This window comes from Hesperophylax consimilis, chromosome 3, assembly GCF_061612785.1.
Source record: "Hesperophylax consimilis isolate HC1 chromosome 3, BYU_Hcon_1.0, whole genome shotgun sequence".
Lineage (NCBI taxonomy): Eukaryota > Metazoa > Arthropoda > Insecta > Trichoptera > Limnephilidae > Hesperophylax > Hesperophylax consimilis.
This window is the reverse complement of record NC_142838.1, coordinates 14,704,563-14,769,208: the sequence shown is the minus strand read 5'-3', so window position 1 is coordinate 14,769,208 and position 64,646 is coordinate 14,704,563. Positions and strand designations below refer to the sequence as shown.

At 33.2% G+C, this 64,646-nt stretch overlaps 3 protein-coding genes across 3 annotated transcripts; all 3 read right to left on the bottom strand.

Moving 5' to 3' along the window:
• Window positions 1–3,911: 3,911 nt before the first annotated feature.
• LOC149425006 (pancreatic triacylglycerol lipase-like) lies at window positions 3,912–8,603 on the bottom strand. The gene is made up of 6 exons (XM_089650903.1): window positions 8,291–8,603; window positions 7,403–7,559; window positions 6,474–6,622; window positions 5,567–5,812; window positions 4,594–4,930; window positions 3,912–4,037 (listed from the first exon to the last, which is right to left on the bottom strand). The coding sequence occupies exons 1-6, from the start codon at window positions 8,343–8,345 to the stop codon at window positions 3,983–3,985; spliced, it is 999 nt and encodes a 332-aa protein (XP_089507029.1). The 5' UTR covers window positions 8,346–8,603; the 3' UTR covers window positions 3,912–3,982.
• A 1,446-nt stretch (window positions 8,604–10,049) lies between these two features.
• Window positions 10,050–15,830, bottom strand: LOC149425005 (pancreatic triacylglycerol lipase-like). The gene is made up of 6 exons (XM_089650902.1): window positions 15,757–15,830; window positions 14,134–14,290; window positions 12,143–12,291; window positions 11,566–11,811; window positions 10,656–10,992; window positions 10,050–10,186 (listed from the first exon to the last, which is right to left on the bottom strand). Exons 1-6 carry the CDS (start codon window positions 15,809–15,811, stop codon window positions 10,132–10,134), a joined length of 999 nt encoding a protein of 332 aa, XP_089507028.1. The 5' UTR covers window positions 15,812–15,830; the 3' UTR covers window positions 10,050–10,131.
• Window positions 15,831–35,585: 19,755 nt separating this feature from the next.
• LOC149425004 (pancreatic triacylglycerol lipase-like) lies at window positions 35,586–43,852 on the bottom strand. Its single transcript, XM_089650901.1, has 6 exons — window positions 43,779–43,852; window positions 42,758–42,914; window positions 37,883–38,031; window positions 37,283–37,528; window positions 36,207–36,543; window positions 35,586–35,727 (listed from the first exon to the last, which is right to left on the bottom strand). Exons 1-6 carry the CDS (start codon window positions 43,831–43,833, stop codon window positions 35,673–35,675), a joined length of 999 nt encoding a protein of 332 aa, XP_089507027.1. The 5' UTR covers window positions 43,834–43,852; the 3' UTR covers window positions 35,586–35,672.
• Between the last annotated feature and the right edge of the window lie 20,794 nt (window positions 43,853–64,646).

Here is a 64,646-nt window from a genome sequence, read left to right as displayed (position 1 = left end):
AATATATTTTATAAATTCCGTATAACCTAATCGTTAAATATTATTACTGGAGAATTTTTAAATCATTTTAAATTGCAGAAAAAAAATTTGTCTAACTCATAAACAATGTCTATTGTCGAATGATCTAAAGCGGTTTCAGGGTAACCGTTCTTCGTCCTTTTTTTAATGGCCAGGTCTCGTAATTTATGGCCTCCTTTTCTAACGGGTACCTATAGTGCTCAAGTTAAATACCCCTACTTCAAAATACAATTGAATTATTTGGTTTACATTAGGGAAATAAGTGTTAATAATTAGATTATAATAGACTTACCGATACATCTTAGTGTCAACAATCCAAATAATTACAAAAAAACAAACACAGTCACATGCAGTAAAATACTCATGCTGTTAGAAAACCGCACCTTCTACACTAAATGATTTTAGCCGTGTTCGCGTCCCGACGATTAACTCTTGTTGACGCGCTCCCTAGTTTGTACCGACTCGACTATCCTAAAACGCTGACCGATCCTGATTATCCCTGACCGTCTCCCAGACCTTGAAACTCTGACCCCCTTGACTCTATTTCCCGCCTCCCAACGTTTTCAAAACCTGACTCTCTTGAACCGCTTTTTTTCACCCTCGACTATCGACTTTCTTCTTCCGTTCTTCAACGCTGACTGTCTATCCGCCCGGGCTCCTTAACCACGACTATCGACTTCCTCCTTCCGATCTTCAACGCTAACTGTCTATCCGCCCGGGCTCCTTAACCACGACTATCGACTTCCTCCTTCCGATCTTCAACGCTAACTGTCTCGACCGTCTCCCCGCGCTTTCAAATCCAGACTCCCCCTCCCCAAACCAACCCCCCCAAATCACCATATTATGCGATTTCTAATTTATGTTCTTTTGAATTCTGAATGCTTTTTGTTTTCAAAAGACAGAAATGCACTAAAGGAACACATCAATTATGGCCCTAGAACCCGTCACATTAATTTAAATCGTTTCAAAACCAATAAATTGTTACTTCTCAAGTAAAATGCCCAATTCTTTGTTCAAAGGGTGAAACACGACTCCCCTCAGTCCAGTGGCGTGTTGGCTCACCAGCATTTTAGCTCGGCTTACAATTACCAACATGGAGGTCTCTGGCGATACAGTGCATGTTCCTATTTTTTTCTCTAGTACCATAATAAATCTAAACACTTGTTTTAAAATCAGTTGTCCAACATCTGGTAATTTCCTATGTCGTGAGACCAACTGAAAATTTCTTTCCCACCATAATAAATCAACAAAAAAAAAAATTTATCCCAGGGCGAGTCCATCACAATATATTGTCTCATTTTATGCCTTCTGTAAGAAAGGTACAATTAATTCCGGTGGCTTAAACTTAAAAAAAACATGGTTCATATATGTACACAAAATTACAAAATTTCATCAAAATTAACAAACTTTAGGGCTTGTGCGGGAGACCAAAATACCATATTTTATTAAAAAAAACTGTTTCGTACTTATTTTTATGCCCTAATATTACTGTTTTTTAACTTGGAATAAACAAAAAAGTTATGAATTTATTTTTTTAAATTAAAAAAAAAATGATATTTTTTGAAAAAAATTAAAACTTTAGGCCTTGTGCGGGAGACCTAAACATTTTTTTAAAAATCCAAAAAAAATTGTGGTAAGTTGTGGTACCTAGTAGCAACTTTATTTTAACTTGGAATTTGAAAACAAAAAAAAAGTTAAAAATCGATACACCCTACTGTGCAGTGTACAGACAGGGGAACTATGTCACCACCCGGTTGGGCGGCGTTGTGAGGATAGGAGGGAGGAAAAACAGATGCCGGTAGCTCTTTCAACATACGAGCCGACTTACACAAAAACGAGTCGTAAAAACGGCCCGTTCTCATGAAGCCAACGTCAACCGTGAACGGGTGTTCAGCTCGTGTCCGTCGAGTTTCGCGCATGTGCACCAGTGCATCAGGAATCGATGCTGCTAGCTCCTTGGAGCAGGCTCCATTGAAATACCTGTAGAACAGACACAGCATGCCTACATTGCGTCTATGCATTAGAGAAGGCAATCGGTCTGTTAACAACGGATTGTCAATCAGACGGATCGCTCTCCTTTGCACAGATTCAAGCAGGTTTATTTAGTATTTTGGGGCACCAGCCCAAAGATGGCTTCCAAATTCAATAGTTGGGCGGACTTGAGACTTGTACAGGGTCAGCAGCAGGTCACTGTTGAAGAATCTCCTAGCCCTGTACAAGACGCCCAACTTCTTGGAGGCCTGATTCACTCGGGCTTCTATGGATCCCCGCATAGACATATGAATATTAGTAGACCTGCCCTAAGTGATTAAAAGCGTATTATCCCCACTCCCCATACCGGTTCCATTGGAACCGGCTGTGCTGGCGTATGGCCTCAAGTGAAATTTGAAAACGTGACGTCATCATTCTTGTGCGAACTATGGTCGAGGCATCATCATTTTACGAAATAACACGGCAAAATGTTGACTTGTACTATGAAAACTTGTAAAAATAGATGTGAAAAAGAGAATAAACCCAATTGTCGTATTACATTCCATATAAAAGCATTATTTTACTTTATTTTAAGCATATTCACATCGTATAATATAGATCAGTTTTAGAAACATATTATACTATCACATCGAGAAACGTCTGGACGCGAAACACAAAGCTGGTTGGTTGCTGGGAAGTAAATTATGAACATTTATAAAAGTGTCTTAACTAAATACTTAAACGAAATATTCGACTCTGAAAATACAACCGAATTTTTTTGCCGAATTTGGACTTCGCAAATTTGTTCATAACGCGGCGAGTAATTTGCGCTCCCATGTAAAAATGTCTATTCATTCAAAAGCAGATTTTACTTTTAAGAAGTAAATGGTGATATTATAATGCGAGATGCCTATTTACTGTCAGATTGATTTATTGACGAATCACAGTCAGCCTTACGCCCTTCGTTCTTCAACAGTTGATTTTACCCCTCGCCATTATCTTCTCGTCTATTAATTCCTATGTCTGTGGATCCCCGATACTTGAGCCGGTCTGATATAGAAACTCCAAGCATTTCAATGGAGTCTTTATTGGGGAGAGTGCTCCCATCAAATTGCACCAGACAGTCATTGATCTCCCTCTTTGCCGAAATCAGACACGCTTGGGTTTTTGTGACGTTGAAACTGACCAAGTTGGCTTTACCCCAGGCACGAACCATCTCGAGATGGTGGTCAATTTTTTGCTTCAAAACTTCCCGAGCTGTTCGGACATCATGGGTGGAAGGAGGCCTGTCAAAAAGATAACCCTCGTGAACGGTGCTGTCATTAGCGTAGCAGTGAATTGGTGCACATTCAACGAGATCGTTGATGTGCAACAAAAACAGCGTCGGAGACAGCACAAATCCTTGTGGCACCCCCGCATTGATTTGGTGCGGTGAGGAAGAAGAGCCGTCAACCACGGTTTGAATTGTTCTTCCCCTCAGAAAGTCCGCAATCCAACTATGCAGGGTTGGGTGTATCCCATGCGATGGTAACTTCCCAATAAGCGCCCGGTGCCAGACTCTGTCAAAGGCTTTGAAGATATCCAACCCAACGGTTTGAGTTTCACCAAAACGCTCCATGTACCGCCCCCAAATATGCGTCACATATCCGAGTAGATCGCCACACGATCGGTTTCGACGAGATCCATATTGCCGATCCTCTAAATAACAATAATAGATAGATATCTTTAAATAACAATAATACTTTGATAATTTATATAGTTTTATAAAAAATTACCTCAAGGGTGTAAAGGTTTAAGTACTAGTTCTGAGTAGTCATCGAAGTATGCACCCCAAACTAAGGATGTAGAAGTGTCAATTTAATAAAATTAGAAAAAACCGTGAAATAAAAATATCAATGTTTTTAGCAAATTTATAAATTTATTATAGAAAGAGCATCATCAAATACAAATTGAAACTGATACAGTTTTATTAGTATTAATATTGATACAGTTTTCAGTTCAGGTAGTAGGGCTTGCCGGAAGAAGTGGTCAAGTGGTAAATTCCCTTGCTGAAAAAATAAAACAATTGCGAAATTACAATACCTTTCTAAAGAAATAGTATCTTAGTCGATACATTTTTCCGTTTCTGCTAAGCATTATTCAGTGCAAACAATTCTATCTCGAGAATCGAACAAGTATCCTTGTTTTTCCATAATGAAGGAGCAATAAATTGAAATGAAAACAAGTTGATATAAATTGTCGTATAAAATGGATTATAATATTTTAAAATGCTCATTTTTAAAACAATATCAATAATAAACGTGTGAAAATAGTCAAATTAGTGCGAATCGCGAAATATGTGCAAACTGTTGTGTGTCAGGCAAAATGTCAACTTACAGTCAAATATAAAATTTATGCCAATTTTGTCTAGTTACTCTAGGTTGTGAAATTGCCGCAAATTTTCTAATAGGTGCATACGGTCTAATAAGTACAATAATGGTGAAATAAGTGCAATTTTTCAGGTTAGTTTAAATTTTCAAAATTGTGCAAATTGTCAGGATAGTACGAGATATAATTGAACTGTCATATTATCTGCGTCAGCTTTATAAATTAGAGGGTACTTACATGGCCTTGACCTTAGAGCCGCCCATGTAGGACTTGCCGAGGTTGGAGCACTTGTTGTTTATGGCCTCATCAGCGGTGGCGCACTGGTTGGCCTGGAAGAAGGTGTTGTCGAGAGAGGAGGCAAAGTACTCGTAGGAGCGGCTGTGCGAGCAGCCTATGTTGATTGCCAAGCAGCCGGGCATGCCGGAGCCTCCGTTAGGGTAGAAGTCGTTGTGGCCTACGGGCTCCTTAAGTCCAAGGAGGCCAGCGTCGGTGTGGATCACCTCCGTGTAGGCCGCGTCACTTGGGCGGATGCGGTCGGTTCCAGAGCCCCATGAGGGACCGGCGGGGTCAAAAGCTACAAACAATTACAATAATTACGTACTGAATCAATGTATAAACCAGGAAGAAGCTCTTCCATCTTAATTAGAAAGAATTGATGTCAAATATATTGAGAGAGTTCGGTTATCATCGTTTAAGTCGGTATAATATATACATAAAGTAGGGGTCTTATGTTAAATTATCTTAATCGACAAATACATAAATTTACAAGAAAGTAAAATCCAACATTTCAGTTAATCGGTTGGTCCACATTTTCACGATATTACCAAATGGTAGCTACCTAACACTATGCCTTTCTTACGACACATTTTTCAAGATGACGTGGTGGTTAAGGTAGCTTTAAAAACATGTGTGTATTTTGTCAAACGTGTTATTGGTATGGAAGGATATGATCTATAGCTAAAGTTTATTTGAAAACAAAAATATTTTCAGCATATCATCAAACTCGTTGGACCATCTCATAGGCATTTCGATCGTTGAAAGTTCACTGATCTACTCAGAGAACGACATTCCACAAATATCTGTAAAAAAAATTGAGGCGACTTATCTTTTTGAGAGCTTTTGAAAAGTACTCCTAACTTGATATATTTGATGTCTGACTAAGGGTTTTATAAACAGATATTAGTAGTGGTTAGAGATAATAAAATCTTACCGGTCAAGTAAGGGATGGTTCCCCTGGTAACCTTCCTGGCGGTCTGTCCAGCGATGTGTCCTCCCAGACTGTGTCCCATGATGTGGAAGCTGCTCACGGGGGCGCCCTGGCTGATGAGCCAGTCGACCAAGTTAGCCTCCCAGGTAGAAACGAGAGGCACGTTGTTCACGGCGGTACCGTACAGTCCATTGGCTCCCTTTCCCCAGTCGACGCAGATAACGTTCACGTCCAAAGCGGCGAGGAAAGCTAAATTAATTTTATAAAATTAGTAACTTTGTAACAGGCGTTCGGAACGTGTTAACGTCTATAAAGGCAATGCAGGAGTACGAGGAGCGGAGGCGTAAGACTCATCAGGACAATTGGATTGAGCCACACGATTATCAGCAAGAAGAAGTAACTTTGTGGTGGAACCATTCAAGGTGGACAAAATACCCTCCATCTCTATTAGATCGGATTATTTTGAACGGACCATGTTTATATAATTAAATTGATTTTGGCTGTTAATATATCATATGAATAAAGGATTTATTGATTCGTGACTATCTTTGTTCTTTCACGCCATAATGGTGTCAAAAAGAATGAAAAAATGTCAAAAAGACGATTCTACCGAAACCGTTTTTGTAATGTGGCATTCAACAATTTTATAATTTAAGCATATGTTTTATAATTTTCTAAAACCATATATTTGAATTTATTTACATTCTACAATGTATCACTGTGGTATGGTTATGTAAATGTTCATGGTTTTATTCACAAAGTTTTTCTGTGGGAAGACTAAATTATGTGTTTTTTTCAAAATTTGTTTCTCGATAAAAGTAAGTGGCCTTCACGTGGCATGAGAAGTTGAGATGAAGTAAGTGCTTTAAGAATTATATTGTTGTAAATATGATCATTTTTTTAGTTTTACCATCCCTGATGTTCTTGTTAACATCGCTGTTTCCGTCGCTGTTCCATCCGTGGGAGATGATCTTGGTGGCCTTACTCTTGGAGAAGTTGGACCCGCTCAAGCTCGCAGCATCTCCGTTCTTGAGGACGTAACCGGTGGTAGGGTTACTCCTAAATATAAAAAATATGAAATTAAAAAGCGCGCATTAATGAATATTAAAATCAAAATTATTTTCAAAAAATCTTAATGTTTATAACTTCTTTTCACTTTATAATAATAAGCCATATTCTCAAGAATATGGTAATTGTTTGGTTTCGAGTTCCTTCTTTTTATACTACTTATGTATATATATCGGCCACTCAGAATGTTCTTTTTGCTGAACGTAAACGGTTTCCTTATATATTTACATTTTATTAATTAATTATAACTATTGATGTTAACTTGTTCACTTCTTATTTTTTTCCTCGTCCATTTTATCAATATATTTTAACAAGCATTGTTGGGGTAATTTTAAGAAAATAACCACTCAGTTTATTATCGTAAAATGCACTTTTCCATACAAACTTTATAAAATTTAATAGCATATAAAGAATCGCGAATATAAGTCTTAATGATATCAGCCACTAAAATACATGAGGCTCTTTTCATGAAGTCTAAATGAGAATCATCGGTGAATAACTAATCATTAGAAAATTTAAAAAAAAATCTTAAGCAAAACTTTAACTCTAAAAATATTGTCACCAGTTATAACCTATCGCTCTTTCTCGTAAACGACGTATAAATCCAAAAGAAAGGTTAAAGTGGCAGTTCCATATAGTAATTTTGACACAATGTCAGTGAATTTATGACATATTTGATGTTTGGTAAACAAAGAAATTATTTCCTATTGAATAAATATTTGAAAGCAGTGTTGAAGTCTTTGTTACTCATGGTTGTGTTATGTAAGTTACCTGGTGTACAGGTAGAATACGACATCAGAGGAGGCGGTAAATCGAGATTCGGGGTCAGTGGCGAGCCTGTCCACAATCTGCAGCTTTCCATGCTTGTCCTCGGCGATAAAGTACCTTTGTCCCTCCCTATATTCCATGAAGAAGGGGTGGAGGCTGGCTGTTGGGACAATACAGCCTTATTATCATCGCAGTAACCTTATTAATTATTATTCTATACTTAGTCCATCTCTCTTTCAAAGTGGATCAAACTGTGTTCTAAATAATTCCTTACAGAGGTGGTAAGTGCTGTGATAAAAATAATAATAATGAAAAAACGAAATATTTCATTACTGTATTTTGAACACCATACCTGTCAAAAAACTGACATTTCAGAGAATTTTATTTTCGGCTACAACAAATCAAAATCTACATATCGTTTTGTCTATTCAATGTGAAAATTGTTTTATTCATTGTAAATATATTGTTGTATTCAATTTGAAAATTGTTTTATTCAATGCGAATATTGTTTTATTCAATGTGAATATTGTTTTATTCAATGTGAATATTGTTTTATTCAATTTGAGTACTGTTTTATTCAATGTAAATATTGTTTTATTCTATGGGAATATTGTTTTATTCAATTTTTATTTATTTATTAATATTTCGGGAAATCGACAGTTTATATATATTTAAGTTTGATCATAAGTATTATATAGCCTTAAATAAAATATAGTGAATCTTGTTTTATTCGATGTGAATATTGTTTTATTATATAAAGAGCTCTTATGAGTGTGTACAACAGCAAAAGATTGAAAATGAATAGTAAAAATATGTGTATATATCAAAACAAACTATGATACATATTGGAATGATAATGAAAATAAATAACTAAATTCAAAAAATAATTACCCGAAATGGAGGCCACTCCCACCAACACGAACAGTGCACTCAAGAAGAATCGCATTTTGTCGATCAAACACAAACTGATACCTACATTTTGCAAAAAAGGTATTTTATAGTATTGGCAAAAATTTATCTAATCTTTCAGATCCACTAGTTTGTTTATGTGCCTGATTATCAAAATGTAATTGTTCTCAATTGTTATCATAAGTTAATTTATTTATCTAATTACGTTAATCTAAATCGAAAGATTTCTACGCCTCTTTTCATTTAAAAGTGTAGTAACAATTGTGGAGGCATAACAACAGCATCACATTGACGTATTTTGAATAAAAAAATATATATCTTGATTGCCACAATTAGCTTTGCAATTTTGAAATCAGTGACATTGACGTATGTCTTAATTATTTAATAGATATGTATATTTATTGTTATTTTACTAATGTCAAAGCTTTGAAGGTTAATTAATTTTTCTTGATTAGTGATTGACATACCTTTTTTATATAAATCCTTGTTTATCCGATAAAATATTTCAGTTTGCTTCTTGGAGCGGTTACTTGGTGGTTTGATTTTAGGTTTACTCATTATAATCTGAAAATAAATAATACATGCATCCAGAGGGGTAGTCATTTATAATAATTACCTATAATATTATTTAATAACAGGAATTTTCACTACTTCAAGATGGGTATGTTCTTTCATCTTAGCTTCCACTCCTTCTAAATCCTCAAATTGTATAATAAAGTGTAAAGCGATCTGATAAAACGGTAACATCCCTAGCAGGGCGGGATAGCGTCATTACTATTGCATTTCACATTATTATTGTATTTGTTATTTTCCAAAAAAATTAAAAGCACTTGCTCCAAAATTACAGTATCCTGCATTTGGACATGATTTTAGATTTTCGCGGCTAAAAGTATTATTTTGATTTTCTGGTTACTATGCCGTGTTACGCCTCCTCCTTTATAGCCAACGTTTCGGACAGCGTTACAGTGTTCATCACTAGGGTATCATATCTGCCCAGATGATTGACAATGTAACGCTGACTATAGAAGAAGGAAGCGCAATAAATCCAACGAGAAAAATAATCACGATAATTATACAGATTAGTACAAAAGTAATCACCTTCTTGGAAAATGCTATAACTTTTGCAATTGGCGCCAAACGTCAATTCAGTTTTGACATTTGTAAAGTAAACAAACGCAGAATACAAATTGACATGATATGAATCGGTTTACGCGGAATAACCATCACTACCAAATTTTATCACAAAAAAATTACAGCAAAAGAACATCTTGTGATTACTGTTGCCCCATCCTGTACTGCAATTATATTAATGTCCTCTAGTTAATAAAAAGATTTTTAAAGTATTCAACACCTTTTCAGGCGAACCTTTCAGATAATGACTACGATATATAATGAGACACGAATTAGTAACCGCGAGCACTTGTGGTTCATCATTGTTCAGCTCGGAAGTTCTGCTGTCGTGCTTATACGCGGATGTGTAAATTATAATACTTGTTCATTATTACTTGTGTCCCAATATTAGGATTTTTTCAAATTTCCCAGTAAATAGTGTGTTACTTAGGTAAGAATCAATTATTATCTTACTTTCAGAAGAACTTGTAACCATGTAAATTTAAATTATATTACGTGAAAAAAGAAGTATATTATTAAAGGGTATTACATACCAATATAACTTAATATTTACAAATTTTCTTAAAAAATAAGCAATCACGTTCTTTTCAGGAAAATTAACCAATTTTTAAAGCAAATATAGACATTTATTATGCATTACAAAATACAAAATGAAACTGATACAGTTATGGTATTTATTATGGGGAAGTCTTTCAGTTCAGGTAGTAGGGCTTGTTGGCGGAGGTGGTCAGGTGGTAGATTCCCTTGCTGGAAAATAAGACAAACGTTAAATTATAATACCTTAAATACAATTTACGACAGCTGCTAAGCTTTATGAGTAGTGTGTTAGAAATCAATTCCGTCATGTAACGTATTTATTTTTGGGTTAATTTTAAAGTTTTATTAATTTACACCCAGAATTTATATCAATGCATACGTGATCTTCAAGAGAAATTGGAGTACAATATTAACTAATTTTATAATGATGCATCCATTATAAACAGCAAAAGAACTTAAATTTTTGGAAAAATGTAAATTTTTTGAGTAAGTGCTAATTGTCAATTTTCACCAAATTTTCATGTTAGTAGAAGTTGTCAAATTACGGAAAAAATTTCAAGTACCTAAGTTAGATCAATTAAGTATTGTTAACAGGTTGTCAAGAGTCAAAGAACTCTAGTCAACCAAATTATGTAAACACAATTATATATATAATATTAAATGACATCAGTGTACTTACATGGCCTTAACCTTGGAGCCTCCCATGTAGGACTTGCCGATGTTGGAGCACTTGTTGTTGAGGGCCTCGTCAACATTGGAGCACTGGTTGGCCTGGAAGTAGGTGTTGTCGAGAGAAGAGGCGAAGTACTCGTAGGAGCGGCCGTGGGAGCAGCCTACGTTGATGGGCAGGCAGCCAGGCATGCCTTGGCCCTCATTAGGGTAAAAGTCGTTGTGGCCCACGGGCTCCTTGATTCCGAGATAGCCAGCGTCGGAGTGGATGATCTCTGTGTAGGCGGCGTCGGTTGGGCGAACGCGGTCGGTTCCGGGACCCCACGAAGGACCGGCAGGGTCGAAAGCTACAAACATCAATAATAATCGAGTAATGAATCAATTATAAAAAACTAAACCGTTCCATCTAAAATGAAGTTATTTAATTCAAACCATATTATCGATGGCCTTGCGCAGACATGTGTTAAGTTCAGTTTTAAAAGTAACAAAAATTACGTGGTTTGTAAAACATTTATTAAGATTACTCCTTTTGTAAACATATGTTTTGTGGGAATTTTACATTACTTACTCCTACAATGGATTAATTTTGGTGCTCAATATTTTATTAGTACCTGAAGTTTTCTTATAAATATGTTTTCAATTTGCACTTAGCACATGTGTGCGCTAGGTCGTGGTTATGCAGAAGAGATATTTGTTTTCGAATTAAGTAAAGTAGAAACTAATTCGTTTCGATCGTCGTGGTCACTCACACGATAACATTCAACCATAAATATCCATAACAGCAGGGAAAAATTCCAGACGATTAATTGCTCTGTTTGGTAACTTGGGAAATCATTTTCAATTCCAAATCTTGTTCATGTCTGACCAATGGTTTTATAGCAAAATAATATTAGCACTGGTTAAAAATAATAATATCATACCGGTCAAGTAAGGAATTTTTCCCCTGGTCACCTTCCTGGCGGTTTGTCCAGCGATGTGTCCTCCCAGACTGTGTCCCATGATGTGGAAGCTGCTCACGGGGGCGCCCTGGCTGATGAGCCAGTCGACCAAGTTAGCCTCCCAGGTAGAAACGAGGGGCACGTTGTCCACGGCGGTACCGTACAGTCCGTTGGCTCCCTTTCCCCAGTCGACGCAGATGACGTTGACGTCCAAGACGGCGAGGAATGCTAAATTAATTTTAGAAAATTAGTAATTTAGTCGCAGGCGTCCAGAATGTCCGTGACTCTCCATGAAGTCCAGTCATATTTCAGTCATCAATATTATCACTCTCTGTTGTTCATACGTTTTTCACATATCAAGTACTTTTTTTTCTCGAATCGTTTGTTTGTATACTTTCTTCAAGTGCATTATTGAGCTATTTATTGTCAATAACATTAATCAATCTGCCAAAAAGTTTATCTGAAGGGTATTAGTTATTTTTTTAGAAAAATATTTTTCATGAATAGGAGTAGCATTTGAAACCGTGTTTTAAGCAAAATATGTATTAGTTATTATTACCATCCCTGACGTTCTTGTTGACATCGCTGTTTCCGTCGTTATTCCATCCGTGGGAGATGATCTTGGTGGCCTTACTCTTGGAGAAGTTGGACCCGCTCAAGCTCGCAGCATCTCCGTTCTTGAGTACGTAACCGGTAGTGGGGTTACTCCTAAAATATTCAGTATTTGTTATAGTCTGGTGATCAGCATAATATTCACACTGTACTGTCATTAATTATCAGATTTCGTCGATAGATGTCACTGAAGTTTTATTCTTTTCAAAAGTGCCAACTAGAAAAAAAATAATTTATTTGACATGTTTTTTATATGTCCACCAATAACTTAAATGGGGACATTTGTATTTAAATATTATTTAGCAATTATTTAAAAAGTTCAAAGGGTACTTGTTTCAAACGGTTCCATGATATTTCATCAAAATGACAATTAAACACACCTTTAAAAAGAAATATAGAGTCATTAAAAGTGATGAAATAAAAACTAGGTTAAATAGTTACCTATGTAAGATATTTAACCTAGTTTTTGTTTCCTCACTTTTCATGACTTTTTATCACTCTTTGTGGGCGTGTTGAACTGTCATTTTAATGAGATACCTAGCTCGATTTACTAATTTTATTCAGAATTCTATACATGACATAATAGCCCTAGAGCTAATTTATAAGCAAAACTTGTGTTTTGCCACAATCACAAATCATTTCATGCAATCTTTTTAGCTTTTTAGTACAAATATATTTGACTACTTTCATACACAATTCGAATGTGCTGAAAGCGCGCTCGGCGAAAGTATATCGGGACCGCTTACACACGAGTGTGTCTCATTCTAATCTACCAATAAGCTGGGAATACCTACATAAATACTTTTTTTATGTAATTAATTGATTATTATTTTTGATATAACAATGAATTATGCATTTGTACCAATCTCATTTTAAGTATTATTTTTCGGTACTAAAATAAATTTAATAATATTTATTGCTTTCAAGTGGGGCATGCAAACTCATTGTATCAGAATTTTTGCTTCTGTTACACCTAAAAAAATTATTTCTTGATGCAAAGAAATAAATCTGTTGAAGAGTATATAAAAGGCGTCCACGCAAGGCGTATTTGGTAAAGTTAAATTGACAATATTGTAAATAAAATTGATAAAATGAACATTCATCAGACGAAAATTACTCAAAATTGGATGACTTACTAAAATAAGAAAATCCCAAATTTGCTGCCAGCCAAATTGTGTATAATTCGACAACGATATCCGTCATCCCTGGGAATGGTTGGGAGAAAGGGTAAAGAAATAAGAAATATCGTGAAATACACAGCAAGAACATAATTACTTTGCAATTTAATACGAAGGAGACAAATGAAAGCATAATCAAATGAATAAAAATAAAGAAGTCTTCAGCCCATATGAAATTAATAATTACTCGGAGTCCACAAAATAATATATTTATCAACGCAAAAACACCTGCAATTAAACAATTACTCTGGTAAGCAAAATTTAACAAATCTCCTGAATATAAATATAATACAGACAATGTTTGGCAGTGTTTAGTTAAGAAAAAGCGACGACTCGCAAGTAATCGAAGCTAACGACGAAGCTAAAATGTTCGACTGTAGTAAAAGCGAAACTGTACCAGAATATTATTGAATAATAATTTGATTCTCTGAGAAAATGTAGTGCAATTACAGACAGACTTTTCGTTGTAGTAAAGCAAAACATGAATTAAAAAACTGACTAGTAGATAGTGCAGACTTCAATTAGATCAAACAAAGGATACTTCTTATTTTTCAGACTAAGAATAACTGAAATACTTTCCCTGTTTCAACAATTTCTCACTTCCCTCTAACATCACACAACACACGACGGCCTTACCTTATCTTTTACGTAACCTTACAATATTCGAAAGCGAAAAATGTTGCTTATGTTGGAGGATTGAACTTGAAAGGGAATTGAACTCATGATGCCTTGGTAGTGTATATGTTGTAAAGTAGGTTACCTGGTGTATAGGTAGAAGACGACATCAGAGGAGGCGGTGAACCGAGATTCGGGGTCAGTGGCGAGCCTGTCCACAATCTGGAGCTTTCCCTGCTTGTCCTCGGCAATAAAGTATCTTTGTCCCTCCCTGTACTCCATGAAGAAGGGGTGCAGGCGGGCTGTTGGAACAATACAACCATATAATCACTTAATCTCCCTTACTACGATAGGATTGAGTTACTACCTATTTGAAATTATATGAAATATTACGAAATTGTGTTGTGGGTATTATTGAATTTAACAAACAGTAGCAGTATACAATATACTAGTAATACTGTTGCGGTTAGTGATTTTTCTGGCATTCTAAAATTGTAAATAAAGTTTTAACAATGACAATTAATTTTTATTTTTTAATGTTCATTGTTTTTTGTTCTAATAACGTGAGTATTAATTTAATTATAATAATAATTTAAATGATAATGAAAAATTAGCATGAAATTTATTTTTTAAAGGCCTATGTCTAATGTCATGAATAAATTGTATCAAATTCAACATGGCCTCAACTGAAAATGAAAAATAAAACGTAGGTTTTTAAATTGTAACAAATATTTAATGCATTGTTTTGCATTTCCCCCGACGTAAATAGTTATTTCTTATAAATAAAATGAAACGCAGTATTATTTTAATAATCTGTGCGTATTAATAGTGCGGCGGTATTCCGCTGAAAAATTATTCACGGTTCTTGTCCATCTTAAATTGAAAATGTTTTTATTGCGGAATAAGAGATTTGCGAAACCTATTCGTAGTCTAGGGTAAGGCTCTCGACCAGCAATCTAGAGGTCGCCGGTTCTAGGGTAAGGCTCTCGACCAGCAATCTAGAGGTCGCCGGTTCTAGGGTAAGGCTCTCGACCAGCAATCTAGAGGTCGCCGGTTCTAGGGTAAGGCTCTCGACTAGCAATCTAGAGGTAATTAGGGCGTGGGCAAGCAAGTTTTATTTTATTATTCTGTGTTATTTAACAATTTGATAACATAAGATAATATTGGGTTATTTCCGGCACATTCCAGGATGAAAGAAACTCTCAGTATCGCTCTGGTGTAAGACCACCATTTACAATTGAAACGTTACTTGAGATGGTTTTGACCGTGTTAAGTGAATCAGATCTGAATCCCCACCTTCCTCTTCCCCATATAATCCCTCTATCCAGCCTCCACTGCCTTCAGCTTCACAACAAATGGCGATTTGTGAATTTTGAGTGTAATAGGGTGCTAAGTTTGACAAATTCGACATTATTGATGCTGTTTAGGTCAAAACAATTTTTTATTTCCAAATTCGAGTTTGTCATAGAAAGTTTTTCAGGAAATTTCAGTATGACCGCACGCCGCATGGATTTCCTGAAAATCTTAATACAAAAAACCGAATATTCAAAAAACATCAATAATGCCATTTTTTGTAATATATGTAGGTACTGTAGTTCACCTAAAAGTAAAGAGCCGCCACTGCTCACAAAATACCCAAATTGGGGATGCCATAGTCTCACTGGCTCCAGGTGATTAGGAGCAGTTGTTGACTCTAGTGCGGTATTCACATAAAAAAATATATACCTACTCTTGTAAGGATAACAATGGATAGTAAAAGAAAATTTACCCGAAATCGAGGCCACTCCCACTAACACCAAAATTGCACTCAAGAAGAAACGCATTATGTCGGTCAAACGTAAACTGATACCTCCATTATGCAAAAAAAACTCTTTTATAGTTTTTTATAAAATTAATCTAATCTCTCACATTGTCAGTTGCCTGATTATAGAAATCTTATTAACTTTATCAAATTTAAAATATTATCTAAATCGTTTTATTGTTTTCATGAAACTTATATAATTTATTCACATAGTACCATAACTACTTTTATGGGGGCATAACAACGGAATCGCGTAACCGATATTATCAAGAAAAATATTAATCTGATGAATGCTGAGATCAGTGACATTGACGAATGTCTTCATTACTCAACATCGTCACCTCAATTAGTAAAATTTCGCATTTTCACAAATTGTGAATTTGAATGCCCCCTATCTTCCTATGCATTCCATTTATGGTTTATTCAGAATAGTGAAGTAAATATGTTTATATTGTTGTGCCTTTTGAAAACCTCCATAAAATAATTTCCCTCCTCCGCGGACTGTGTAGAAAGGATAATTGGAGAAAGGCGGTCCTTTTCATCATTCCCCACAGAAAACTTATGTATACTTTTTTTGGTTTACTTTACTTTTCCATGGGATCCGCGATATTACTACAAAACGTAAATGATTAATAAATCAAAAGATAACCCAACATCATAGAAATCACAGAAATATTTATTTTTTAAATCGTGAAGATACTTTATCAATTTTATGATACTTTAAACGCGTTGCTCGCCAAACTGAGGACTCCAAGCTGGAGAAACTCATGGTCACTCGAAAGTGGAAGGCAGGAGAAGCAGATGAAGGTCACCAATGCGCTTGGGTGACCAAGTATCCCTGGCGTCTGGTCGGTGGACAGCGTCGCGACGTATTCGCAGCGCGGAGCCGTTAACCGAAAAGGTATTCTTAAAATTTAAAAAATTCTTTCATAGAACAATATTTTTTGTCTTCGCGTAAAGTTGTCAAAATAGACCACAATAATTTTTAAGATTTACTAACTAAGGTGACGACAAAATTTTGTTTATTATAAATTCGGACACATCCGGAATTATCAAGACGAATTATCTTTTTTTGATTGGTGATGATACTGACTTACCTTTTTTTACATCAAATCTTTATTGACCTGATAAAATTAGTCAATTTGGTCTTGGTTTGATTTTGCGATTGCATATCTATGCCTGTTGGAACTTCATTGTTATTTATTACAAGTAATCTAATTATACCGATTATTATCATACCTGCGAACTAAGAGATTTTACCACCTGCGTTTGCACGCTTTATATTCACAAGTAAGCCTAGGTGTAGAAAACAATAAATTAAAGTAATTACAAAATGTGAAAAAAAGCCGGAAACATGAAGGCACATATTACACGAGGTGTATCAGAGTATTGGGGAGACCGAGGATAGTTGGATTCATTTTACTTTTACCTGTCTCTGCGTCTTAGATATAAGGTTTATGAACAAAATTACTCATACTAAACGGCAGATAATTTTTCATCGTATTATCTTTCCTCATATTATTTTTGCTCCAACACAGCGAGGGGCGAGCTAGTGAGAAGCCATTCATTCTGTTCCTGATTGCCGACGAGTCAATAGATCGCGAAGTGCTCCCGAAGTGTTCGCTATTCACCTTCTCCTTGAAATATCAAATTTCATTATGTGTGTCAAACGAATTGTAAATAAACCTAAATATTCTTATGAGTGCTAATTTGATTTATAAGCAAACTTTTACCTCCATAGTATATTTATATAAACTAGCAAATAAAAACACGCTTCGCCAAATTTAGTAAAGTTCCCTGTTAGTAGAGTTTTGCCCTTTTATGTGTACAAAAGCAATTATTAGAGTTTTGCCCATTTGTATGTACAACAGCAATTATTAGTAAAGTTCCATGATAGTAGAGTTTTGTATGTACAACAGAAATTATTAGAATTTGTGAAAAAATTTACCTTTCACATTTCATTTTAGGAACCTAAATCTCTATTGGTTTCTAAATAAAAAACATTTGCGAATGGTTACGTAACTAAAGCATGTCGTTTAAATTGAAATTTACTGGACGAATGAAAACTTATATCTACTAAATGAAAAACACCACTAACTAAGAAATTACTGCCAATCCTTGATCAAGAATTTAGAAAACGCCGCTGAAATCGCTTAGAGAGCTATAAAATTTCAAAATTACCATTTTAATATATGATTTGAGCTGCTCGGATATAGACCGTGTTAACTGACAAAAACAATGTTTTGAAATATAGCATTTTGAATGTTTGGATGCATAAAAATAACATTATTCATAAATAAATTAAAAATTATAAATTTATTTTTATATTATCTATTATTAATTATTATATTATTAATTATTATATTATAAATTATGACTCGTTTCTACTTTTCTTTGTGTTCATTGCAGTAATGTGATTTGAAACATAATAATTAAACACGAAAACTGGGAAAAGGTTGTTGGCTAGCATCCTTTACACGAACACAGGAAATAATTTAAGGTATATTCCATATTAATATGTACCAAATATAATTAGGGAGAAAATAATAAAATTACCAAAGCAAATAATAAAATATTGAAAGTGAAATTAATTTTAGTTCCAAAACGATATATTTTTTCACCCACGGTTAATCATTTAAGATGTAATCGATTGATAACATGAAATAAAAACAATTACAGGTAAACAATGGCTTGTTCATGTAGATACATATAGATCTCTTCTACACTATCAGCACTGTCAAAAAAATCCACAGAATTTACAATATTTGAAATAACTTCATCCATTTTTTGTAACGAAACAGAACGTGATATGTGTCGGCCATCCATCTTACACTCTTACCATTCTTTTGAAACAGTAAGTCAGATACCATACAAAACATATCTCAAATCATCCGTTAAAACAGTGCTACCCGTGCTTCAGTCACCGGGACAAAAAAACTGTTACAAAAATATCGTAATACATGAAGATTGATTTTTTTCTTTTCAATAATTAACGTTAGAAATCGCTGTATGATTTGATTATCTTTTTGATTTTTTTGTTCGAAGTTTGGTAATTTTTCATGTTCGGAAATTTATGATCCTGTAAATCTTTTTATATATTAAGGACGGGTTGTTTCGGAGAATCTGAACAATTGATCAAATTTCAACGGTCATTTTCAAGTTCTGTGAAAGATTTTTTCAAGTACTGTTTTTATTTCAGTTTTGTCAAGCAACTAGCCTACAATGATATGAAAACAGAACTTGAATAAGTCTTTCACAGAACCCGAAAATGAACGTTGAAATTTGATGAATTGTTCAAATTCTCCGAAACAACTCGTCCTAAAACATTCTTTGGGAAAACTGAAAAATACTTCGGAAAAAGGTTTTTTTTTAATTGGAAAATTTGGATAATTCGGCTAGGTAAAAGTGGGTCGAGATTTTTTATGAAAACATCTATCTTTTTTATACTATGTGAAGTATTGATATTTTTAATGTTGGGTACGTTAATTTTTCTGACAAAAATTCTTGAAAAGGGAAAAATCTAAAAAAAAACTAGGAAAATGGGTAGGGAAAAATATAACAAAATCTTTTTGATTTTCTTATATAAGTGTTGAAAAATTTTAGAACCCTGAATTTTTTTTTGGTCACCAAACACGGTTAAGCTATTTCGAGGAACGTTTCAGTTCTGAATGGTGGTCTTACACTAGGGCGATAATCAGAGTATTTTCAACTCAGGAACGCGCCGCAAATCTACAATATATTATTTAAAGTGAGTAAATTTTGTACCATTACTAAAGATGTTTTTAACCCGACGTGAATTAAGTCAGGTTTATCAGCATTTTTAGATCTGTTACTGCAGGATAACCCATTAAAGTGGCCACACACTTCATATTACTAAGTCCTGCCCTCCTCACGGGGTTTTATAACTGCAAAACTTATGTTACAAAAATTTAGAAGTTCTTATGGTGCCGCGGGACATATCAATGGTGTTTAATTTTATATGTATATACAATAGGGTGTATCGATTTTTAACTTTTTTTTTGTTTTCAAATTCCAAGTTGAAAAAAAGTTGCTACTAGGTACCACAACTTACCACAAAAAATTTTGGATTTTTGAAAAAATGTTTAGGTCTCCCGCACAAGGCCTAAAGTTTTAATTTTTTTCAAAAAATATTTATTTTTTTTTAAATTGAAAATAAATTAAATCGTAACTTTTGTGTTTATTCCAAGTTAAAAAACAGTAATATAAGGGCATACAAATAAGTAAGAAACGATTTTTATTCATAAAAATGGATTTTAGGTCTCCCGCACAAGCCCTAAAGTTTGTTAATTTTGATGAACTTTTGTAATTTTGTGTACATATATGAACCATGTTTTTTTTAAGTTTAAACCACCGGAATTAATTGTACTTTTCTTACAGAAGGCATAAAATGAGACAATATATAATACATAATTCATATATACACAATAATATAGTAAAAATATATACCACATATATACTATATATATAATATGTTTTATACCTGAAAAAAGTTGGACGGTGTAAATTGTATGAGAAAGGTGTTGAAAGTAACTAATGTTATTTGCTCTAACTGTTGTTTATTACAAAAGTAATATTCAATAATGTCAATAGATGTCTTTTCAGCATTCTTATCATTATAACAATAATAGAAGATTCCTCTTTTACCACAGTAACTGGTTTCTTCTATTTGTTACAACAAATGAATTCAAATAGGCTTTACTAAAAGTCACAATGCTGTCATAAACAATTATTAAATTGGAAACTATTCACTCAAAGGCGTATACTGCATCAGAGACCTAGCAGTGCTTTTTGATTCCAAACTTCATTTCATTGAGCACATTAAGAATATTGTGAAAAAAGCTTACTGCATGCTAGGCTTTGTTATCAAAAGTAGCCGTGTTAAACCCTAAAACATACCTTCTCCTGTCTATACGCTGGTCAAAATAGCATTTCACTTGGTGTTTTTTGCAGTTCTTCTTGACTGCATCAGCTGGTTCGAACTCAAAATAGATTTTGAGCTTTGCATGACTGTCACACACGCAAGCTATTCTACCGAATATCTGCTGAAGGTTAACTACAGCCTATTTGTTTCTAACTATTATATATAACTGTAAGCTTTCGTAGAACCTTATCCGATCTGTTTTGTTTTACCTCAGAAAAACTTTGCCTTGTCATATTCTTCATAGCTTTAAACCCTACTACGTCACATGTTACAGTTGAGTCTGATACTAATCAAATTAATTCACCCGACTTTTTAGAAAAAGGATTGTGTTGGTTTAACCAGTTTACAAATGTTGATAAATCTTGGTTGTCCTGTAACTTTTGGCTCTCCCTAAGCTCAACATTCTGTTCCCCTGTCTTGTAGCTTACTTGTCTGTAGTGCTTTTTTATTACATCATAAGAAATTTCTCAATGTAGTGACAAAACAAAAGAGTCCAAACTCTTGAGCGAAACATTTCCTTTCTTCTTACGATAAAGAATACATTTTTAGTGAATTAGTCGTACTTTCTTTCTGTGAGCTTAGATTTCAGATTCAATATTTCTTATGCATAAAGTATATTTTGCGTAAGGGAGATGGTCTGCTTCATGTAAGTAGGGTATCTAGTATGTCAAATGTTGTCTTTAAATGTAAATTCCAGTTTCCTGTTTTATCAGATTTTGATTTTTTCGATCAAACAAAAACTTATACCTACATTTTGCAAAAGGGGTATTTTATAGAATTGCCAAAACTTTATCTAATATTTCACTAATGTGGCTATTATCTAAATGTTATTGTTCTCAATCGTTATCATAAAATTATTTATTTATCTCATTACGTTAATCAAAATCGGAAGATTTCTACGCCTCTTTTCATTTAAAAGTGAAGACAAAATTATGGAGACATAACAACAGCATCACATTGACGTATTTTGCAAGAAAAAAAATATATCTTGATTGCCACAATTAGCTTTGCGATGATGAAATCAGTGACATTGACGTTTGTCTTAATTATGTAATAGATATGTACATTTATTGTTAATGTACAAATGCCAAAGCTTTGAAGGTTAATTATTTTTATTTGATTGGTGATTAATATAGACATACTCTTTTTTATAAAAATCTTTGATTACTCGATAAAATTTTTCATTTTGCTTCTTGGTGCGGTTACGTGGTGGTATGATTTTAGATTCACTCGTCAAAAATCGGAAAAAAAATATTAAAACATGCATCCAGAGGGGTAGTCATTTATAATAATTACCCATTATATTATTTGTAAACAGGAATCTTTACTACTTCAAGATGGTAATGTTCTTTAATTTTAACTTGCACCCCTTCTAAATCCTCAAATTGTATAATAAAGTTTAAAGCGATTTGATAATACGGGAACATCTCGAGCACAGCAGGATAACGACATTGATTACATAATTTTACAATTATTAAGAATACATCATTATCTCAGATAGAATCAATGAATAGCGACATAGCATCTGTCAAGAAAACAATTTCCGACACTGAAGTGTCAACAACAAACCTAGAGCTAAAAATTTACAGATTGAGTAAAAAGAATGTCGACAAACCGAGAGGAATAAAGGTCGAGTTTCCGGAAACAAAGTGGCCTAAAATTTTGCTAAGCAAGAAACATACTTTAAAAAACAATATATCGTTTAACCATGATCAAAAAATTCTTGGCTAGATAAAAAACATAGACAATAAAGAGTTGGGTTTCTTTGAACATTAAGTATACAGAAAAGATAAATGCATTAGCGAAAAAACAAGAGGAGCTGGTGAGCTAATATCTATAAATAACAAATTTAATTTGGAAAACTCAAATGCATCAATCCACATCTAAAACAACTATTCATAATGGTGTCTACCAAAAAGGAAAAACAATATAATCAACTGAATCTATATTCTCCCATCTTCGGACGCCCAACTATATAAAGGCAACTACCTTGAAGCTGAAACATCCCGAAGAAAATTTCCTGATGCCACTATGATCTTAACAGGAGACTACAATCTACCTAATGTTACATGGGACATAGAAAATAATAAAACTTCGTGCACGGACAACATCAATAATGGTTCTCATGAAATAATCGAGATATCAAATTTCCTAAGCCTTAGGCTGTTAAACTACGTATACAATGCAAACTCTCGTCTTCTAGATTTTGTATTTTCCAATTCTTCCTCAGTTAAAGTGACAAAAAATAATTTCACGGCTTACATAAGCGTAGTATATGACTCCAAAAAACCGTATTACATTCTGCGAATATATCGACCTAGAGACATCGAAGGCAAGCAACAAAAGTATAATAATACTGGGAGATTTCAATCTCACAAATAAGCCCAAGGAGATAATACGTGAACATTCATATTTCCTAAGCTCAAATGGTCTCAGACAATATAATGCTATAAAAAATATTTCAACAATATACTCGATCTTGTTTAACTCAAATATTAGTGACGTCAGTCGAAGTGATGAGCCTTTAGTTCTAGAAGATAAATACCACCCTATATTAGATATACGAATAAAACTATCAAAACCACTTATGGTTAGTACACACGCAAAGCTCACATCAAAAGTTAATGTACAGCGCATCATCTTTTCTACCGACACACGACGCTATCAAATATTTGTACCTATGGTAGGAGAGGGGGTCAGTTGAATTCGAGAGCGGCCGAGGAACATAATTTCATCTGTCAAAGTGACAACTTTACTAAGGGAACACGGAACTTAGTTGGTAGCTCCGTAATTAAAATGACCCCCTCTCCTTTTTGCGGCGGAGAGGGGGACGCATAACTTTTCAAATATCGCGTCGGGAGCGGTTACGTAAAATAAATTCGGTTAGCGAAGTTCAGAACCACACTTATAGCGCGTTATCTTTTTACGTGTGTCGGGTCTGTATGGGATTGTATGGCGAGCGCTATTGTGCTTTATATTATCTGTTGATGTGAGCTTTGCGTGTGTACTAACCATTACAGGCGCAACGCTCTTCACTCTCGCCCGGTTGGACTAGCAGAGCCATCTATCGACAATTAATCAAACTCCGCAAATCAAAATCCTTTCCTTGAAAGAATTCACTTCAACAAAAATTATTTTTAAACATTTAAACATTAACCTGTGTAAACAAATATTTTCTCTTTTTTTGACTGGAAATATTTACATGACATAAAATCTGTTGATAATGCAGTGGAATATTTTTACTCGGTATTGATTACACTGGTCAACACATTTTTTGTCCCTTTCTAACGAAAGTAGCCAAATCTGACTGGAAATTTCACGCTGATTTCAGATATGTGATTAGTTTTTTATATCACGTCAGGTTTTTATGGGTTTTAAGTTTTACTAAAATGTGTATTAATTCTTTTTTATTCGTGAGTTATCATTGATTTTTTGATTTTTGACCATCCATTCCATTTGGTCATGCTGCAAACATGAAAGAGAACTATGACAACATGAAGCTGCTGTTAACAAAAAATAAATATGTAAAATACGAATGGAAAATATGTGGTGATCTAATAATAATCCTTCTAGGACTGCAAGCGGGATACACAAAGTATTGTTGTTTTCTGTGCAAGTGGGACAGCAGAGACAGGAACGACCAAGGACTGGCCTACTAGAAAGCACCTTAAACCTGGCACGAAGAATGTTCAACATGCTCCCTTAGTAAAATCTAAAGATATCTTACTTACACCCTTACACGTTAAATTGGGTTTGATGATTTTTTTTCAAAAGGCTTTTCTAAGGATGGAAATGGCATGATTTACTTAAAGCAAAAGTTTCCTAAGGTCAGCGACGCAAAAATTAAAGAAGGAATATTTGTGAGACCACAAATAAGGGAGGTCTTGACTGATCCGAATTTTATAACAGTGTTGAGACCAGTCGAGCTAGCGGCTTGGTCAGCCTTCAAGAATGTTGTCGAGAACTTTATTGGAAGTCATTAAAGTGAAGACTATATCAGCATTGTGTCTGAAATGCTCATAGTCTATAAAAATATGGGATGTAACATGTCACTAAAAATACACTTCCTTCACTCTCATTTGAATTTTTTCCCCGAAAATATGGGAGATGTCAGTGACGAGCACGGCGAACGATTTTACCAGGACATTGCGGATATGGAAAAGTGATACCAAGGAAAGTGGAGTCCATCTATGATAGCAGACTATTGCTGGACCCTGCAGAGAGACTCTCAAAATACTCACAAGCGCAAATCAGGAGCAAAAAAATTAAATTGAATTAGTTTTGAAATTTTGTTAAGTAAGTACCCGTCATACTATGGAAGAATTATGTAAAAAAAAAAGTTAAATAATAAAAAAAACTGACCTATTAAAATTTTTTTTTGTTTCATTTCGTGTTTATGGATACTAAATACATATAAAAAAAATTAGCTATGCTTAAGGGACAGCACTTAAAAAAATAAATGTCGACCAGTGTTATTGAGTAGTATTTTTGATCTATGTGCAGTGTGCCCCCATAAAAAAAACAGGCAAAGAAAATTTCTAATATCCGGTGGGGTTTGACAAATGTATAATTGATCAAATTAAATTCAAGGAATCTCTTCGCAGAAAATATAAAGCAACTAAAAGCAATTTAGATTCATTATTCTCTGCAAAAAGATATGAACTAAAAAAATACATGATTTTAAAAAAAAAGAAACTTTACTTAGGCTAGTGGGCTAGCAGGCTAATGTTGAAAATGGGATTAAAAGCGATGTCGAAAACTTTTGGCAATAAATCAGATGACAAAAACAAAGGGGGGGTACTTCTATAGAACTCATGGATGCGGATGAAATCATCCAGTGTCCCCAACTAGTGTCTTAGAAATTTGCGGACTAATTTAAATCGATCTACAATCAAGTATGTCCCAACTTTGATGCGGAAAGCCTCCAGCAAGAGGTGCCGAAATTTATAGATTCAATCTCTCTTGAAAAATTCAGACCCGAGGATGTAAAAATATGCAATCAAAACCAAAAACCCGACAAGGCTACGGGACCGGATGGAATTCCACCTCATGTAATTATCATGTTAGGGGAGTATTTATACAAACCTTTATGCTACATAACCAACCTCAGTATTGCTACTTCCACCTTTTTCCAATCTTGGAAACTCGCCAAGGTGAGCCCAATATACAAGTCGGGTTGCAAAACTGAGGTAAATAATAATAGACCGGTAGCGGTCTTATCTTTTCCAAAAATTTTTAAAACACTAATTTGTGAAAAACTGACAAGTAAAATAAAACCATTCTTTCGGGGAAATCAGCATGGTTTTCTGTCAAAAAAATCTACTATTTCCAATCTCCTTGAACTTTTACATTTTTTTTATTTATTTATTTAACGCCCAGAGGGCTTTTACATGGTTGGTAGTATACATAATTTTAATTTGACAGATACTTTAAAAGTTACAAAAAAGAATTACATTTGATAAAAGCTATGCAACAAGTCATACAAACACAAGAAACAAAAACAGAAAATTACAGCTATTTGTAGGTTAACATGATGTGTTTAGGAGTATTGTTGAAATAAATGTTTTAAATGATCCACAAAACTTGCCAAGTTGGTATTGAATAGGTATGTCAACATCACACAAGTAATGATTTCCCATGGTGTGAAGTCGTTGTATCGGAGAGTGGGCAATGTAGTTACACTTATGTGTGCTGCTGTAGAATATTTTATTTTGTCGTGTTGTTACTGTGGGTGTATGTATGCTTATAAGTTGCAGGAGTTCACAACAGTTGAATTTAGAGTTAAGTATTTTGAATAAGAACGTTAAATCGTTTATTTTACGTCTATCTTCCAATGTATGTATTTTTAGAGTATTTAATAAGAAATTGCATTTTAAGTCTTCGACAGGGATATTTAATTTAAAATTTATAAAACGTAGAATTTTTTTTTGTATTCGCTCAATGTTGTTAATGTGAATTTTGTAAGATGTAGACCAAACTACTGAGTTATATTCAATTCGACTTCTTACTAGAGATACGTATAATAGTTTAATGGCTTGTAAAGAATTAAAGGTACTATTTTACATAAAGTAGCAAAAGAATTGGACGCACAATATCAAACTGACCTGATTTATACTGACTTAGCAAAAGCATTCGACCGAGTAGATCACGACGTACTCTTACGAAAGATCCATATAATAGGCTTTGACTAACCTCTAATACAATTTCTTGCAACGTATTTAAAAAACAGAATACAATACGTATGCATAGGTGGCAATGAGTCCAGGGAATTACCAGCATTTTCCCGACGATCTTAAACTGCTCAGGATGATATGCGACATTCAAGTTTGTTTTAAATTACAACTTTTTTTTTTTTTTAGTTATTTATTAAGTTAAAAGAAATACATACATCGCTTTGTTAACTTAAGTGTACATTGATTAAAACAAAAATAATATATATATTAATAATTATGGTTTACTACCTAAGTAACATAATTTTCTTAAGTAAGAGCATTTTGGTTTTGCTCATTGATCTTGAGGGCAAACAGTTTTATCTTAAATATATTTATTCTATTTACGGTTGTCAGGCTATCAGGAAGGAGAATATATATGTGTACACCCTCATGGCCTATGTTTCTTTTACCACACTTTGTCTTTGCTGAATTTGTGTATAATTTATTATGTTGTCTTGTGTGGTGGTCATGTACTTGTGATGTTTTCATAAATGAAGTATTTGTGTGTATGAGGCCATTTTGGATTTTGTGAATTAATAGGCATATGTTGTATTCGTACAGTTTTCTAATTTTAAGTAAGTTAGTTTCTTGGTATACTCTTTTGGTGGGGGTATCTAGTCTATAGTTAAAAAGTTTTTTTTATAACTTTATTTTGTATTATTTGAATTTCGTTTAGATATGTGATGTTTGTGTTTCCCCATATTTCTATGAGATAATTTAGATGGGATTGAATTAAACTAAAGTATTATACCCTCTTCACTTGTATTGGTAGAAGATGGGCTTTTCTACCAAATACACCAATTAGTGGGATAATTTTTTCTTTTACTTTTTGTATGTGGTGTTTAAAAGATAAGTGTTTATCGATATGAAGTCCCAGGTATTTTTCACTCTCTGAAATTTGTAAGTTTTTTCCTTCTATTTGCAAAGGTTTATGAGACGGCGTTTTTCTTTTTTGTGAACTTAAGATCATGTAATTTGTTTTTTTTTTGTGTTAATAGTAAATATATTTTTAATTAGCCAGTTATTTAATTTATTAAGATCCAGTTGGGCTTTTTCAAGTAAGTTTTCTATGTTTTTACCAAAATAATATATGGCAGTATCATCCGCGTATAAAAAAATTTCCCCATTTAGGTTTAACTGACAGATATCGTTGGTAATATATATTTGAAACAAGAGAGGCCCTAATATAGATCCTTGAGGAACACTATAATTTATATTATTGTGTTGACTGTTTTTGTTATATAAGCTGACATATTGCATTCTGTTATTTAAAGACGATTTAATGAGTTGGAGAACAGGGCCGGTTACACCTATTTTTTCAATTTTTTTTAGTAGTATCACATGACTCACGGTATCGAATGCTTTTTGGAGATCTACGAGGATTGCTATAGCGTAATTTTCATTGTCTATGCTGGTTCTTAGTTTGTTTATTAGATCATTAGTTGCCAAAAGAGTATTTGATTTTTTTCTGAAACTGTATTGTTTATTATATTGCAGTGATTTGTTTAGTAGAAATTTGTTTAATCTTTCATAAATTACATGTTCGAAAATTTTTGATAGAATTGGTAAAATTGAGATTGGCCGATAATTTGACGTATCCGTTTTTGATCCAGATTTGATTATATTGGCATTACCTTCGCAATTTTAAAGCAATCTGAAAAGGTCCCCTCTGTAATGCATTGGTTAATTAGTTTTGAAATAGGGGGAGCCAATAGTTCGGACAGGTTGAGTATTGTTTTACATTTTATTGTGTCATAGCCAGCACTTGCATTTGGTTTAAGTGATTTAATAATTCTGTTTATTTCTAGCTCCGTGGTAGGTTGAAGATATAGTGATTGATTACTATTATGCTCTAACGTTGTTTCGTTAGCTGTATTGTGTGCGGGCTTATTTTTTATGTTATCAGCTAATGAGGACCCAATGTTGCAAAAGTAGTCGTTAAAATGTTTACATATATCATCTTTATTTGAGATTATTTCATTATTGATTATTATCTTGTTACAAGATTTGTTGAGAGTTTTTGACTTGTTTGTTAGTATGGTAATTATTTATTTATTTATTTATACTGGGTTTTTACAGATGATCACACTTACGTGAGAACAATCCACTTATAAAAACTCAGTTATTGTACAATTACAAAAATCTACAATTAAATAAAGATACAAAAAATTAAATACAGATACATACAATTAAATACAGATACATACAATTAGAAAACAAAAACATCAAAAAATAAAAATAAAATACACAATCATATACAAGCTCGCTCAAGTAACACATTACATTATACATTATTACAAGTGGTAAGAGGCATAAGAAATACGAGAGGTATGCATAGAGAGAAAATTGACACAATGAATTAGCTAATATTTTTTAATAGCGCCAGAACTTTTTCAGAACCATACAAATTATCGACGAAAATATCTATTTCAGCACACTCTATTAGATTCCATATTTTCTTTGAATCATTTTCGCAATTTTTAAAGAGGGTGGTGTAGTGTTTTTGTTTTAAAGTTTTTTTTTTTTTACCAATATTATTACGTATATTTATGAATTCTGTTTTTAATGGTACGCTTCCCGGTTGTTTTTTAGTTTAAGGTGTAATTTATTTATTTTATTAATTAGTTTTAATGGGTCTTTGGTTATCCAATCCGGGTGACATTTTTTGTAGTTTTTTTTGTGTACTATTGGAGTTTATTTTATTTTTGATGTAGTTTACAAAGTTGTTAAAATTTGATATCGAATTCTCATTTACGTTGAAGTGAAAGGGATTCTGGAGGATATCCTTTTTTAGGTTATCCATACAAAGAAGTTTTGGATGAAGTGTTACTGTATGTGTGAAGGACATCCATGAGTAGTATATTATGATAGGATATTGCATTATCGCAGTTTGTTAGTGAGTACAAAAGTGTGATGTCGGAAAGTACATGATCTATGATTGTGTTAGTATTATCTGTAATGCGTGTCGCGTGTTTGTTGTTTATTTTGTTCAGGATGCTATAATTATTTAATCTAATTGTGTCTGTGTACTTACGTGTTTGAGTTTTTGTTGAGTCAAGTAGATTTATATTAAAATCTCCAAAAATAAAACATCTTTTGTTTGCTTCAAGTTGGGGGTTAGGTTTATCCAAAAAGTCTTGATAATTAGTACTGGGATTTTTATACACTACACCTATGTTTAAATTAAGTTTGTTTATATGTATCCACAGGAAGTTGTTGTCGGAGTCGTACACGTTGTTGATTACATTAAAGTCCATGGTATCTTTGATAAATATTGATACTCCACCTCCAGCTCCTTGTGGGCGGCAGGATGCTTCATGCCGGTAAGCTTCTAGATTTACTTACTGTACTTCCTCTTCTTTCAGCATGTCTTACTATAACATCAGAATAACATTGAAACTGGAATTTGTGGATTTAAGTAGACATTCTATATCTTCAATTTTACCTTTTGAATTTCTTACATTAAGGTACATGAATGACAGAGAAGTTTGACCTTTTGAAGTACAGGGAGGTTTATATTGGTCCATTTTTTTAAATTCTTATGTGTTTCTTTATTTTTGTTTTCTTCTCGTCTACCTGATTATGTTTTTTCCGTTCTCTACTTCCGGATCCCAGTTTTTTGGAGTCTGCGTGCATTTGCTGTTTTATGTACTTTCAGGGCGATTTCTTATTTCATGGTATGCTGTTTGGTCAGTGAATATAGCATGTTTAAACATTATAACTATTTTTTTAATATCGTAATTCAGCTTGGACACATTTAAGAATCTGTTTTCTGTGACTGGGTGTATAACGATGTTTGCGTGTTTAAGATTTTGTATTATATAGTGGAGATTACTTAACAGATTTTTCGGCGATTTATCTTGTTTACCTGGGCACAGAATAACGGTATCCGTTTTCGTTAAGTTTTTGCTTTCATGAAGCACATTTGACATAAAATTATTAATCGTAGCATCCGGATAAATGTGACTACAGCATTTTGCACGAATCGGTAGTTTTTTTTCAATTTTTCTCCTCAGACGTTTACCCTGTTTGTCACCAAATATCATAATGTTTATTTCGTTTTCTTCCTCCAAAGGCGGACCTCTCAATATTGTTTTCACTCCCTCGGGAACCGTACCTTGGTTTACAGACGAGGGCGGTTGAGTATTGCTGGTTGATGTTGGTTTTACGTAATTTATGGAATTCTCCATTGATTTAATTTCATTAATATTTTTGTCTATGTTTGAAATCCTAGTTATGATTTCACGTTGAAAATTTTCTAGTGGTGAATAGATATTGAGAGACATCCTTTGGAAAGTTTGAAAGTTTTCGTTAAGTTGGTTTGTTATGGATTTCAATATATCATACTGTTGTTCAGTATCGTTCACAGATGTCATCACATTCACAGATGACAGGGTTTCTGTTTTTAGTGAAGATTTTTTTTTAACTTCCTTGCAAATAGTGCAGGTAAAAGCATTTTTATTTTGTTTGTTCAATTTACGAAAATTGCTCTCGGATATATGACAACATGTAAAGTGAAAGTTCTTATTGCACGTCTTACATAATAGATTTTCGTTATCGAATATCTCAGTGTTGCAGGATTTGCATTCCATTTTATTAATATTTTTGAGCAGGAGTAAATGAGTATTTGTGATTATTATAATCCGAGAAACTGTATTTTATAATGACTCACTTTTCGTAGAATTACCCGTTTCTTAAATCCAGTGTATTGTAGGATTTTTATTTAAATTTTTTTTTCTCGTTCACGATATATTGCACTTTAAAATGTTGTGATTTATACAATGGTGTGGTAAAGGTTTATGTTGTATTATTTATTTTCGTGGGACAAAAATATTTTAATTCAATGTTAGATTTCGAACAAACAAACAATAACACGTTTGAAGTTTGACGTTACGTATTTCACTTTCACACTTATTTCCACTTTAATGAGTGAAGATTTAAAGATTGTTAGAATAGTGCCAAGAGGCAATGTTGTTTGGTTACTTATTCACTGTGGTTTACTGGTTAAAGTTATTTTAATACAAGTTTTTTTTTTTTAATTTTTGACGGAGCAAAACAGGTTCACCTAGCGGTTTACAATGATATATAATGACTTGATTTAGATTTAATATCTTCGTGGGTAGATGAGAATAAACTTTACTTTAATGTAAAAAAAATGTGTCACTATGACGTATACGCGTTCCAAAAACCCGATCAAATTTGATTATAAACTAAATGATGAAATATTGTCATCATTAAAATCCATATGGGACTTTGGGGTTACATTTGATCCCAAACTTACTTTTTCAGATCATATAATAGTGGGATTGGTATCATCTTGTTATAAACTTATAAACAATTCTCCAAAACCGAAACAATGACATCGATGTTCAACTGCCTTATACGATCTAAATTAAAATACGCTTCTGCTGTTTGGGCCCCATACTAGCAAAAATACATAGAATTATTAGAACAAATTTATAAAAAAATTCTAAGATATCTTTATATGAGAACGCATGGTGAATACCCACGATTTATGCATCACATAGATTTGCTCTCCGAAACGCACTACGAAAGTCTCCAATCTGGGAGAAATAACAGCTTCAAGTAACATCTTTTAAAATCATGAACTATTACAATGACAGCCCATACCTCTTGGAATGCTATAAATTGTTTGTACCGAACAACTACCGTCAGGGTGGACGCCACGACTTGATCTGTATTCCACACGGAAGAACGGAAGTTATGGCCCAGCATAGCATGACAAGTGGTATGGTGCTGCTAAATAAAACCTCTAGGTCTCTTGACATTTTCAACATTGGCCTTGAAAATTTCAAAATTCATTTTAGGCAAGAACTCTAAAATATCGGTTATTGTAAAATATTTCATTCAGAGCTTTGTATATTTTTTTTAATATTTTGTATATTTTTGTTATTTCATGTGTATTGTCATAGGATTGCATCAATCTGTAATGCACAAAACAAATTTAAAAATCTGCATCTGACGAATTCATTCTACCAATCGAAAAGTATCATCAACCTCTGACGATTGCATTCTATAGTCCAATAATTCTACAGTATAATACCTAATAAAAATAAAACATCCATCTACATTACCAAAATTGAACTTCTACAAAGCAGACCATAATCAAATTATCAATCTTTTGTCTTCTACTCGCTGGAACTTTTTGGACTTTTACTTAATTCTAAATAATGCTATCGATCGGTATGTACCCGTGTCTAAAATTACTTTGAATAATTACCCAAAATGGTTTAGTAACGACCTTATTATAGTAATTAGAGACAAAAAAATGCCCATAAAGCTTATAAATCATCACGTGATCCTAATAATTATGCAGAATTTTGCGATCTAAGAAAGTATACCAAAAAAATTTCCAAGTTATGTTACAAAAAATGCATCGATAACTGCAAATAATTGGCTGTTGCCAATCCTCAGTACATTTATAAATTTTCAAACATACTTAACAATGATTCTAGTATACCCTCAAATATCTAAGCCCTCTAGAATATCTATAGCCCCCAAGAACTCGATAATCTGTTACTATAAATTACAATAAAATCGTGTTTAATCAATGTTTATTTGAAGAAAATAATATTAGAACTAAACTAAAATCCCTTGATCTTAACAAATCGGCAGGCCCCGATAACATTCCTCCAATATTCTTCCTCCAATCCAAATGTTTATCAGTCTTAACTTCTCCTCTCACAAAACTTTTAACTCGTTTTTAAAAACTGGTACCTTTCTGAAATACGGGAAAATAAGTGTTCTGTCTCCAATATTTAAAAAACTAAATTTCTAACTATAGAAGTATATGTAAACAGTCGTCAATCCCTACATTATTCGAATCCGTTCTTTTCTCAAAACTATCGCACGAGCTAAATAAAGTGATTTCACATCGACATCATGGTTTCATGGCAAAAAGATCTACTCTTACAAATTAAATGATATATCAGGAATATATTTTTAATACCATGAACAAGCGTTTTCAAACAGACGTAGTGTATACTGATTTTAGTTAAGTCTCACATAAAATTCTTATACAAAAGCTAAGAAACCTTGGAATAACGGGAAATATTTTAAAATGGTTTGAGAGTTATCTTCACCAAAGAAAAATATCAATAAAACTCAACTCACACTATTACCTAACACCAAATTGGAAATTTATTTTCTCAGTTCTATACAAGTTCATAGACTTGAATGACTTCAATATTTGAGATTTCCTATTCCCGTATAGATTTCCCATAAAATTATAACCATCTCCCTTAACTTTAACGGCACATAGCACTCTTTTTAGGGTGAATTGCCTAATACAAAAAAAAAATTGAAATTTTCGACGGTGTTCCACAGTGGTCACATTTAGGTCCAGTATTATTTCCCTTGTTTATAAACGATATAACCACCGTTTTAAAAAAAATCTGCTTACAATTATTTCGTAAACTCGCCTATTCTCTTACTCATTTTAATGGAATGTTTACATTGATATAATTTTTTTCTGTTTGACCTTTTTGTCGATTCTTAATTAAGATTGTTAAATAAGTTACATAGTTTACAGGCTTATGTGAACAAAAAATTAACACTTTTTTTATTCAATTGATTTGGAGGATATTGGCAGATCATCTATTTTTATTTCACTTACTTAAATTCCACGTTACCTACGTTTCGTAAACTCTCATGTTTCAAGTTACCTATATTTTGTTCACGTATGCATTGATAAATGTTATATTTTATGTAATCTGTATATTCTTATATATTATGTTAACTCTTTATTTTTATTTTATTTAAAAAAAACATTGCATTGTATGTAAAAGCCCTATGAGCGTTTAAATGGAATAAGTTAATGAAATAATCATTATTTTTGTTATTTTCAAAAAAAATTGAAAGCACTTACAAAAATACAATATCCTACAGTTGGACATGATTTTAGATTTACGCGGCCAAAAACATAATTGTGATTAATTTTCTGGTTACTATGCCGTGTTACGCCTTCTCATTCTTATAGCCACCGTTTCAGAGAGTGTTGCTGTGTCCATCATTGGGATACAATATCTGCCCTGTTGATTGACATTGGAACGCTGTCCGAAACGTCGACTAAAGTAGGAGGAAGCGCAACAAAATCCAACCAAAAAATAATCACGATAATCCTGCAATTATATTAAGAACCTCAATAAAAATAAAAAAAGTTTTTTAATATTCCACACCTTTTCAGGCGAAACTTTCTGTCCGATATTGCCGCTAATAGATATGAGAAAACCGAATTACGGGAAAGTTTTGTATCATTTGCGCTTGCTCCGTTACTTTCCCATATGTCGTGGTTCAGCTCAGAAGTTTGGCTCGCGTGTTTATTTCCATATGTAGAAATTTTATCGATCAAAAGTAATACGTGTTCATTATTACTTGTGTACCAATACTAGGATTGTCATTAAAATTTCAAAAATGGGCTATACTTGAAAATTTCCTAGTAAATAGTGTGTTACTTGGGTAAAAATGATTTATTTTCTTTACATTCAAAAGAAGTTGTATTCATGTAAATTAAAATTAAACGACTAGAAAAAAGAAGCGTATTATATATCAATATCACTTTATATTTAAATTTTTTCTCAAAATAATAACAAATCACGTTCTTTTCAGGAAAATGAACCAAATTTTAAAGCACATATAAATATTTATTATGCATTGCAGAATACAAAATGAAACTGATAAAGTTATAGAATTTACTATGGGGAATTTTTTCAATTCAGGTAGTAGGGCTTGAAGGCGGAGGTGGACAGGTGGTAGATTCCCTTGCTGGAAAATAAAACAAACGTTAAATTATAATCCCTTAAATATAATTTACGACAGCTGCTAAGCATCATGATGTTGTGTGTTTAAAACAAATTACGTCATGTTACGTATTTATTTTTGGGTTAATCTTAACGTTTTATTATTTTACACCAAAATTATATCAAAGCGTACATGATTTTCGAGAGAAATTTGAGTACAATATTCAGTTATTTTATAATGATGCGTCCATTCCATACAGCAAAAGAACTTTTATTTTTTGTAAAATTGACTATTTTTTGAGTAAGTGCAAATTGTCAATTTTGACCAAATTTTCATATACTAATATGCTCTACTAAGAAGTTGTAAAATTATGGATAAAATTCAATTTAGTATTGTTAACAGGTTGTCAAGAGTGTATAACTCTTGTCAGCCAAATTATTTATTCACATTTTATTGCATGTAATCGTATATACGTATATATAATATTAAATCATAGAACTTACATGGCCTTAACCTTGGAGCCTCCCATATAGGACTTGCCGATGTTGGAGCACTTGTTGTTGAGGGCCTCGTCAGCATTGGCACACTGGTTGGCCTGGAAGAAGGTGTTGTCGAGAGAGGAGGCGAAGTACTCGTAGGAGCGGGCGTGTCCGCAGGCTCCGTCGAGGACCGGGCAGCCAGGCATGCCCTGACCCTCGTTAGGGTAAAAGTCGTTGTGGCCCACGGGCTCCTTGATTCCGAGATAGCCGGCGTCGGTGTGGATCACCTCTGTGTAGGCGGCGTCGCTTGGGCGGATGCGGTCGGTCCCGGGACCCCAAGAAGGACCGGCGGGGTCGAAAGCTACGAACATCAATAATTGAGTAATTAATCAATTTTAAAAAAAACTATGGTGCTCCATCATAAATAGGCTAGAATTGGGGCATTTAATTGGAAACGTATTATCGATGGCCTTGTGCACACATATTTTAAGTGCAGTTTTAAAAGTAACAACAATTACGTGTTTTTACTCCTTTTGTAAATATGTGATTCGTGGGAACTTCACATTACTTATTTCTTCTACAATAGATAAAATGTGGATACTCACATTAATTTTGTAGCTTTACATCTTATTGGAACCTGAAGTATTCTTATAAATATATTTTTAAATTGCACTTAACACATGTTTGCGCTAGGTAGTCGCTATGCAGAAGAGACATTTGTTTTCGTATTCATATATGAACAAACATACATGGAGAGTATTTTTTTTTGATACCTCAATGATTAACGGTCAAATTATGTTAACCGTTAGTTTACGGTTGTGTAAAAACTAAAAGGATTCTATAAATCAATACATGTTCTTACGATATTACTAAATGTAACAAAAAAAAATCTTCTAATTAGAAACCTTGTCTTTATCAAGCTTACTCACAGGATAACATTCGACCATAAATACCAATAATAGCAGGGAAAAATTTCAGACGTTTAATTGCTCTTTTTGGTAACTTGGGAAACCATTCTCAATTCCAAATCTTGTTCACATCTGACCAATGGTTTTATTACAAAATAATATAAACACTAGTTAAAAATAATAATATCTAACCGGTCAAGTAAGGAATGGTTCCTCTGGACACCTTCCTGGCGGTTTGTCCAGCGATGTGTCCTCCCAGACTGTGTCCCATGATGTGGAAGCTGCTCACGGGGGCGCCCTGGCTGATGAGCCAGTCGACCAAGTTAGCCTCCCAGGTAGAAACGAGGGGCACGTTGTCCACGGCGGTACCGTACAGTCCGTTGGCTCCCTTTCCCCAGTCGACGCAGATGACGTTGACGTCCATGGCGGCGAGGAAAGCTAAATTAATTTTAGAAAATTAGTAACTTTGTCGCAGGCGTCCGTAACGTCGGTATCCGTGACTCTGCATGAAGTCCAGTTGAAGAAAATTAAATTCGTTATCATTCACTCATCAATATTATCACTCTCTGTTGGTCGTGCGGAAAGCACTTCAATAACGTATATTCAACATCTTCAATTTGTTCACATATCAAGCCTATTTTTTCTCGAATCAAATGTTTGTATACTTTCTTCAAGTGCATCATTGAGCTATTGTCAGTAACATTAATCAATCTGCCACAAAGTTTATCTGAAGGGTTTTAGTTATTGTTTAGCAAAATATGTTTCATGAATAGAAGTAGAAGTTATTATTACCATCCCTGACGTTCGTGTTGACATTGCTGTTTCCGTTGTTGTTCCATCCGTGGGAGATGATCTTGGTGGCCTTACTCTTGGAGAAGTTGGAACCGCTCAAGCTCGCAGCATCTCCGTTCTTGAGTACGTAGCCGGTGGTGGGGTTACTCCTAAAATATTCAGTATTTGTTTTGGTCTAGTGATCAGCAAAAACTTCACACTGTACACTGTCATTAATTATCATATTTCGTGTTAACTGATAATTAACAGATGTCACTGAAGTATTTTTCTTAGCCAACTACAGAAAAAACTAATGGTTTGATAATTATTTTATATATCCACCAATAACCTAAATGTGGACAAAAATTAGTAATGTAAAATGTTAGTGTGCAAATATTTTAAAAAGTCAAAGAGCACTTAGTTCAAACAACGGGTGTAAAGATTACTCTTTACCAATAAAAAAAAAATATTATCTACTTTTAGGTTAAACGCGACGCTCGTTATATTCAACGTGTTCATAGATGAAGTTAATTAATTTATTTTATTAAAATATGCTTTTTGCAAGGTTTTGCTCTACAGTATTTAGACAAATTATTTGTTTGCGCCCGTACATTGCAATATGAACACGAATAAATAGTTTTATTCGTTTAAAATCTCAATTCTTTCGAGAAAGGCAGATAAATACAATATTGTAATGATGATTCATTCCAATATTGTATTTGTAAGCATTCGTAAGCATTTGTAAGCATTCTTGATAGAATTGAGTTTTATTTGTAAGCATTCTTGATAGAATTGAGTTTTATTTGTAAGCATTCTTGATAGAATTGAGTTTTATTTGTAAGCATTCTTGATAGAATTGAGATTTTTTACGGACCAAACTTATTATTCACACATTATGAACACGCAAAATATAACGAGCGTCGAGTTTAACCTTAAAAGGTAATTCTCAAAATATATTTAGAAACTTCACACCGATAGATGGCGTTATTTTCAATATTTTCACACGTTATGCTTTAGAATATTGAGATTAAGTATCGGTTTGCTCCCGTTTATAAAATATATTAAGCTGTATACATTGGTTTTTCTACATGTAAAGCTCAGGTCTTAGAGAACGACATAAAAACGTACAATTTGATTGCAAAACTAACACGAAAAATATAATAAATAATATACAAAGGATATTACTCAAGCGAAAAAGAGTGCATCTCAAAGTTCTAACGGTATAACGTTAAGTTGAAAAGAGATGAACATCGGGAGGGTTGTTGCTTGTTGAGAGATTGAATGCTTAATAAATGGGCCGCCGGATAGCAAAGGCCTATGGTGCCCTTCCTGGCATTAACTAGACCCTTTTTATCCTGCTTGCACGACGTATGAAAATCTGTAATATATTCATATAGTCTTCATATATAATCTATATTTGAAGACTAGATTATATATGAATATTGGTAACCACGGGATGAACAGCTCGATGGAATATTATGGACTAATGCCATTAAAAACTAGAAGAGACTCCGCAGATATAATATATCTCTATAAAATTATCAGTGGCCTTATTGATTGTTCGCCCCTTTTGTTTGAGATTAATTTTAGAGTCCCAAGCTTTAGAACTAGAGATAAATCACTTTTTCATCTTCAAACTGCTCTACTAATCTCAGACAAAACGCTTTTATATTCAGAGCTTGTACCCAATAAGAATTTTAATTATATTGACATATTTTCGTGTAGCTTAGGAACATTTAAAAAAGATACCTTAGCTATTATTAATAATAATAGTTAATAACATACTGCAAGTTATCATGTTGTTGATATGAACCCTATCCAGTTACAAGTGACTCATTTTATAAACATCTGTTCAGTTTAGTTGTAGGTATATACATATATTGGTGATTATTGGTGTTGTGTGAGGATAAAATTGATATTTTGTAATTTACTTGTGTTCTTATATCCGATGTTATGTTTACTTTATTTAGTATTTTGTATTTTCTGTAAATATTTTTTGCCCACGGGTACTGGACCCTTAGTTTGTTATTATAATTATTTTTTTAAGTTAAAACCTATCATTGGATATTATTTGTATTTTTTATAAGTTGATTATTTAAGAATTTAAAAAATCTGTTGGTTTTCCTAAATAAACAAAATAAAAATAAAATAAGACTAGGTATATGAAAATCTATAATATATTCATAAAGTCTTCATATATAATCTATATTTGAAGACTATATGAAAATCTATAATATATTCATATAGACTTCATATATAATCTATATTTGAAGACTTTATGAAAATCTATAATATATTCATATAGTCTTCATAGAGGTATAATCTATATTTGAAGACTATATGAAAATCGAGTCAAGTCCGTATTTTTTTATTTATTTATATGACACCTCACAAGAGCTCCCCTGACTGCACAGTGTAAAGACAGGAGAGCTCAGGCGCCACCCGGTTGAGAGGCGGGTTAAGGTTGGGGCTGTAGGAAGGGCTTTATTAATGGGGGTCTTGTAGAGGCCCGGATTGTGTGAAGGAGGAAAAACAAATGCTGGTAGGTAACATACGTTATATATACTCGTATTTATAAGTTATTTATATTTTTTCTAATAAAATTAATAAGCTAAGTTTTATGAGAGGTTAACGTAAATATCCTCTGCTGTTGTCTAAAATTTAGCAATCCTTCAACGTTACATGGAGTATTTTAATATCTTCGAGATGCTGGTAACTGATACAACAGTAGTCTCACTTGCTAAATGAAGAACGTTATATATGATATATGTAATCACAAGTCACAAGCGCTACAAGTGAGTCAAATATTTGAGTCGGTCCACGTCAAGAGTCGGACGTATGAGTCGATGTATGAATGTGAATAAAGTAAGATGTACGTGCCGCAACAGTATAGAGAAGTGATCTTGTTATCTGTCTTCTCTGCCTGCCCCTGTGGGGAAACTTCGTGACGGTTAGTTGTTACTAATGAATACCGCAAAAGTGACCGCATACCCAAGTGGTTCGTCACATTTGATGACAAGGAGACCCGAGAAACAGCGCTCGGTGGGATGGTAAATATTTATTATATTTATAGCACCTACCATATATTTGATACAAATTTCAAGACTACCTAAGTCCATGCATCATTGTTTAAGAATAACACGAAACTGCGTTGTGCAAAATTTTACTATACCTATCTATTTCTTGTAGTCACTTCGAGTTCGAACCGCTGCTGGCTGCACGTATAGGGCGGAAAAAAGATTTCTGAGTAGATACGTAGCTTGATCTATGAATTTTATTCAGAATTCTGTAAAACATTATAGCCCTTGGGCTGATTTAAAAACAAAACTAGTGTTTTACCAGAATCACAAATCATTTCATGCAATATTGTGACCTTTTTAGTGCAAAAACATTTGACTACTTTAACATACACAATCCGAATGTGCTGAAAGTGTGCTCGGTGAAAGTATATCGGGACCGCTTACACACGAGTGTGTCCCATTCTAATCTACCAATAAGCTGTGAGTACCTACGTATATTTCAGGGTGCGTGTTTCAGCTAGCTAACACCTAAATAAGTGAGATGAAAAATAAATGCTTTTAATGCACCAATCTCATTTTTAGTATTATTTTCCGGTACTTAAATAAATATAATAATATCGGTTGCTTTCGAGTGTGGCATTCAAACAGATTGTATGAGAATTGATGATTCCGTTACACCTTAAAAATTTATTTCCTTATGTGAAGAAATAAATCTGGTAAAGACGATGTAAAAGGCGTCTACTGAAGACGTATTTGGTCCAGTAAAATTGACAATTTTGTAAATTAAATTAATAAAATGAACATTCAACGGACGGAAATTTTTCAAAATTAAAAGACTTACTAAAATGAATTAAAAATCCCAAATTTGCTGCCAACCATATCCCTGGGGATAGTTGGGAGAAAGGATGAAGATCCAAGTTTTATCGTGAAATACACAGCAAAGAACATAATTATTTTTAATTTAGTACAATATAATACAGAGAATGCATGGCAAGTTTTATTAAGAAAAAGCGATGACTCGCATGTAAACGAAGCTAACGATGTCCCACTGTAGTAAACGTGAAACTATACCAGAATATCATTGAAATAATAATTTGACTCTCTGCAAAAATGGAGTGCACTTACGGACTGTTGTCATAGTAAATCAAAACATTAAGAGGAAGCTACAAGCCAAAAATGTGTATATTCTTGGCATACCTTATATTGTAGGTAATAGGCATTAAAATCGCTTGACAAACGGAGTCTAGAAACGTTCGATTTCAAGCACAAAACTGGTTTTTATTTATTTTGAAAATTATTTTATAAGAAAGCAAAAAAAATTATAAAAAAAAAAACTGAAACTGTCACAGATAATCTTAGCTATATTACGATATTTTTAAAGTTGTTTCCTTTAGGAGTTCATACATTTCTATTGAAAAAAATTTTTTTTTAGTTGTTTACATTTATATTTTTATTTATTGAGTAATTTATTTTTTTATTTGTGTTCTACTCAAGCGAAACGATAGGAAAACCATTAAATTATCTATAGAATATGTTTTAATATTCATAATGTAAACCAATTCGTTATAAAGATTAATCAAAATAGTGATTTGGGATTTAGCTTCGCCTTAATTAAAATATTTACTCAATAGTGGATCGTGCAGATTTCGAAGCATACTTATTTTTTCAGACTAAGACTTACAAAAATACGTACCTGGTTTCAGCAATTTCTCACTTCCCTCTAATCATACTTCACACGAAGGCTTTACCTTATATTTTACGTAACCTTACAGTATTCGAAAGCGAAAAATGTTGCTTATTTTGGAAGATTGATCTTGAAAGGAAACCAATTTCACGACACCTTGGAAGTGTATGTGTTGTAAAGTAGGTAGGTTACCTGGTGTATAGGTAGAAGACGACATCAGTGGAGGCGGTGAACCGAGATTCGGGGTCAGTGGCAAGCCTGTCCACAATCTGTAGCTTTCCCTGTTTGTCCTCTGCAATAAAGTACCTTTGTCCCTCCCTGTACTCCATAAAGTAGGGGTGCAGGCGAGCTGTTGGAACCATACAATCATATAATCACTTAATCACCTATCCTAATCTACTAATCCTACGATAGGATTGAGTTACTCTCTCTTTGAAATTATATGAAATATTACGTAATTGTGTTGTGGGTATTATTGAATTTAACAAACAGTTGATAAAGCTGTTGCGGCTAGTGATTTTTTCTGGCATTCTAAAATTCTAAATTCAGTTTTAACAATGTAAATTGATTTTTATTGTTCATTGTTTTTAGTTGGTGCAAGACCACCATTTACAATTGATACGTTGCTTGAAATGGATTTGACCGTGTTTAGTGAATCAGATCTGAATCCCACCTTCCAGTTCCCCATATCCTCACTCTATTCAGCCTTTACTGCCTTCAGCCTCACAACAAGTGGCGGTTCGTGAATTTTAAGTGTAAAAGGGTGCTAATTTTGACAAATTCGACATTATTGAAGCAGTTTAGTTCAAAACGATTTTTTTTTTCGAATTTTTTTATTTTTTTTATTTTATTTTAACTAGGAAACATACAGTTTTACAAAAAAAATAATTGTGCATAAAATATAGAACATGATTTTGTCATATTAAGTTTTTCAGGATATTTCAGTTGGGCCGCACGCCGCATGGATTCCCTGAAAATCTTCATACAAAAAACCGAATATTCAAAAAGACATCAATAATGCCATTTTTTGTAAAATTACCACTCTAGTACACCCAAAAGTTACGAGTCACCACTGCTCACAACATACCCGAATTGGAAAGGCAATAGTCTCACTGGTTCCAGGTGGTTGGGAGTAGTTGTTGACTCTTGTGCGGTATTCACATAACAAAAATAGTCATAAAAGGATAACAATGGATACTAAAAGCAAATTTACCCGAAATCGAGGCCACTCCCACTAACACCAAAATCGCACTCAAGAAGAAACGCATTATGTCGGTCAAACGTAAACTGATACCCCCAGAATGCAAAAAAACTCTTTTATAGTATTTCCTAAAATTAATCTAATCTCTCACCTGATTATAAAAATCTAATTAACGTTATCAAATTTAAAATATTATCTAAATCGTTTTATTTTTTTATATAACTTATATAATTTATTCATATAATGTCATAACTACTTTATGGGGGCATAAAGTATCATATCACGTAACCGTGTTTAGCAAGAATGAATTAATCTGATGAATGCTGAAATCAGTGACATTGACGAATGTCTTCATTACTCAACATCGTCACCTCAATTAGTAAAATTTCACAAATTGTAAATTTGAATGTCTCTTATCCTTTTATGCAAACCATTTATGGTTTATTCAGAATAGTGAAGTAAATATGTTTATATTGTTGTGCCTTTTGAAAACCTCCATAAAGAATTTGAATGCCTCTTATCCTTTTATGCGAACCATTTATGGTTTATTCAGAATAGTGAAGTAAATATGTTTATATTGTTGTGCCTTTTGAAAACCTCCATAAAGAATTTGAATGCCTCTTATCCTTTTATGCAAACCATTTATGGTTTATTCAGAATAGTGAAGTAAATATGTCAATATTGTTGTGCCTTTTGAAAACCTCCATAAAATAATTTCACTCCTCCGCGGCTGCCGCGGTAGAAAGGATACATGGCAAAAGGCGGTCCTTTTCATAATTCCTGCAGAAAACAGCATCGTATACTTTTTTGATTTACTTCACTTTTCCATGGGATCTGCGATATTACTACAAAACGTAAATGATTAATAAATCAACAGATAACCCAAAATCATAGAAATCAGTGAAATATTTAAAAAAAATTGTTAATCTTTCGAAAAAAAAAATTGTTAGTGTAGCGTAACTGTATTTTTGATTTTATTTGTGATTCATAACTTTTATCTTCAATCGAATCCAAAACAGTACAAATTGACAATGGGCTCTGATATCAACTAGCAGGCGGTTGGAATAATCTGGACCCAGACCTTGAGGTAGCCATTTTTATTCATTTAAGGGTAACCTAATAAACTACTACTAGTGCCATCGCTGAGTGAGATCTTACATTAATGTCAAGGATATCACAACTACTTTATCATTATGTAAGTTAGCCAAAATTTTATTTTTTATGTAAGTTAGCCAAAATTTTATTTTTTATGTACGCAAGGCCAATTACTTCGCTTCTTATGAAGTAGAAATGAATCACTTCCTCGCTTAAATAGATGAAAAAACGATAATCTAGGCCTGCAAATCAATAAACCTAAGCCAAACGGTGATCAATTGAAACGGTGAACGTAGGTACCTACCTATGTTGGCTGTTTTCTATAATTAGAGACGAAATAGGCTGTGAAACGGAAGTGAGAAGAAGGATATTCATTAAAAAAGAACAAGACCATCAGCAAAATGCAAAAGATATGGAATAATGGCGACATAATTAAGGCCACTTAGATGAGACTCGTCCGAGCACAGATATTTCCCATATTTCTGTACGATGTAGGTGCCCTCGAAATGTATAGATAGAGAAAATGCTCAATATTTTATTGATAGCTAGGTGCACTAATATATTAACCTTCTGGAAGAGCTAGGCATCCACAACAGGCGATCAACTGTTTGCCATATTTTAAGATACTTTAAACACGTTGCTCGCCAAACTGAGGACTCCAAGCTGGAGAAACTCATGGTCAGCAGATGAAGGTCACCAATGCGCTTGAGAGACCAAGTATCACTGGCGTCTGGTACGACTACGTCTCCGTCCACGCAGCGCAAAACCGCTAACCGAAAAGGTATTCTCAAGTTTCTAAAAATTCTTACTTCTCAGAAAAATATTTTTTTTCTTCCTGTACAAGATTTATAAAGATTTACTAAGTAAGGTTACGACAATATTTTGTTTATTATAAATTCGGACACATCTGGAATTATCAAGACAAATTATCTTTTTTTGAATTGATGTTACTGACTTACCTTTTTTAACATCAATCTTTATTGACCTGATAAAATTAGTCAATTTATTTTTGGTTTGATTTTGCGATTGGATATCAATGACTCTTGGAACTTCATTGTTATTAATTACAAATAATCCAATTATACCGATTATAATTGTACCTGTGAACTTAGCGATTTTACCACCTCCGTTTGCACTCTGTACATCCCCAAGTGAGCCGAGGTGTAGAAAACAATAAATTAACGTAATTACATAATGTGACTAAGAGCCAGAAACATGAAAGTACATATTACACGAGGTGTACCAGAGCGTAGGAAGACCGCGGACAGTTGTATTCATTTTACTTTTACCTTTCTCTGCGTCTTAGATATAAGGTTCATGAAAAAAAATTACTCATATACATTATTATCTTTTCTCCTATTATTTTTTTCCAACGCTGCGAGGGGCCGAACTATTCAGAAGTCATTAATTCTGTTCCTGATTGCCGGTAAGACGACAGATCGCGGAAGTGCTCCCGAAGTGTTCGCTATTCACCTTCTCGTTGAAATATCAAATTTAATTGTGTGTGTTAATCGAATTGTACTATAATTCATCCTATTCATCCCATATCCTTGACATTAATGTAAGATCTCACTCAGCGATGGCAATAGTAGTAGTTTATTAGGTTACACTTAAATGGCGTCAGCTATCGAGCATAAAAATGGCTACCTCAAGGTCTGGGTCCAGATTATTCCAACCGCCTGCTAGTTGATATCAGAGCCCATTGTAAATTTGTACTGTTTTGGATTCGATTGAAGATAAAAGTTATGAATCACAAATAAAATCGAAAATACAGTTACGCTACACTAACAATTTTTTTTTTTCGAAAGATTAACAATTTTTTAAAAATACTCAACTATCTTTATGAGTGCTAATTTGATTTATAATAAACTTTTACACCTATAATATACTTACATAAACTAGCAGACAAAAACACGCTTCGCCCAATTTAGTGTTCCCTGATGTAAGAGTTTTGCCCCTTTGTGTGTACAACAACAATTATTAGTAAAGTTCCCTGATTGTAGAGTTTTGCCCCTTTGTATGTACAACAGCAATTGTTTGAGACAATTAATCGTCCACACAGATACTGTAGATAAATAGGGTGCTGGACACTTGTTACGTATCAGTCTCGCGGATTATGGCGAAAGTTTGGAGTGAGGCTAAGTCAAGTGCAGAAAGAAATTGGTTTCCAAATCTGTATTGACGAAATGAATTTAATACTGGTCAAACCTGAATACTTGAATAGATTACTTGGAGATTTGGTTTTGATTCTTCAGTATAGAGGATTTTCTTTCAGAAGTAGTTGTTGAACTGACTTTTCATAGAATTTGGCTCTCTATTTATAGGGTAAATTCAAATCGGGCCCTCCCGGAAGAAGTCCTCCTCTTTAGTGAGGAGTGAATTGGTTAGGTATTTTTCATCTTGGCTGTTGGCCTGCTGAGAGGAATGTAACGTTGTGGGATGATACCTTTAACCAATTCATTTCAACTTGCCTGAACCACCACCTTAAGTCTCGTTTATTCATTTTATAATAAAATATACAGTTTTACATATTGGATTTGAAGTTAGACATTTTTGGTGTGAACATTTCCCAAAGAGCAATAAATATATTTAGGTGTAAATTTTCATGTTATTATGTTAGCCTATAATCATTTCTTGATATTGATATTAATTTTCTGATCATATTTACGACCAATTTCCCGTAAGTTGAGTCCAACGTTATCAAATTTTTTTATTTTGAATTTGTAATTATTGTTTGATTAAAATATCAATGTGCTATGCTGGGCTGTGATTGGTTGGAGGAGTCGGCCATTTTGGAATTTCATCCGGTGAGTAGTGGAGGGGGACCAATGTAAATACTGAAGCAGTTCCTTGGCGGTGATCATTTCGTTGACTGGTGGCTCCGAGTGTGGAGGTAAATGTTTATTTTCAGATGTGTTTCAGGATCTGTTATCATGTAATTCTCTTGATTACATATGGAATATGATTTTGATTTAAAGATTTTTAATTGTGTCGGCGACACGGTATCTAGTGGATTCGGGATCAGAGTATTTTTCCAGTTTTTACGTAAATTTTGTATGAGGTTTTTTATCCAGTTAAGAATTTTTCCTCATAAAACTCATTAATGTAATATAAAATCAGTCAAGTAAATACAACCATCAGATGGTAATAGTAATAAGGCCAAATGAGCCGCAGTACTAGTTAGTTAGAAACATGAAGGGTATTGTTATAAGCCCTAGCTAGTTAGAGGATTACGAAAGAATCCATAAAATCAAAAAAAAAAAAAAAAGTTTTTACGTAAATATGAATTTCATTGAAAATGCTGGGGTAGTCTGGACATGTATGATACAGCAATTATTGGTAAGGTTCCATGATAGTAGAGTTTTGCCCCGTTTGTATGCACAACAGTAATTATTAGTAAAGTTCCTTGATGGTAGAGTTTTGTATGTACAACAGAAATTATTAGAATGTGTGCAAAAATTTACTTTTCACATAGGTACCTAAATCCCTATTGGTATCTAAATAAAAACCATTTGCTAATGGTTGCATAACTAAAACATGTCGTTTAAATTGAAATTCAATGGTCAAATGAAAACTAATTTCTACTAAACGAAAAACACCAATGACTAAAAAATTACTTCCAATCAGAACTCAAGAATTTATAAAACGCCGCTGAAATCGGTTAGAGAGCTATAAAATTTCGAAATTACCATTTAAATATATAATAAAATTTCCTTACATATAGACCGTGTTAACTGACAATAACAATGTTCTGAAATACTCGTATAGCATTTTGAATGTTGGATGCATTAAAATAACATAATTAGAGTCGTCGAAAAATTATGAGTCGTTTTTGCTTTTTCTAATGTCCATTATGTTCATTGCAGGAATGTGATTTGAATCATAATAATTAAACACAAAAAATGGTAAAAGGGCGTTGGTTAGCATCCTTTACCCGAACAAAATAACTAATTTAAGGTATATTATATATTTACATGTCCAAAATCTAAGAAGGGCAAAAAATGATAAAATTACCAAAGCAAAATAAAAAATAAAATATTGAAATTGAAATTAATGTTTGTAAGAAGGGAATCTTTTTACGAAAAAAATAAATGATTATCCGTTAATAGTTTTAGGAAAATTGAATATTCGGCAGGCAATTGGCAAGTGGTCTACGGGGCAAAAAAGTTTGGGAACCTCGGCTGGCAGCTTTTTCATAAGAATAGTTGATATTTTCTATGTAAAATTGCACTATCATTGTACATTTTTTTTGTACATAACAGAACTGCTCCAGCAACAATCTTTTGTATTTAATAAGTGCAAATTTGAAAATCTTTACTAAAAATCAATATTACCACCCTCCATTAGTATTCTGGGCAATGAGGAGTACACTATTATGGTTGTTAGTCTCAAAATTTCAACACTGAAAAAAAACCCTTATAGTAATCTGATATTGGTGGAAACAAAGAAAACGAAAAAGTCAATGAATAGAAAGCATAAAATACGATAAAACATGTACAAACCTTGGAGCAAATGCACAGATATGGTTGTTATTGATCGTAATTTATGGTAATAATAAATTAATGAAGATACATAATATTATGTTGATAAGGTTAATAATAAAACCTTATATTGTTGCAAATGCATAATTATTATTATTCAATATTAATTCCACAAACAATAAATTTTTATTTTATTAATAACTAGCACAGACCCGTGAAAAATGACGGGATTGTCTGAATTCTTGACACATCAGTTCCAATTTTGAAATATTATTTTATAGGTGTGTACTTTATTGCTTATCTGAACTCATCACACAAACAGATTCAATTTTAAAAATTACACTTAAATTCAAATCTAAGTTCATTGAACCACAGATACAACCAAAATTAATATTTTCGATGATTACAATATATACATATCTGTTTTTCGAATTACAAACAATCTTTATGATTAATTTTAACCAATTGATTACGAGGTATTTTGTGGTAGTCGATATTCCTATAAACATGTTTGATTATTTTCTCCGATGGCACCCGTTTCCTGGTCAAAACCCGAAGAAATTCTAAAAAAACACAACAACAAATAATTTTATTTGATTGGCTTTTGCCTTTTTTTAAATTACCATATTATATGACTTGGCTTTTGGTGGAATTCAGTTGGTAATAAGACAAGGAATTAAATATTGAAAAAAAAAACCAAGCAAACCTTTAAATTATTTGGAAACTTTCTATCCGAAAATATAATATTGGCGAAATGAATGTTCAATAAAAAATATGTGTTTATAAGAAAATATTTTTTAGTCCTTACCAGTATGTGTCTTGTCCGGATTTTTCACACAGTAATAAACAATGGCGAAATTTTTATAGTCCGTTTCCAAAACAGTGTTGAAAATATTGTAATGTCCCTGAAGACTGCCTTTAATTGAATCTGTCTTTTTCTGCCACAAAACTGTCTCAGCTTCATGTGTCCTAGAACCATTATTTTTTAATTAAATATTTCATTTATCTATCTTACTTTTTGATGATGACCTCAAAATTTATAAAACTGTTGGAAATATTTACCATTGCAACATTCGTCAAGACAATATAAACAAATTATTAATTTGGTGTAATGAAAATAGTCTTTAGGTACTTAAATATCTCAAAATTTCAAATAGTTAGATTTATTCATTCTCCTTTCTGGAACCCACACAATATTATATGTGTACGAAAGAATACAAAACATTTTTTTAGGTTTTATAAATATTAAATTGGGTATTCCAGCAATTATGCTGAACAACAAAACTCTCTTAGATTATATGAATATGTTTGAAAATAGAAGTTGTCAGACAGAAGAATTTTCACCGGCTTGGTATTTCTATATAAATTATGATTTAGTTGATAGTCCGGTATTGCTAGAATTGATAAGCTTCTGGATTCCACAACGTAATACTAGAAGTAAATATTTATTACAGTGCAGAAATTCTGGGACTAACTACCATATGTATTCCTCTTTGACCAGAATACTAATGGAGGGAAACAATTATACCAAGTCAGTGGACATCTTCAGTTTATTTTTAAACCAATATAATGTGTAAATGAATCAACTCGGTTATGTACAATAAATAATGTATATTTCTTAATATTCATGTGTATAAGCCCCGAAAAAGGGCGTTAATTAATAAATAAATAAATAAATACGGGTTGTCTTAGAGAATTAGAACAAGTTTTAAAATTTCATTTTAAGGTAATTTTTTAGTTCTGTGAAAGATTTTTCAAGTGCTGTTATTATTTCAGTTCCGTCATACAACTAGGGTATAGTGATATAATAGCAGAACTTTAATAGGACTTTCACAGAACCCAAAAATGAATGTTGAAATTTGATAAATTGTTAAAATTCCGTGAAACCACCCATCCTTAGATCTGCCTCTGCTAATTAGTACTGAGATAATTTCTTTCTTACAAAGTGTTTTGATATTGTTCCACAACAAACAAGTTTCCGTCATCTTCAGCCTGATAAAATACAGCAATACAGGAGTGGTGCACGGCATTCCCGTCTTCGGCAAATTTCTCATATTCATACCATGGACCACCGAACCTTTCATGCCGGAAGTTCTTCACCTGTTTCATCTGAAAATGGAATCACGTATACTAAAATTTATTCACAAATTGTTTCTTCACATTTTAAATTAATTGATTTCCAATAAAATTGTTCACTTCACTGGGACCAACCTGTATAAAGGTTACAATACTATTCGTGGTTTGTTATTTATGTAGATTTTTTAATAAAAAATGTTCTACCTTTTCATAATTAGGACATTTACCAGGTCTAACGATTTGTCCTTGTGTTGATGTTAAAACTAAAGAGCATATAATAAATAGTACTCGAATCAACATATTGTAATCTCTCGATTTACAGAACACTGAAAAAAGTCTGAAACATGAGTATTTTATACATTTTCTAACATACATCATTATCTAACAGTGTATATATGTGTGCACTATTTTTTTTTCAAGTAAACAATTATAAAAATAAATGTTTTCTATTCAGATTTATATACAAACACAATTTATTAACATAATATGATTTGTAAGGTTATAATTTAGAAGAAAACCTTTTTTTTTTGTTATTGAAATTGATCATCAACATAATTCAATTACAATATGTCCTACTTTATTTTTAAGCAATGCTTATATAGAGAAGTTACTTATTAAATGTACTTCATAAAAATATTTAAAATATTTTATTAAATAAACTTGTTAACTCTCACTGTAAGCAATAATTATTATTATTGAGAAATAAAACCACTGTGTTCGCTTTCAATAGCTGGGGGTAAGTGAATGTTTTTACTCGTTGATAAATTCTAGATAAACAAAAATGTTTAAAATTTAATTTCCTCACTCACAACCAAATCATATTTTTTGGCCACTTGCATAATTTTTTTTCCTATTAAGGCAAAAATTGTGAGAATTTATTTTGATAGTATTTTTGAAAATTTCAACTCACAAAATAGGACCATTTTTAAATTTATTTTAGCCATGATCCATCTTCTTGTCCCATCATTATAATGCTCAATGCCATTAGACATCCAATATGTAACAATACAATTGATTAATATTCAAATAAATAAAAAGAGTTATGGTTATTTACGGCTACGGTTACTAGTAACGATTCAATTACGGTTCACATAAAATATATAAAAACCAAGGATGGTTTCTGCAATGAGACGAACATTCTTATTTTTAAACATACCTTATTTGTTGTTTAATATTATCCAAGTTTTCGGATTTAAATTATACTCGTAACCATAATATATTATATTATGTATTATTATATTTTGATTTTGTTAAAGTCGACACCCTTTCCGTTATGCTTCAAAGCCAGCCGCTTCGGAAGCCGAATGAACCTGTACAAAGTTCACTTCATAACATCTCTCAAAGTTCTGAGCGGGGAGTGCAGACGCTGTGTTTAAAAATGGTGTAACGTGTTCTATTACACAATAAAGTGAACTGTAAAACAATTTTATATTAAAAACGATAGTTAGGAGCTCATTCAATAGGTTCTGAATATAACGGATAATAAGTGGATAGAAGGAAACAGCCTACCTGAATTCCCATGAATCCGGGCAATACGGGCTCTCGATGCACTTGCACTGGGTGAATTTTCCTCCACAGGGAGATAAACGAGAAAACGAGTGAATTTTGATATTTTCATGTGAATGATACAACGACGAAACTAAGGTGGCATCTTCTTGTTATACGATACGAATTCGACTGACTTGCGACAATTAGTGCAACATAAATTTTCATAATCTCCAAGGTGGGTAGGGCTGTTTTTAGGGAAGGAGATGGATAGTATTTTGATTTGGTCTGTTCTCGAACTTTCATTATTGTGAACATCTCGCCGATATTGCGTTTCTCTTGCATGAAAACCTATTTTCGTCGCTTTGAATGTGTTAATTTAACTATGTTTAAGAAAATATCACCAAGTTTTACAGATTTTAACATTTTTCCTACTAAATTTTGTCATTTTTTGCTAAATTACCATTTTGAAATGTATTTAACAATGTTTTAGCTAGGTTTCAACGATTTTACCATTTTTTTCAAATGCTTTACTTGTTTTAACTTGTATTGTGAGTGTTCTAGGTTTTAACACATTTTACCATTATAGTTTGTTTGGCAGTCATTTAGACAGTGTACCGTTTATTAACAAATTCCTCATTTTTTGCCATGCTTTGTCATCTTTAACCATATTTGACGATTTTTCACAATATTTCTCGTGTTTTGTCATGTTTGAGCGTATTAACTCCTTTTCAACCATTTTTCTTAGTTTTCTTTATTTTATTTTCACAAAAGTTCTAATGGTTAACGTGTTACTCATTTTTTGCCATGTTTTTGTCATTTTTAACCATGTTTTACCAAGCTTTACTACATTTTATCATTTTTTACCGTATTTTACTTAGTTTTACAATGTTATACTTTGTTAACGATGTTTCTCCATATCTTACCAAAAAACGTTGCAAAACACATGTTTATATGGTTAAACATGGTAAGATACTAATAAATATCTTAACAAATAGTTAATCGTAGAAAACATAGCCAAGGTTCACAAATGACATTGAATCAATTGAAATCATTATTTAACATGGGAATACGGTATAAAAAAATGAAACAGGTCCAACTTAGAAAAACACTGTGAAGAATGAAAACTTGTGCTAAAATAATCTTAAGCACGGTGAAAATTCTAAAATGGGTTAAAATATGGTTAAACATACAAACATGTGGTGGAAGACGGTAAAATGTGGTAATACATACAAATGTAGGGTGAAAGACGGTAAAAGGTGACAAAAACATACCAATATATGGTAGAAGATGGTGAAATTCGGTAAAATATACAAATTTATGGTAGAAGATGGTAAAATGTGGTAAAACATACAAATGTATGGTGGAAGACGGTAAAATGTGGTAAGACATACAGATGTAGGGTGAAAGACGGTAAAAGGTGACAAAAACATACCAATATATGGTCGAAGATGGTGAAATTCGGTAAAATATACAAATTTATGGTAGAAGATGGTAAAATGTGGTAAAACATACAAATGTATCGTGGAAGACGGTAAAATGTGGTAAAACATACAAATATGTGGTGGAAGACGGTAAAATGTGGTAAAACATAGAAATGTAGGGTGGAAGACAGTAAAATTTGGTAAAATATACAAATTTATGGTAGAAGATGGTAAAATGTGGTAAAACATACAAATGTATGGTGGAAGACGGTAAAATGTGGGAAGACATACAAATGTAGGGTGAAAGACGGTGAAAGGTGACAAAAACATACCAATATATGGCAGAAGATGGTGAAATTCGGTAAAATATACAAATTTATGGTAGAAGATGGTAAAATGTTGTAAAATATACAAATGTATGGTGGAAGACGGTAAAATGTGGTAACACATACAAATGTAGGGTGAAAGACGGTAAAAGGTGACAAAAACATACCAATATATGGTCGAAGATGGTGAAATTCGGTAAAATATACAAATTTATGGTAGAAGATGGTAAAATGTGGTAAAACTTACAAATGTATCGTGGAAGACGGTAAAATGTGGTAAAACATACAAATATGTGGTGGAAGACGGTAAAATGTGGTAAAACATACAAATGTATCATGGAAGACGGTAAAATGTGGTAAAACATACAAATATGTGGTGGAAGACGGTAAAATGTGGTAAAAGATACAAATATGTGGTGGAAGACGTTAAAATGTGGTAAAACATACTAATATGTGGTGGAAGACGGTAAAATGTGGTAAAACATACAAATGTATCATGGAAGACGGTAAAATGTGGTGAAACATACAAATATGTGGTGGAAGACGGTAAAATGTGGTAAAAGATACAAATATGTGGTGGAAGACGGTAAAATGTGGTAAAAGATACAAATATGTGGTGGAAGACGGTAAAATGTGGTAAAACATACAAATGTATGGTGGAGGATGGTAAAATGTGGTGAAACATACAAATGTTTGGTGGAAGAGAGTAAAATGTGGTAAGACATACAAATGTTGGGTGGAAGACGGTAAAATGTGGTGAAACATACAAATATATGGTGGAAGACGGCGAAATATGGTAAAACATACAAATATGTGGTGAAAGACGGTAAAATGTGGTAAAACATACAAATTTATCGTGGAAGACGGTTAAATGTGGTAAAATCTTGAAAATCTGATTAAATTATGGTAAAAAAGGCCTCGTCCGAAATCAAGTCATCAAAATGATAGAATGCCGTAAAAATATTCCGATTTATTAATTTATGGTCGTAAAATATGGTACAATATCATTTAAAACCGTTTAATGTATTCCAATTTATGGCAGAAGACTCTAAAACAGCAAAGAGCATGCTAAACCTTTAAAAATATTGTAAAAAATCATTAAAAACCTTAAAAACTAGTCAAATATATGACGGAAGACGTTTAACATGATGAAAATGACCTAGAAAAAATAAAATTTGGAAAATATCACTAAAAACCAGTAAAGAATATGGTAAAACATGATTGAACCTTGAAAAGCATTGTGAAATATGGCAAACCATCATTAAAATCCGTTAAATATGATAAAACCATGAAAAACATAGAAAAATATGGTAAAACATCTCTTAAATCAGTAAAACGTAGTAAAAAGACGGTAAAACATCATATAATCATCTTTCAATTATAAAACTTGAGAAACACAGTAAAATATTTTCAAATACCATTTAAAACCATAAAACGTTGTCAAATATATGACGACAGACGGTAAATCATCTATCTTACTACGTGATAAGACCTTGCAAAACATTGTAAAATACAACGAAAAGTAGTAGGAAACATAAAGACACATTGAAAGACATTGTAAAACGTAACGTGTAAGATAGCCTAGACTGTCTTTTAAGATTGCCAAACATTTTCTTCCCACCACGAAGTTGACTATGCCTTGCAATGTGTTTTATAATGTTAGGAGTAGGCGGAAGGTAGCTCCACGGTTAGGTAGCATGGGCGCAATCGGGAAATAGCTTGACGATTGATTCACGATGTTGAGAGATATACGCTACATACATTTACATATTATGTAACCATGTGTCCCCGAAAGGGAAGGAGAGAGGGTTTACTGCTGTAGGTATGACAAAAGTCGATAAACTTACATCTGCAGGCGTCTTGAGTGGAAATTCACTAGACTTATATTTTTTCACGCCTAGAGCTCGAAAACCGCAGAATGAAATTCTTGTGTCCTGAATGTGAGAGTGTCCTTCAACAAATACCTGTGCTACACAAACTAATTTGGACCTCCAAGAAGAAGTCAACGCTTGCAAAAAACAGCAACAAATGCGATGCACAGAAGACATGATTAGTGAACTTAGCGATCGGCAATCCCGAGCAAAAAACATAATTATGTTTGATATCTCTGAGTGTGACTTGCCAGATCCCGAAGAACGCAAATTACGAGACACCGAAGAGTGCTGGAAAGTTATAGGAAGCATCACCAGCACAAGTCAAAATAACATAAAAGTGCTCCGGCTTGGAAAACCTTCAGCAGAAAAAAAATTCCCTCGCCCGATAAGAATAATCTTCCAAACACGGGATGAAGCTTTAGCCATTTCTAAACATAAAAATAAACTAAAAAAACCGAACTCAATCAAATCGGATCAAACTCCGATCCAACGGCAGCATTTAATTGATTTAAGGAATGAGCTGCATCAAAGAACAGAAAAGGGGGAGAAGGAATTGACAATCAAATACATCAAAGGATGCCCTAAAATTATAAGAATTCCAAAAAACATGTTTATAATTACATAGTCAATATCTCAATACTGTATACGAACCTATGCTCTCTCACACGGAAATTTGATCTTGTTCTTGAACAAATAAACCTTATAAAATCAACAGTACTAATAGTGACAAAAACGTGGCTGAAGGTAGAAATGCCAGATACGTTAGTGGATCTTCCGGATTACACACTCTTCCGTAAAGACCGTCGAATTAAAAAACGAGGAGGTGGTGTAGCAATATATGTGAAGAAAAGGACCATAGGCCTGACAATCTCAGCCCAGGTGAAAAACAGTTCTAGTAATTACCCACAAATTGACGCATTATTCATTGACATGCAAATAGACCATCTCAAAACTATCCTAGCTGGTGTCTACTGCCCACCAAATGCATCGTATGAAAACCACCAAAAACTATTACACCAATTAAAAAGAATAGCTGACGCGTCAAACGTAATAATCCTTGGAGACTTCAATTATTCCAAATTGGTATGGCCCATTACAGAAGTGCGTAATTCAAACAGCCCCGAGGTCTCTAACGAAACAGTTACCAGCGAGATAGACATAGCGAACATCCTTGCAACACAATTTGAAAAATCCTATTTCAATGAACCAGACACCAGTATACCAACTATTAGTCAAGATGTGTATGTAGATAGTTCACTATGCGAAATAGAATTCACTCCATCAGCAGTTGAGAATATTTTGAAGGGGTTGCGAGAAGATAGCGCTACTGGCTCTGGTAATATTCCTGCTACTGTTCTCGAAAAGTGTGCAGAAACTCTCAGTCACCCCATAGCTCTGGTTATGCAACAATCCTTTTAAGATGGGAAACCCCCTAAAGATTGGAAGAGAGCTATAAATACATCCATCTACAAAAAAGGTGAAAACTCAAACCAGCAAATTACAGACCTATAAGCTTGACTAGTATTATCTGCAAAACCATGGAAAGAATAATAATATCAAACTTGACATAATCTCAAACAAACAACATGGATTTGAGCCAAAAAGATCCACGATTACCAATCTCATTCTTAACATAGATTACTAAACAAACGAGTGGGACAAACGGATTCCCACTGACGTAATTTATCTCGACTTCGAGAAATCTTTAGATACTGTTCCAACCAACAGACTGTTAGCTAAACTTATATTCCTAAGCATAAGAGGACGACTTCTCGAATGGATCAAATCCTTCCTCACTGAGAGAAAATAGCAAGTTCGAATTGGCAACCAACTGTCATGTGAGCGAAATGTGACCAGTGGTGTCCCTCAAGGATCAGTTTTCGGTCCAGTTTTGTTTTTTTTGTACATCACGGACCTGCATACTATAATAAAATCAGACTCCAGCTGCTTTGCAGATGATATAAAATTCTTTGCTAAACCACACACTCATCACAACCAACTGCAAAACGATTTAAACGAAATATATCAATGGACAAATTATTGGCTTCGAAAATTCAATGTCGAAAAATGCACTGTCCTACATGTTGGAAAAACTAACCCTACACTTTCCTACAAGCTTTATGGAACACCTCTAAAAGCAGTGACATTACACCAAGACGAAGGAGTTACCATATCACAGGACTTGAAATGGGAACCACACATCGCTGGAATTGTGAAAAGAGCAAATTCACTAACATATCTAATCAAGAAAACTTTCATTGACCTAGACATGATGTTAAAAATATATAAAACATATGTGCGACCTCTCCTGGAATATGCTTTCCAAATATGGAGTCCTTACTTCGCAAGGGATATAAATCTGTTAAAGAGAGTACAGAGACGTTTTACTAAAATACCAAGAGCTCTGAAAGATCTACAATACGAAGATAGACTCAAGGAACTAAGATTACCAACCTAACAAGAAAGAAGAGAAAGGGGTGACTTGATCGAGACTTTCAAAATTTTATCTGGACATTACAGTCGCCCTAGCATCCAAGAAATCTTCACTACTAATAAAAATATAAATCTCCGTGGACACTCAAAAAAATTTACCAAAACGCCTTTTGCATCTAATCCTTGAAAACACTTCTTTGCAAATAGAGTAGTGGATGCTTGGAACAAACTCCCACAACATGTCATCGATGCAACAAATATAAATCAATTCAAAGCTCTATTGGATTCACATTTGGAGAGAAGAAAGGACTTAGTTCAAACTTAAAACAACTCAATTACTGTCAAACTTGTTGTGAAATCAGCAGAATGCTGCCTGCTACATAATAATAATAATAAACAAAAATTCTCTTTCCCCGTAGGAATATGCAGTGATGATTTACAGCCGAATAACAAAATAAGACATATTTGTGCAGTCTGTTTAGCAAAGTAGGTTATGTTTAAGCACTGCCATTGACATAATCAAGGCGAAAATATTATATTTTACTTGTCAAAATATTTATGAGAATTAAAAACATCGCTCTTTGTGTCGAGGTTCGACAATTGCGTAACAGAGGATAATATTCCAAACTTTATCAATAGTAAAATAAAAGGAAGTAAAATCCAAGTCGAAAAAATAATACAACGAAATCCCACCCAATTTGGATATTTCAAGTTAACTATACCAAAGAAGGATTTCAAAACCTACAATAACAAAGAATTTTGCCGACTGGTAATGTTTTAAGTTATAAAAGAAACGTCAACTTCATTATAGATATGTGCGATATCTACGACGTAATACTTTTGCAAGAAACGTGGTTATTACAAAACGAAACATCGAATCTATCCAATTATCCGAACATCCAGGGGTTGGGTACCTCTGCTGTAGATTGAGCAAACGGACCACTACAGGTCCGACCCTACGGAGGAGTCGCAGTACTTTGATACGAGCTGCAGAAGTAAGAATATCGCTGGTATTCAGTCAACTACCAACGGAGGGACGATAAGCATACTGACTGTCTACATGCCGGTATGTCATGCGGACAACCTTACCGACTTCACCAACTAACTTTTCAAAATACATACGATCCTTCAAGATAACAAACACTCTGAAATCATTATAATGGGAGATTTCAACGCTCAACCCATATTTAAGAAAGTACTTTCTCATTTCGACACTGGAAATAAGTACAGTTGTACCGATATTGAAAGACTACCGAATGACGCATATACATTTATTAGCGATGCACACAATACAACTTCCTATGCGAGTACTTCTCAGACCTAAGTGAAGCCTTCGACAGGGTCTGTCATAAAAAAATTATGGGAGAAATTGAAAGCTATAAATATACCTACCATATATATAAAAAAACTATCCCGATGGAAATCCCATCAGGAAAATGTTGTACGGTTTTTCAAGTACATTCTCCCAGCCGATACTCAAGACCAATCCTCAAGATACTCAAAACCACGCCCTACATAGTTGTCCTTAATTGCAATTTTTTTTATCTAATTTTTCTACAAAAATACGTATATCTTTATGGGACGTGTGGAATTGCACTATCCTCCCGACATCCTGGAATGAAAATAAGTTTTATTATCATAAACTTTTTGAACGCGTTAATTTGCTCCCTTTATATTTTCAAATACCTATGCACGCAATTAAATGTCAAATTATAGCATTCTGGCATGATTTATTGGACTATATAGACAGAACAGATTATTCTCCACAATATGATATCAAATCCTCGTGTGTCAACACTCTTAGATGTTTGTAAAAACAAAAACATAAAAATTCAAACAAAGACGTACCGTATCTTTTGAATGTGGTCCTGCCATTCACTCGGCGTGTGTGTACTTAGGCCACTGCTTTGATAGACACAAGTGGGACACCATCAGCACTTATCATTTTTTGTTATGAAAACTTTTTCTAAAACTGGACACTTAAATTTTATGTCACTTAATATAATAACCAAATTGAACTAACGCCATCCGTTGGCAAAACTGTAAACAATAGCACTCGAAGGCGCAAAGAGGCTCACTTGATTATCGATGTTTTTTAATGAAATACAATTTTATTTTCGAGAAATTCTTGTAGATGTCAGCATCGTGATAGTTCTACGAATGTTTAAGCGAGCGGGAAATAAATTTATGCCAAAAGACCGCTGGAATATCGGCATTCAAAGTTTCCGTATCAACTGTTGATACAGCCGCGTGTGAGTATGGACTTTTTGCCGTAACAACAGTTGATACGGCCGCGTGCAAAGAGTCCTATTTTTGAACCTCTTGGGGGAACCTATAGACGATAAAATTAAGTATTTATACATTTTTTACAGTTCTTCACCATACATATCCACGTTTTACTAAGTTTAACTACGACGTTTTTTTATGGGACAACGCATGTCAAAGATATCTATTCAGTTTCCGGTATTTAATACATTAAAAATTCAATCTTTTATGTTCATAATCTACGTTTGACCATGTTTACTCAATTTTATAGTGTTTTATCATGTTTTTCAATGTTTTACTGTTTTTTTTCGTCTCCCACTCTATATATTTAAGCAACTTGTCATCTCTTAACATAATGTTTTAATATTTTCAAGGTTATACCATCTTCTGTCCCATTTAGCATGTTAACCAATTTATTTTTGAAATTTTCAAGTTCATTTACCGTGTTTTAGAATATTTTAGCATATTTTACCTTGATTTATAGTGTTTTAGCATGTTGTGTACCTTTTGTATTATGTTTTACCGTACTTCCTACATCTTTTAATGATTTTCAACGAATTTTCAAATTTTCAAGCTTTTATCCATATTATAATTGTTTCACCATCTACCACCATAAATTTAACTACGTTTTAAATCATATTTTATGATGTTTTACCTCGATTTATCACATTTACTCTCGTTTTGCCACGTTTATCACGTATTGTGACCCTTTATAGTATCTCACCACGTTTCATCATATCGAACCATGTTTTTATGATATTTAACACGTTATTTAGTGAAATTTGGTGACAAATTCAAAACATCACCTCGGTTTATCACATTTTTCCACGTTTTGAAACGCTTACGGCGTAATATCATGTGTTTTAGTATCTTACCGCGTTTGATAATATTTTACCATGTTTTTATGTATTTTTCATCATTATTTGGTGAAATATGCTGAAACATGGTGAAATATGGAAAACAATCAAAAATATATTTAAAACATCAGAAAATTTGGAAAAAACGCCAAAAATCAGTAAAATATACCTAAAAGCCCTAAAAACCAGGCTAACCACGACACCAATTTAAAAAAGGTTAAATACGGCTGTTTAGTCAAAAATGCGGTTAAAAATTTAATGAATTGTAAAATTTGGCATAGCACAGTTAAAATTCTCGAAGATGGAAAATACTGCCCGAAAGGACTAGACACTAGTGTCCGACTAGACATTTTCTATGTCCAGAAGGACATTTACCCTGTCCAGTAGGACATTATCAGTGTCCGACTAGACATTTCCCCTGTCCGATGGGACATTTCCCCTGTCCGATGGGACATTTCCCCTGTCCGATGGGACATTTCCCCTGTCCGCTGGGACATTTCCCCTGTCCGATGGGACATTTCCCCTGTCCGATGGGACAGTAACAAGGTCCGATCGGACATTTTCTAGGTCCATAATCGTTGATGAGAGCTTGAAAATGTGATAAATCATTATTAAACTTGAGAAAAAACGTCGAAAATCGTAAACTACTGTAAAGAATGATAAAATGTGCTAAAATAATGTAAAACACGGTAAAAATTAAAAAATGTCGTAAAATAATGTAAAACACGGTAAAAATTATAAAATGTGCTTAAATAATGTAAAACACAGTAAAAATTATAAAATGTGGTAAAATAATGTCAAACACGGTAAAAATGATATAATGGAATAAAAAACGGCAAAACAGAGAAAATGTATGGTGGAAGACGGAATAAATAGTAAAAAACGTCCAGCATGGCTCAACACTTTAAAAAATGATAAAACGTGCTCAAATAAAGTAAAACGCTGTAAAAATGGGATAAAATTTGGAAAATAAAAAAAAACTGATGGTAAAAGACGATAAAATGTGGTAAAACCTTGAAAATCGGATTAAATTATCGTAAAAAAGGCTCCGTCCCAAATTAACTCATAAAAATGATAGATTACCGTAAAAATACTCCGATTAATTGGTTGATGGTCGTAAAATATGGTACAATATCATTTAAAACCGTTTAATGTATTTAAATGTATGGCAAAAGACTCTAAAACAGCGAAGAGCATGCAAATCCTTTAAAAATACTGTCAAATATTGTAAAAAATCATTAAAAACCGTGAAAACTAGTCAAATATATGACGGAAGACGTTTAACATGATGAATATGACCTTGAAAAACTAAAATTTTGAAAACATCGCTAAAAACCAGTAAAGTATATGGTAAAACATGATTCAACCTTAAAAACATTGAGAAATATGGTAAACCATCATTAAAAAAAGTAAAACATCGTAAACCATGAAAAACATAGAAAAATATGGTAGAAAAACTCTAAATACAGTCGAACTTAGTCAAAAGTATGGCGGAAGACTCTAAAAACACATTTTGTACCTTTTTTACTGTGGTTTACCATATTTACCACGTCTTATAATGATTTTCAATGAATTGTCGAAATTTCAAGCTTTTATCCACCACTATCGTTTCCCCACCTTCCATTCTAAAATACTAAACATACTAAAATCAGGTAAAAGACGGTAAAAATGGGATAAACGATGGTAAAACCGAGAAACTATTGGTAAATTGTGGTAAAACGCAGAAATTCTTGGTGGTTGAAGGACAGAAAAATATGGCCGGACCTTAAAAGTCTGATAAAATAATTTATAAAAATTATTGAAAAATATGCCGATAAATTGGTTTATCCTTGGTAATCGTCGTAAAATGTGATACAACATCAGTTTAAACTATTTAATGTAGTCAGATGTATGGCGGAAGACGGTAAAACAGCGAAAAACATACCAAACCTTGAAAAACATAGTAAAATATTGCAAAAGATTATTAAAAACCGTAAAAACTTGTCAAATATATGACGGAAGACGTAAAACATCGTACAACATGATAAAACCTTAAAAAACATAGTCAAATTTGGAAAACATCATTGAAAACCAGTCAAATACATGGCGGTAGATGTAAAAAAGTGATAAAACTTGAAAAACATAGTAAAATATTTCAAAAACCGTAAAAACTAGACAAATATATGACGGAAGACGTAAAACATCGTACAACATGATAAAACCTTGAAAAACATAGTAAAATATCATAAAAAACAGTAAAACCAGTAAAATATATGGCGGTAGATGGTAAAACATGGTTAATCCTTGAAAAACATTGTGAAATATGGTAAAATATAAATAAAAACGGCTGAACTTAGTCAATAGTACGGCGGGAGGCTTTAAAAACACATGTTGTACCCTTTTTTACTATTTTTACCGAGACTTATAATGATTTAAGCTTTTATTGACGTTCGAATTGTTTCACCGACTTCAACCACAAATTTAACTACGTTTTACATCATTTATTTTATTTTACGATTTTTTAACTTCTTTTATATCATTTTCCATGGTTTGCCACGTTTTCCACGTGTTGTGACGTTTTTTAG

Coding starts and splice junctions, on each gene's coding strand:
- LOC149425006 (XM_089650903.1), bottom strand. CDS start 8,345: ATGCGATTCTTCTTGAGTGCACTGTTCGTGTTGGTGGGAGTGGCCTCC. Junction 6,623..7,402: donor GTATTCTACCTGTACACCAG/GTAACTTACATA, acceptor TTTTATATTTAG/GAGTAACCCTACCACCGGTT. Junction 4,038..4,593: donor GGCTCTAAGGTCAAGGCCAT/GTAAGTACCCTC, acceptor TTATTTTTTCAG/CAAGGGAATTTACCACTTGA.
- LOC149425005 (XM_089650902.1), bottom strand. CDS start 15,811: ATGCGTTTCTTCTTGAGTGCAATTTTGGTGTTAGTGGGAGTGGCCTCG. Junction 14,291..15,756: donor GGGAGTGGCCTCGATTTCGG/GTAAATTTTCTT, acceptor TTGTTCCAACAG/CCCGCCTGCACCCCTTCTTC. Junction 10,993..11,565: donor AAAAATTCCTTACTTGACCG/GTATGATATTAT, acceptor TGATGTTTGTAG/CTTTCGACCCTGCCGGTCCT.
- LOC149425004 (XM_089650901.1), bottom strand. CDS start 43,833: ATGCGTTTCTTCTTGAGTGCGATTTTGGTGTTAGTGGGAGTGGCCTCG. Junction 36,544..37,282: donor AACCATTCCTTACTTGACCG/GTTAGATATTAT, acceptor TGATGTTCGTAG/CTTTCGACCCCGCCGGTCCT. Junction 35,728..36,206: donor GGCTCCAAGGTTAAGGCCAT/GTAAGTTCTATG, acceptor TTTATTTTCCAG/CAAGGGAATCTACCACCTGT.